The 72,089-nt window shown below is 35.8% G+C and overlaps 1 protein-coding gene across 1 annotated transcript; it reads right to left on the reverse strand.

Annotated features, from left to right (window-relative positions):
• Positions 1 to 5,873: 5,873 nt before the first annotated feature.
• Positions 5,874 to 27,767, reverse strand: DHRS7 (dehydrogenase/reductase 7). The gene is made up of 7 exons (XM_051977774.1): positions 27,451 to 27,767; positions 23,787 to 23,939; positions 21,389 to 21,495; positions 19,679 to 19,918; positions 12,696 to 12,818; positions 11,748 to 11,963; positions 5,874 to 6,055 (listed from the first exon to the last, which is right to left on the reverse strand). The coding sequence occupies exons 1-7, from the start codon at positions 27,581 to 27,583 to the stop codon at positions 6,008 to 6,010; spliced, it is 1,020 nt and encodes a 339-aa protein (XP_051833734.1). The 5' UTR covers positions 27,584 to 27,767; the 3' UTR covers positions 5,874 to 6,007.
• Positions 27,768 to 72,089: the final 44,322 nt, after the last annotated feature.

Genomic DNA, 72,089 nt, shown 5'->3' on the forward strand with positions numbered 1-72,089 from the left:
TGCTCTTGAAGTTCCTTGAAGAGCTAATATGTATTAGCTGATAAATTTTATTTGGGCTGTGGCAATTCTTTGTATCATAACTACTGAATAGGCTGACTCAGATATTATATTTACATCTCCTGGATAATTAAGAGGTAGCATGATTGCATACAATTCATTCTGCTAAGTGGACTGAAAAGTTCTGACTACTTTCTTTAGAGTTAAGTCATGAGAGTATATAGCACAAATGTTCTGTTTGGATGCATCTGTAAAAATAGTTGGTCCTTCAAGAGGAACTTTAGAAACCTTTTCTTCAAAAATCCATTGCCAATTATATAATAGCTAGGTTATCTTTAAAGAAGACCTGTGTATAAAATTTAGAACTGTGGTCAATAAGATTTGCCACTCTGGAATACAGCATACATTAATTTGTGCATTAGTATAAAAGGTGGATATCTTGTCAGGTCTTATCCCAGATAATTGTATTACTTGCTTAATGGTCTTTAATAAGATTCTAGCCATAAGCACTGGGTAAGGAGTAAGGCTTTAGTCTGGTTGCGTTCAGAGGGTCACCCACTCTATCACTGTGTCCTTTGATGAAGGACTGCTGTGGGTGCCTCTTTTGTAGCAAAAACTGATATTTCCAAGGTTTTTTGAGTGACTCTTTCAACCATCATCATTGGATAAAGCCAGTTCAACCTCTTAAAGCTTTTTGAGCTTTTTTTGTAAGCTGGCGTGGGAAGTCTAAAGCAGTGTCTCCCCTTAAAATGTCATATAATGGTTGCAATTGATAGGTAGTCAAGCCTAACACTGGACGCATCCATTGGATATTTCCTATCAATTTTTGAAAGTCAATTAAGATGTTTAGCTTCTCTGTTCTTAAAGAAAGTTTTTGTATTGTAAGCACCTTAGAATACACTTCATATCCTAAATATTGAAAAGGAGCATGTCTTTGAATTTTTTCTGGAGCTATATGCAATTTGTAGTTCCTTAGTGTTTCTATGGTCTTTTGTAGACATGCTTCTAACATTTGTTCCTCAGGTGCACATCCCAATATATCATCCATGTAATGTAATAACATTACTTTTGGAAATGCTTTTCTTACTGGAGTAGGAGCAGCAGCAACGTAAATTTGACATACAGTAGGGCTATTTTTCATTCCCTGTGGCAAAACTGTCCATTTATACCTTTTATAAGGCTCAGCTAAATTAATGCTGGGCACTGAAAAAGCAAATCTTTTCATATCTTCTATTTAGATGGATAGAATAGAAACAATCCTTAATGTCTCTAACCCAAAGAGGCCATTCCCTAGGCAACTGAGTAGAGATGGAAGTCCAGGCTGAAGAGTTCCCATAGTTTCCATCTGTTCATTTACTTTTCTCAAATCAGTCAACATCCTCCATTTTCCAGATTTTTTTTTTTTTTTTATAGCAAATATAGGGGAATTCCAAGGACTCAGAGAAGGTTGTAAATGTCCTTGGTCAAGTTGCTCCTGTACTATATTTAATAAGGCCTGAAATTTTTCATTTGTTAAGGGCCACTATTCCACCCACACTGGTGTATCAGTTTTCCATTGAATGGGAACAGGTGAGAGTGCTGGCAGGCTTTCAACAGTAGCCCTGCCTAAAAAGCCAAAGTACTCAATTGTAATCCTAACTGTTGTAAGATGTCTCTTCCCCATAGATTGATGGGGATTTTTTTTCTACTGCAAAAGGAGTTAAAAACTCCTGTTTCACCTTCAAAGATCCATCTCATAGGGGTAGCACTAAGTTCAGCTGCTATTGATCCTCCTGTACCAGACATATGGGTGTTTGCTGTATCTTTGGCCAATGATTGGGCCAACTGACACTCCTAATGATGTATGATTTGCACCTATGTCTACTAACCCTTTCAGTAGGATGCCATTTACATAGATAGTGAGCATAGGATGGTCAGCTGTAACTGCTGCAGTCTAGAATATTCCTGGATTCTGTTGCTTGGAGTCAGCAACTATCACCAGATTGCCTATCAGGAATGTGTATCAGTAAACCTGAGGTACTACTTCTCCTGGGTGTTAGCTCACATATTGCCTACATATATTACATTCTCCAGTTTCCCAAATCAGCGTATGGATAGACACTGTTTTGTGTCTCTCAAACTCTCAGGACACTCTCATGAGGTGAAATGATCAAACCTACTCTGTGTGGAGGCAAAGGATTTATAGGCTAGAAAGGGACAGATTTCACCTCTCCAGAGTATATCTCAGTAGTCCCAGCTGCATACAACTCTATTCTCCCTAATTGCAATCCCTTCCTCCATCAGGTTGCTTCTGGTCTGATTGATCATGTTGGAGTACTGAATTTTTAAAAACTTTCTGGTATAACAACAACTGCCATGATGCCCCAAGTGATTTTTGCCTGTGGCCCTGGAATTCAGCCCTGCCTTTTGTAATGAGGACATAGGGGTGGGCAAAACTGCCATAGGGGTGGGCAAAACTGCCGCATGGGTGGTGCTGATGATGTCATTGCCTCTCCCACTACTCCGCCTCCTCCTGTCCATGAAGGTGAAGTTGAGGGAGGATGATCAGGAGATGGGGAATACTCTCCACTGTAGGCAGAATTGAAATGGAGCTTTGAATGTGAAAAGCATCACACCCCTTCTCATCATCAAGGTATTTAACATACTTAATTCCTTTTCTGACCACCTCACCATGGTACTTAAGGTATGTAGCCTGGCCCAACTGACTATTCCCTCCAGCTGCATTGTCAGTACCATCGTCCTCCTGCTTTTTATCCTTACACTTCCTTGTCTGGCCATCCACATTAAAATCTTTCCTTGTTTTAAAGCTTGTGGGATACCTTAAAGCCAATTTTATTATATTGTTTATAAGGAATGTTTCCTCAGGAATTGAATCAGGACCCATAGCTTTGTACTTACTTCTTTTCCCATCCAAATGGCTATGCCCTGCAGATTTCCTAGAGCAGTAACAAGCAATCAGTAAAATACTAAAAAAGACTTCCTTAACTATGTTCCACATGCTATAACTCTGACACCACAGCCACCAACCCTTTGCTTGTTTCTCTCCTGATACTTCCTTATTTGGCGCTGAGTTAAAAGCTTTCTTAGTTTTCCATCTTGTGGGATTCCTTAAAACCAATTTTAACTCATTGTATTCAGTTAGTTTTCCTACTAACTTCCATCTCTCTGGCTCTAATCTTGCTCCCTTTAAGAGCCAAGGAAACTTGTCCTTCTGAGCACCTGAGAACTCATTGATCAGCTTCTGAGTCACTAACAAACTTTGCTTCTCTGTTAACTTAACTACACATGCTTCTTATTTCCCTGGGAAGGGAGGCTTATTTCTTACTATCCTCCTCATTTCAACTAAAAACAAAAGTGACTTGTTTAGCCCTTACCAATTCTTACTGCTTGCTTATTTTTATACTTATCCCTATTTTCAGGTCACAGGGACTTGTCTACTGAATTCTACTGTTCGCATCAGTCAAGCTGATTTGTGCCCTTCTTTGCAAGGCCCTGTGTTTCTAGAGCCACACATTGGGCGCCAAAATGTATTGTGCTTTAGAGCCCCTATGCGGGGGTGCCAAAATAGACCGTTCGAACTAGCTCTCTGGAGGACCTTAGGACCAGCCCTTGGTCTTAGTGGAGGAGTGAAGGAGGCAGAAGACTCACAAGGATAGTCAAAGATAGAGTCCATTTATTTCAAGTCCTCTCAGCCCTTAAATACTTTAGTAGGATTTCATCACTATAGCACACTGAGCATGTGCCAACAGTAGAACCACATATTACCACATTACCACAGTGAATAGGTTAGTGCAGAGAGTTGTGGAATGTCTTCTGGTCCACATAGGTCCAACATGAAAGAATTCACAAACCCGAAAAGTTAGACTGGCAAAAAGGAGTTTATTGGTACTGAGAATTCAGCTTTTGCTAGGATGCTGACTTCTTAATTTAAAATTCAATTTTAAAAATTGATCACTATGTTCTAATAAGATTTTTTCTGCACATTATTTGGTCACATCCAGTTATTTTTCCTAATTCCATCTTCTTTTCTTTTAGAATAACCACAAAATTGTAAATAAAATGATCTACTATTGGAGCAATCAATTCATCTGGTATTAATAATTTTACTGGGATAGCAGCACTATTTGATGCTCCTCATTTTATGCGCAAAATTGCTCTTATGTACATTTTTACATTTTCTGTTCACATAATATATAATTATAAACATTAAATAAAACACAGGATAGGTATGAGGATATATTGTTTCCTTGTTACTCTAACATTTTACAAACAAGTTTGTATTCTAAACTTGTTTTATTTTTCTTGGTGCTACCTCTCTTCTTGGCAATGATGTGGAATAAATATATTCAATAGAAAAACAAACATACAACCATCTTGGCATGTGTATATTTAAATTATTAATCCTCTAAAGCCAGTTATTTATTCAGTTGTGTCTAACGCTTTGTGACGCCATTTGGGGTTTTCTTGGTCAAGATACTGGAATAGATTGCTATTTTTTTTTTCTCCTGTTCATTTTGCAGATAAGGAAACTGAGAAAAACATGGTGAAATGATTTGTCCAGGTTGACAGCTAATAAGTATCTAAAGCCAGATTTGAATTTGGGAAGATGAATATTCCTGACTCCTGGCCTGGTCTTCTATCCATATCCCTAATTTGGTTTAATAGCATTTGCCATGCATGTTCTATTGAACTACTTGAGGTCCTGGAGCATATTTTAATAAATTTTTATATCTCCTATAACAGTGGAAAGAACCTTGGCCAGTCCATGTATATGCTGAATGAATCAATATAAGCAATCAGTTCACTTTCTTCCAACTTAAATTTTAAGCACATATATTAAAGTATTTGTAGCTGTTTTGAATATTAATTTTATTAATGTTTTTCTATTATTTCCTATCTTTTTGCCCCTATTCCTTCCCAGAAAACCATCTTTTCTAACAAGGAATTTCTTAAAAGACAAAGAGAAAATAAATTCAAAACTAATCAACACACCAACAAAATCTGACATTATATAAAATGTTATATACCCACTCTTCCCCCATCTCTGTAAAGGAACAGGGAGAGATAACATCTATCTTCTTTGGGGCTAAGTTATTTCTTCATACTTTTGCAGTAGTCTGATTTGACTTTCATTATTGCAATCATTTTTATCTTATTTCTTACCTCTTTTAATTCTTTACATTCATGATGGGATTCTGATAATTGTCTTCACCCCAAAACCCACAGAAATCCTCAATCACTTGCTGACAGGTACAGACCCAGGTTTATAAGATCTATAATTTAATGATCCATCAAGTCTAGAAATACCACAGAAATCAGCCAAAAAGAAAGAAACCTCATCAGGATGTATGTAGACCAGGACTTTAAACCACAAAATTTAATTAATCTTTCCCCTGACATGGCACTTATGCACTCTCCTTCTTTATTGTCCTTTTGGTGCACTTATGATGAAGTCAGGCTAATCATAATATCATTATCATAAATCAATATCCCGTCCAATTGGGTTTTTTGGTATGCATTCTAGGTAACCATATACACAGTTCCATCGAGGCTTTAGGACTTCCCCATGTTAGAAAATTCCTCCTGTAACCTCAAAAATCTATATATCTTGTGATGTAGATTCCACAAATAAATATCTTTGTCTTGCTTTGTTGCGCAGTGGACACCTGCTATCTCCTAAAAGGAGCACAGCCCAACCTGAGTGCATAATTTTCAATTAATAAATCCCTTTACTTGATCCATTATTTCTTGTAGCATAGTATATTCCATTATATCCAAGTACCATAATGTGTTTTTCTATTTCTCAACTGATGGGAATTCTCTTGGTTTCCAGGATAGAAGTGTTTGGGATTTCTTTAACTCAAGAATATGAAACATAATGTTTAAGATCTTTATTTTAGTATTTATGACAAAGATTTTATTTTACAAATCAAGTTAGAGAAATATAAACTAAATAATTTCATTTTCCCATCTCTTCAATTATACTGGGCAGAAAAATGCTGGTATTCTCTCAGTTAGATTTTTTCTTCAATGGTCTGAAATAAGAGGAATCAGCATCCTGTAACAAAGAGATAGTTATGTTAATTAAAAGTAATCATTCCATATTGTTCTTACTTCGGTCAATGATGGAGATTTTTTAGGATAATCTTATAATTTCTATATTGTGTTTAGGGTCAAATTCTGCTTTACTGCTATCACTGGAATGTTTGGAAGAGAAATATTAGTTGGATCTTACAAATAAAGCCTTGTAAATATTTCATTAAGTTAAAGTCTATCACCCTGCCAAAAAAAAAATAGAAAGGAGCTTTTTTATGAAATAAAACTTTTGGAGTATTGAAGTGATGTTTGTTTTGAACTGTGTGGTATGATAAGACCTTGAGGGGCAGCTAGCTGGCGCAGTGGATAGAGTACCAGCCCTGAGGTCAGGAGGACCTGAGTTCAAATCTGATATCAGATACTTAATACTCCTTGCTGTGTGACCCTGGGCAAGTCACTTGACTCCAATTGCCTGGGGGGGGGGGGGAAGAGGAGGAGGGAAGATAAGACCTTGAATTTTTCTTGTAACAGTAGTTACTTACCAAAAAAGAAATCTGCTCTGGGGCCCAAGACAAAGATAACAGGGGTCAGTATTATATTCATCCTTGCATGATGTCTATAAGCTGTTTCTCTAGGCTTTTCCTTCCTGTTCATGGGACAGGAACCTCAAAGAATTTTGCAACCTGACACAAAATATTTTTTTACTTTTATGAACTTCACTAAAAGATTATGCTCAGTTAAGATTCTTGGGGAAAATGAATAAAGACTCAAATTAGAATGATAAGCACACACTCAAAATCTCATTAAACAAAATATTAATCTCACTATGGTTTGTTGTAAAATTGTAATATAACGTCAGCTATGTTATTGTATTAAGAATAGCAAATTGGCACCAATTCATCCCCTTTTAAAAACTGTTTTTCTGCATTTCTGGATTAGGGTATTATCTTACCCTAGTAAATTATAAAGGTAATGTTTACTCATTCATTGGGTATATATATTTGACAAAAAATTATGTATAGATTAGTTTATAATTTGTTTCATTTCAAAATTAATTTTGATGATTGAAAAAAACCAGGAACAAATAAATTCCCAACAGAGAGAATTTATAGATTAGCAGAAACACTAAATTCACAATGTAGACTGTGTTTTTGCCTCTCCTCTCCCATCCAAGATAAATATTCATGAGAACACTATATATAGAAAGGATAGTCTCTTCCAATCTGAAGGGTTGGAACTCAAGGGACACAACATTTAAAGCAATACTTTTTTAGTCTTTACTTTGTTCTTGCTATAGGCTATGTTAACAGACTCTTGTCAATTCATTTATTAAGTACCTACTATGTGCTAGGAACACTGCTAAGTTCTGAGAATACAAAAAAAAAAAAAAAAGAGATAAAAAAATTCCTCTATCTCAAAGAGCTCACAATTTAGTATGTCCTTCACTATCATAGTCATCCTTCTTTAGAAGCCCTCTAACTTATTAATGTTATTCCTATAATGGAGTGCCCAGAAGTGAACACAATAAAGTTGTTTTATCTTTCAATCAAACTTTAAGACATTATTAAATCTCTTCTCTATAGATTTCACCCAGTGACTTGTCTTCTCCTCTTCCCCTTAAAATCCCTCTCTCTCCCTGCTATCCTCTAGTCTCTAACAATGAGATAACCCCCAAAGCTAATGCCTGTACATCTGATCCTCTCCCCTCCCCTTTTCTCCAATAAACTGAATTCTAAATCATCTCCTTTCCTCAATCTCTTACTTTCCTGATACACACACACACACACACACACACACACACACACACACACACACATATGGCTGAACCTCTTCTTTCACTAGAAAGTCTTTATTAGACTTCAATACTAGCACAAGCTTTTGTTTTTCTATCTCTTCTCCTCTGATTTAGCCAAAATCCTAGAAAAAGCTTAATATTGCTTCTACTTCCTCTCCTCTCTCTTAGCTCTATTTCCTCTCCTCTTACTAACTTCTTGACCTTTGATAATCTAGATTCTGACCACATCACTTAATTGAAACTACTTTCTCTACTTACCAATGATTTCTTTTTATCCTCTAAAACATTTTTAAATTCTGGACTTAAATACCTCATACAGCATAATATAAAAAGAGAATTCTATATGAGGTGATTAATCTTCATTTAAGATCACTTGCTTAAAAAAAAAAAAAAAAAAAAAGAATATAATAATAATTTCTAATGGCCAAACGTGACAACCTCCCACTGAAATGGGTTGTGGTCCCATTAAGAAATTGCATTTGTGATTCCTTTCAGATTGATCTGTGATTTCTTTCAAATTCCCTCCTGGCTGATGCATTATCAGTTCAGGAAGCCAGGACCTTTGATTCACAAATCCTGGTCAAAAGCAACCCTCTGGATTCCAATAGGAGATCCAGCCTTGTCCCAGCCCCCATCAGATCTGAGCCAACTTGGGACTCCATCCACGGGCCCCCTTTAGCTAAATCTCTCATTATAAAAAGAGCTAACTGAAATCCTCTCCTTGCAGAGGTTCCAAACATGCCAGCTATACCATGTGTGGCACACTAAGGAGCCTCTGTCCATTGGACTATTCTTTTCTAGTGCCATCTTATCTTTACCTTCACCTAGCTTTAACCTTACTTCCAATCCCCCTAATAAACCTCTTTTATCAATCTAGGTTTTTGGGTCTGTAAATTCCTTTATAGAGAACCTCTGCACCACCAGAAGGGAGTCCCCAAACTCCCAACCCTGTGCCGAATCCCAAGGGAGTGCAGGGGAACCAAACCTACCCTGAACCCCAAACCTGCCACTAGACCTCATTTAACTCTCTGACTACCAGAAACCCCAATTTCATTTGGGTTCCCCAAATCTAAACTTCATCACCACATGTCCTCATTCTTCTTGACCTCTGGAGTTTTTTATGTTGCTGAGGATGCTCTCCTCTGTGGGACTTCATGACCTTATTCTTTCCTGGATCTCCATCCATGTGAATGATCACTATTTCTCTGTCTCCTTTGTTGGCTTCACATGCCTATCACAGTCCGTCTCCATGAAAGTATCTGTCCCTGTTCTTCTATTCTTTCTTACCTAGTAACTTTACCAGTTCTCATGGGTTTTAATTATCATTTCTATGCATAGGACTCAGATTTTCATATCCAAACTTAATATCTCTCCTGATCTCCAGTCTTACATCACCTCTTGGACACTTCAAGCTGAACCATCTCAAATCTTCAAAAATTGTTTAAACTCAACACACTGAAAATAAACTCATTGTCTCTTCATTAAGAGCAGCTAGATGCTTTCCCACCATCTCCCAATTTCTCTTGGGTTTCATCTTCCTATGAGCATGTTTGTTCTCTTTTTTCAGTGCAAAGATCGCTGGCAGAACAAACAGAGACAAATGATAGAAGAAAAACAGTATTTTTTTTTCATTTGTTTTCATTTTCCCCATCCTTCAAGCAGTAATGTCATCTCTTCTTTGGTGGCTCTCTTTCCCCCAATGTAATTTTAAAAAACAATCTTTATTCCCACTCTCTTAGCTTCCCAAAACCCCACTTTTATTGTTCTCAGATTATTCTCGCCAGCATCAGCTCATTCAGGAAACTTTTCAATCCTAAGAATACTTTTAAAGGAAAAGTATCACATTTTTTATTCTTTACACCATCTGTCCTTTCTTTCTTTTTTGAATGTATCTTTTAAAAAATATCAATTGGTTGATATGTTTGTTTTCTGGACAACCACAATAGTTGCTTTAGACAACTTCCTAGTTTCCTCCTCCTTGGAATTGTTTCTCTTTATATCTTCAGAATAAAGGCTTCCCACTCCTCCTATCCTGACTTTATTTGGGACAATAAAAACTAATGTTGTTTTAGTTTAATTGTTTTAGCTAAGTCAAAATCTTTATGATCCTACATGTTTTTTGTGTGTGTTTTTTTTTTTGGGGGGGGGGGGACGGGTTTGCATGCATTTATAGGAAGAATTTGCTATTTCCTTCTCTAGCTCATTTTACAGATGAGGAATTGAGGGTTAAGTGACTTGCTTAGAGTCAGTGTCTGAGGACAGATTTGAATTCAGGAAGTTGAGTCTTCAAACTCAAGTTTTTCTCAATTCAGAGGCCAGTGCTCTTTAGACATTGCCCCTCAATCAGTTATTCTTATTTCCAGTACAATGCTCATAATTTCCTTAGGTATAGTTAGTAAACTCTCCCTTTATCTCCTATAAAACCAGGCTAAAGAATAGCTAGTTCCCAGTTGTAGAGGGCCAGGAAATAAGAGTCTATTTCAGATTTTGAAAATAACATACATTGCGTCACCAATTCCCTTTCCAATAAACATTGGCAGAAACATGCTTGTTTAAAACATTGGTAAAGATTCCTGAGACTGAAGCAAAATGAAAACGTGATCATGTAATAGATCAAAAACATATCTTTGAACTTAGAACTGGAAAAAGCAGTTCCCAGTGGAGCTGAAAGACATTTGGGAGAAATGTATTTCAGGACATTGGTATGATAATTTTGCTATGATGCTATCATAACTATTTACAATTATGTCCCAGTGGCCAAAATCCCAGCCTAATCATTTGCATTTCAGTGAGTATATATACACATATTTGATTCTTTGATCAATAAATTTGAAAACTGCATAAGCCAATCTTTCCCCTGGCCCTCTGTTCATTGCACACCCTTTATCACTACTGGAGCTGGAGTTCAACATCCAGTAATCTTTGTACAACTTGTTTGGCATCCCTGGCCTAACAGACCAGCTATAAGATGTTTTTGCTATTAAACATAGAATTAGCTTTCTTTAAGCATTTATGAATTATGATCCTATATTCTTTTATCATAATTCGTTCTTTAAACAATGATATGTAACCTTTTAAAAAGCAGCATAGGTAACAGCAATATTTTGTGATGATCAACTCTGATTGATAGAATTAGCTCTTTTCAGCAATACAATGATCCAAGACAATTCCAAAAGATTCATAATAGAAAATGCTATTCACATCCAGAGAAAAAACTATGGAGTCTACATATAGATTGAAGTATACAATTTTCACTTTTTTTTTCTTTCTTTCTTTTTTTTTCTGATTCTTCTTTCAAAACATGACTAATGTGGGAATATGTTTAATATGATTACACATGTTTAATCTATATCAGACTGATGACAATCAGACCTTTCTTGGGAAAGAAGGAGGAAGGAAAAATGGAAGTTAAAAATTAAAATAAAAGCAGCATAGGACTTTTTAATGTCAGATACAAAGCCCTTCCATATCAGTTCCTTTATGTCTGTGATCTCCCTGTTAGAATATCCCTAGCATTTAGCACAGTTAACAAATGTTTTTTCACTTGTTCATTAAAGGAACCAATTAATATTAGGCAGAAAATGACTATATAACCAATGTTGTATTAATTTAAATAAATATATGTGAATGCATATATATAAGTATATGGAGCACACACATACATATACATATGTATGCATTATGAGTATACACTATTTGATGGAAACCTATGATTTCACAACTGTTGGGAATTTCCAACAAAGAAATCTGTTTTACTAATGTAACTAGTCTTAGAGAATTGCCTGAAAGGTTAAATTAATGTTCAGATCACCAGGTTAATCTCAGGAGACAGACAGCTATGGGAATAATAAAACTTGTGAACCAACAAATTCTTTATGTTGTTCTGCAAAACTATAGGAAAAAATACACAAGACCATACCAGTCCACTCTTAAAATTGTCAATTCTTCTGCGTCCCAACTTGTCTATTAACAACAAGGCCCAGGTTGGGGCATATTGACCAATGTAGCAAAATGACAAATATGGCTGCTCAGCAATCCAGGCTTCTTTTAGATCATTGGCCATAGAAACCAGCATTAACCGAACACAGCGACTAGTTGCCATCTTATAGTCTTGTTTTCCTGGGTTCTCTATTTTCTGGAAAAATGAAAAAATTGCAGTGTTGTAAAAAGTCGTCCAAGATTGTTTATTTATTAGGTTCTATATATTGAACATAGGCTTATTTATTTTCTCAATCATATATAATCAATTATTTTTAAAATGTTTCTACAAGACAAACACATTTAAATATAGACTTTATGTGCTCATCTTCAACAGAACATTAAAAATAACTAATATTTGGGAATAATTAAGTTTCATTTTCTGAGGAAACACTAGCTTAACTTAAACAAGTCAAAGGAATTTCTTGTAACTTAACAGATGTCTACTTCTGATACTTTTTTTGATGTCCATAAGTTAAATTGCCATAAATTAAGAAACTTGGACTTCACCTCACCATAAATAGTACATTGGTATGAATATAGGCTGCCCTTAGATGAGGAGGGTTGAGAAAGCAAGAAAAAAGTTCATAGAAACAAGTTTTCTTTGATTTATTTTACAAATTGAGCTCAGGGCTAATTATTTGATTCATTTACATTAATGGATGAGGAGATTTCAGATTATACCTCCTGATTTCCTTAGAACTCAGGATGAGCTAAAGAGATGAATCAAAAACAGTTAAAGAAATGGCATCCTTAATTCAGGTTCCATTGACAATACTGGTTTGTGATACATCAAAAGTATATCTAATCTATTAGCACTTCTAATCTACATATCTTAATGATATATATTACTTATCATTCACATTTTTCCAAATGCAAAAATTTTTACCTTTGAGACTTCTTCAGTAAAGGCATTTTGTACAATGTTTGATTGGACAGGTCCAGGACAAATGATCATAACTGTTATCTCTGGATACGTAGTAAGTTCACTTCGGAGGCTATTAAAAAACCCCTAACAGACCACCCCCAAAAGAAATTTTTGTTATTATACACAGATAAAAGCTTTCTTTAATCATTTATGAATTATGATCTCATCATAGTTCTTTTACTATAATCTATTATTTAGACAATGATAGGTAATTAAGTTTCACCTTTAAAAAAAAGCATAGGAATTTTTTATGTTAGACCTTGGGGCATTTGGTTCTACTTGTGAACAAATGCAGGAATTCCTTCAAAAACATAAGCCTCAAAATGGACATTTTCAGGAACAAATAGCTCATGACTCTCATGAGATGGCCCATTCCATTTTCATTCAGCTCGTAACTTAAGAAAGAAATTTTACCCATTGATCCTAATACTTGTTTCTGGAAATTAGCAGAATAAGTCTAATTTCTTTTCATATAACAAATCTTATCAAAGTGCTTATCAAGCACTTGAAAATCATACATATTAATTAATTAATAGTACCTAATGTTAGGCATTGGGGATACAAACACAAAAATGAAACAGTGGCTCCCCTAAAAGCATATTCAATCAATAATAGTAGAGGGAAACAACACCTACATATACAAGTACATGCAAAATAGATGTAAGAAAAGGGAGTAGATAAAGAAGGCATTAATTCTGGGGGTGGGGGTTTTCATATAGAAATTAGTGCTTTAAATCTTCAACAGAAGCACTTATATTTGATTTAAGAGATAATAGGGAGCCACTATGGTTGTTAAGGAGAAGAATGGTCAGACCTGTGCTTTAGGAAAATTATTTTGATGGCTTTGTGGAGAATGGTTTGGATATGTTGGCTTAGTGACAATGAATAATAAAGGATAATGCCAAGTTTGTAAGCCAGGGAGAATGGAAGAATAGTGGTGCCCTCAAGAGAAATGGGGAATCCTGGAAGAGGGGTGGGTTTGAAAAGATCCAATATCCAATTTCTGTGCAAATTTTGATATGTTACAGTAGAAAATATCCAATATGTCATTTGTGGCACAGGACTAGAATTTAGGAGATTACATCAGATAGCTTGGAATCTGAGACTCTCCTTCATGGAAACAATCACTAAACCTGAAAGAATAAAAAAAAAAAAAAAAAAACTGATTGTATCCTTTTCTAGACTGTTTGTTCTCCAAGCTAAACATTTCTAGTTCCTTCAAATTATTCTCCTGTGACTTAGAGGTGATTCTCCCATACTTCCCTTCCTCATTTAACAAATGATACTTAGCTTCAGCAAATGTTTCATCCAATTAAAAAAAAAAAAAAGGAAAAGGAAAAATGGGGATGGGGGGAGGAGTGAAATATCTCACTGGAAAAAAAACTGACCTGGAAAATAGATCCAGGAGAGATTACTTTTAAATTACTGGTCTACCTGAAAGTCATGACAAAAAAAAAAAAAAAATTAAATTTAAAAAATCATCAAGGAAAACTGTCCTGACATTCTAGAACAAGAGGGTGAAATAGAAATTGCAAGAATCCACCTCTGAAAGAAATTATGTAACAATCTCCAGAATTGATGCTGTCACCTCAATTCTGATACTTTACCACCCTTCTGTATGAAGAAAATATCTAAAAGTAGTGAAATTACTCAAAAATATGAATAAAAACAACTGCTAAATGTATTCCGTATCATAACTAGCACACTGCAGAACACTTAGCTAGCTGAATATTCATCTCCTGTGCATAACTTTGCACATTCAAGTATCCCACGCCTGTAATGTCCTCACTACTTATTATTTACTTCAATTCATCTACTGCCTCCTAAATGAGGTCTTCCTTAATCCCTAAAGCTACTGGTATCTCCCTGCTCCTACTGAAAAGATCTTATGTTTATTTTGTATATTCTTATATGTGTGTGCACGTGAAAGACATGATATCTTCTACCTAGATTGTAAGCTGGTAGAGGGCAGGCACTATTTATTTTTTGTCTGTATACCCTCAGGGTCTAGTCTAGTTCCCAGCACATAACAGGCACTATGGGGTCCCGATTGGTGAAAGTCATGCCAGGGTGAAAGCTATTACAAGGACACAGTGTTCTGCAAATAATTTTGTGTGTGGAGTAACTTATTCAAACGGATAACTAAATGGCTTTCAGTGTTTGGACATCTAATCACCTGCACTGGCCTGGTGCCTGGGATCTGTTTTTAGGAATCAAGGCCTGTCTAGCAGTAAGTCAAAATAATTCAAAACATTAGCCAAAATGCATTAATGTATGCATAAGATTTATATAGTTCCTCTTCCCTTTGTTTGACTCTATAATTACCCTGGGGCTTTTTCCGGGTCTTAGTGACCACTTAATAGTCTGACTGCTGCCTCAGGTAGCAGGGCTGGGATATCATCATCTGGCAGCCCTTATGCAGGTAACTTAAATGATTATTAAACCTTTTATGCAATCATAGAAAAAAAGTCTTCTAGCCTCTTTCTTTAGTATCAATTTTGACCCTTGGTTGGAGGGAGGCTCAGAGTTCCTTTGGTTGGGGAACTCCAGACTCACAATTAGCTTTACCCTTTCGTTGGGGATGCCCTTTGTTGGGAGGGGTGGGTGGGAGTTCCCATGGGAGGGGATTCCTGACTACAGGCATTTAACAGAAGAAGCTTGTTATTGATGTTAAATATTAAATTGGCTTTCTACAGCATGATCATGGATGTCATGGACTAAATACTGTCTGGGAGGCAAAGTGTACTCTCTAAAAAGAATCCTGCCTGAAGAAGGGACCTAGAAACTCTTTAAAACTCCTTAAGGAGAAATTTTCCTTGAACCCTGTGTCTGTGGACCCTGCCCCACAGAGGAAACAAGATAAATAACTTCATTCTGTTCTCTAGGTGGGATTGGTTCAATCCTGAGCTAAAGAATTCACCCTATTGAATTAAAGAGACTCATTCAATTTTATTAAAATTCCAGCTATAGTTGAAACTCAGATTGTAGATAAAAAGAGCCAACTTGAAACAACTCCTGGCAGAAGAGCTAAAATGCCACAGAAACTCTCTTTCTTCCTAGCATAGCAAACCTCTGCCCATTGGGATGATATTCTCTTTCAGCGCTACCCTCTCTTTATCCTCACCTATTTCCCTAACGAGACTTTATGCCTCTCTGTCAGGATTTCTCTATTAGAAACTTTACTTAGACTGACTTCCCAATGCCTATTATAAACCTCTTTTATCAATCTAAGTTTTTGGATCTGTAAATTCCTTTACAGAGAATCTCTGTGCCACCATAAGGGGGTTCCCCAAAACTCCCTACCCTTTTGCCAAATCCCAAGGTGTGCAGGGGAGCCAAACCTCTCCATTTGGTTCCCTGAACCCGAACCTGCCACTAGACCTCATCATTTAACTTCCTGACCACCAGAAACCCTAATCTCATTTTGGTTCCCTAAATCTAGACCTCATCATCTAGTTCCCTGACAGAAGGGAACCCCAAAACCTAAACCTAATCATACCTTCTTGGTTAACTTTATATGAGCGTAATCATTATTAAGTGAACGAGTAATCCCTTTTAATTTAGCCAGCCTATGCCTTCACGAAGCTAGGTGGCATAGTGGATATATGGAAATGGAGTTAGGAAGACCCATTTTCCTAAATTCAAATCTGGTCTTAGATACTTGGATATTTAATCTTGAGTGAGTCACTTAATCCTATTTGCCTTGGTTTCCTCATCTACTAAATAATCTAAAGAAGGAAATGGCAAATCATCCAAGTATCTCTGCCAAGAGATACTCAAATGGAGTTATGAAGAGTCAAAAAGGACTGAAAAATGACTAAACAACAACCACCATGTAAGTCTTTACCAGTTAGGACCGGGACAGATCTGCATCCAGAAAAAGATCTAAGGAGACTGAATGTAAATCAACTCATCCTATGTTCACTCCTTTTTTCTGGGTTTTTTTTTTTTTTCCCTCTTTCCCATGGTTTTTCCCTTTTGCTCTGATTTTTCTCTTCCAACATGATTCATAAAGCAATGTGTATTAAAAATAAATAAACTTACTACAATAAAAAAATAACCAGGACAGAGCCCCTGGTTCCCAAGGCTTAGATTCAGAATGGTGACAAGATGGAATACACATTTAATATATTAATTCTGTACAAATGTAGATATGGGCTGAGACATATACTTTCTCTTTTCTGAATAGCTATGCCCCCACATCCCTCCCACAAGTTTAAGGTGCAATTACTCACGTGAGACTCTCTTGCCACACTCTTCTCTTTACAATGATACCTCAGTCCCAATCCCTATTTACTTTCACACTGTCTTCTGCCCCTGCAAGCTATCTGCTCCTGATGCCATTATAGTTAGCTAGTTACATCTCTTGATCTTTCCCAGCTACTCAAACCAAAGGTTCAAGTTTACAGATAAGTCATTAAAATGTGTTTTTGGTTGGCTAAAAGCATCATCTGTGCATGGGAGCACCCTCTCCTTCCTAAAAAGTCACTTTAAATTTCATATATAGATTTTGAGGACAAATAGGCAAAGATGACCATGCCAGATTGAGTAAATTGACAGTGATATCTACAGGAAGATTTACCACTATTTACAACTCTATAATTAGACCTTTCTTTACCTATTGCTCCATCAGGAACCTCTCTTATAGATGATGAATTACTCTGGTCATCTGAATTGCTAAAGTTGTCTAACTAAACACTGTGCTTTCACTTTATCATCATAATATTCACTCCTCAAGTCCCAGAAATGACTTTTAGTCCCAGCAATATAATGCAATTGTTCTCTTGAAGGTTACCAGTGACTGTTCACTTACTTTTCTGTCTCAATATTCCCGGATCACTGAGCAACCTCTCTTTAATTCTTCTTTCTTAGTTTTCATGACATTACTATCACCTGGTTCTTTCCCTATTTGTCTCACCTCTCTTTGTTCTTGTTCTCCTTCACTCTTGTTCTCCATCACTGTCCTTATCTAGCTCCAGTCCCTAAGTGCTCAGTCTTCATCTCATTTTTTTTTAGCATCCTCTCCATAGGTGACTGCATCTACTCCCATGGTTTCTTCACTCACCATCTTTATGGAAATGACTACCAAGTCTATATAATCATCTCTTCTTTTAGTTTCAGTGCTGTATCTCCTTGGTTACCTTTACTCAAACTCAATATGTCCAAAAATAAACTTGTCATTTCCTCTGACTCTTATCTCATTTTACCTATTTAATCTGTTAATTGCACCACCATCCTCCCAATCACAAAACTTCAGGGTCACCTTTGACTCTTCCCTCTGCCAAAATCAACAACCAGCTCACACATCACCTTCCCCAATGCTGAGACTTGTTGAAGACTTTAGCTTAAAAAGGTCAAGGTCTCCCATTGCATCCAGGGCCACTGGACCCAGATGGCTCTGGAGGGAAAACTGAGCTAGAAGGCCTTGCACAGTCTCCCTCCCTTAAATCCAACCAACTTGCATGTCCTGGCATCAGTTCCCTGATGACATGGTCCTCTTCAATAACTGAAAACAAACAACAACCTTTCCTCCAGCTAAAGAGATATACAACACTTCTTCTATCTCTAACTCATCTTTTATCTCCAAACTTTTGTATAGACAGTCTCTCATTCCTGGAATGCACTCACACCATATCTCTTCCTCTCAGAATTCCTTTACTCAAAGCCCAGCTCAATTATCATCTGCCACATGAAGAATTTCCCGATCCTTCCAATAACTAATGCTTCCTCACCACCCCAAAATTATCTTGTATTTATTTTGCACATCAACTCTTATCAGGGTGTGCTGCAGTAGCAGACTTAGATCTTGGAAGGCAGCAACCATTTGGTTTGACACACAGAAGATAATATATTCCTGATGGATTTATTTTTCTCATTCAATTGTATTGGAGAGTTCTATCTGGATCTTCTTAGGAAGGGATATTAGGAATCAGATTGATTGAATGACTAGAGATATAGCTAAGCAGAGCGGTATTTGAGTTTGGATCCAGCCTTAGACCCTTCCTAGCTGGGTGATCCTGGGCATTTATTTCACTTAACCACTCTCTGCTTCAGTTTTCTCATCTGTAATATGGGGATGTAATCTGTAATAACACCTATTTCCCAGAGTTGTGATGAGGATAATATGAGATAAATTTCCCTCTGTACCATATGTCCTATTTGTCCTGATAAAATGTAAGCTCTTTGAGGATAGAGATCATATTTTTTGTTAAGTGATGATAGCTCTTATTGATTAATTGATTGATTGACTGATTGATCTTCCTACTTCAATTTTGTAAGAGAATTTTTTCTGTATCTCTCCTTAGAATCAAAGCGTCCAGAGCTGGAAGAGGCAATGGAGATGATCTAATTGAATTCCTTCATTATCCAGATTTGAAATTCAGGCCCAGAGAAATGATATAATCTGTTCATAGATTTGTCCTCATTACCCACTTCCAGATCCAGAATCTATTTCATGGAAAGGGCTTGTTGCAACTTTCATTCTATCTTCCAGTATATTTATTTGTATATTTATTATATCTGTGATATTTTACTATAAACCCATTGAGGATAATAATCAGTGTTTTTTTTATTTTTATATCTTCAGTATCTAACCAAGACCATGCTCATTTTAAGTATCTAACGAACTGCTGTTGAATTCAATGGAAATGTCACTTATATCCACCTCAAAACTGCTTGCCTGTTCTTCAAAGCAGTGACACCTTGGGTTAATAACCTATTATTTTAAAATACACACACACACATACACACATACATACATACACACATATATAAATGTCACTCCTACAATTAGTCATTTTATAATAACACTACTTACAGTTAAGGAACTATCTTTTCCAAATCACCAATTTGGACATGTTTCACTGGCCAGCAGGGAGTGCACAGTATACTGGAGACAGTTCTAAATATGGAATATTACCTAAACTCAGTAAAATCCAACTTACGTGAAGTGCATGTTTGCTAGCAGAATATCCTGAAGCAAGAGGGGCTGCTGTAATGCCCATTACACTGGACACTGTAACAATCTTTCCTTGCTTTCTCTCAATCATGTGAGGCAAAACACATTTCGTTAAGGAGATTGTGCCCAGAAAGTTAATTTCCATTATCTCTTTATAAACATCCAGGTTTGTTTCCACAAACAAAGAACGCTGACTCCTTCCACCATTGTTTACCAGAATGTCAATCTTGGGTAAAAAAAAAAAAGAAAAAAAAAAGGTAAAAATTTAAGAAGACAAAGTGAATATATTATTAATTGGAATGATTTTTCACTGGAAGATTACTATACTGAAATAGTAAGTATTAAAGTTCTAGTCAAGACAACAATAACAACAACAACCAAAAAAAAAAAAAAAACAAAAAACAGTCAACAACTCAAACAGAAAGGCAAAATAATTATTCCAGACATAGTCTGGATAACGGGATGGCAAATTAGATAGAGTCCTGTATCTGAAAGGAGGGAAGACTTGAGTTCAAATCTGCAATCCTGGACACAGTGTCTCTCAGAATCATTTTCCTCATCTGTAAAATTGGAATTTTAACAGCAGCAGCAATTTTCAAGATGATTGTAAGGATAAAATGAGATTATATTTAGGGAAACATATAAATACTAGCTATTAACAGTATTTTGAAATCCTTCTGAATTAAAGATCCACTGTTCTAAAATGGACAAAGGGTAATGAATAAATGAACTAATTTTAATTTTTCATAGAAATCATTTAACTGTTCTGCATGTATTACAACTACCTTCTATAAAGAAAAAATACCATGGCAAGAATGAACCAACTCTTACCTTAGACGCAATTCTATTTACAATTAAAAATTTCTGCTAACATAAACCACTTCTAGGATAGTGCCCCATCTATCTCTTAATACCCCTTATCATGAATTTTTTGCCTGGGACTCTTAATCATTTTGATTTAAGTAAAAAAAAAAAAGTCCAACTATTTATTTTTCAATCAAACCACTAGAAAACACAATGTAATCTTGAAACACTGAACAGGAAGATTATGTTAACTGCATTTATTAAGAAGTTGGTATAAAGAGAACAAGATCTTTTCCAATACAATGCCTGGTTCTAACTTGTTGCTCAAAGTTGATAACTGAATAATTGGCACTATTTGTCTGTACTCTGGGGGAGAAGAAAGCTCTTCATTTTAACCTGCCTTTGTCCCTAGAGGTTTAAATTTGTCTCCCTATCTTTTCCTGTTGTAAGAGGATCCTCTCAACAGATTGTTTCTATTGAAGAGAACAAAGTCAACAAAACCAGGGTCAGGTATTATATCTTTTTTTGTTTTGGGGAAAACTAACTTTCTCCCATTCCCATTAAGCAAGAATCTTAGACTCGTAATCATTTTTAAACACATTTTTAAAATTTGAATTTCAAATTTTACCCACCCCTCCCCGAGATGATAAGCAATCCAATACAGGTTATACATGTGCACTCATGTAAAACATTTTCATATTAGTCATTTTATTCAAAAAGACTTGAATTTAAACAAAAGAATAAAAGAAAAAAAGAAAAAATAAATGAAAGTAAAAAACAGTATGCTTCCATCTGCATTCAGACAATATCCATTTTTTGTCTGGAGGCAGATAGCAGTTACAAATACTTTGTATTTTTTTTAAAGACAGTGCCAACTCAAAATACAACTTACTTGACCAAACTTTTGGAGAACTGTTTTTGTTGCTGCTTCATGAGAACTTCTGTCAGTTAAGTCAAGGGGTAAAACAAGTATGTCCTTTTCTTTCAAGTTGCTAATCTCTAAATGAAGAGGTTGAAACATGGACATGACTACCAGGTCGCTGCTCCATCACATTCCCATTATCATTAACAGCTCCCACCTAAGAAAGTGCACTATGGTAGAGTTCCATCAGTTTCTCAGATAGGTATCAAATATGTACAACTTGGTATACTAGAGCAATCACTTTCTTAGGAAGCATCTTGATTGTATTAGCCAAAAAAAACAAACAAACAAAAAAAAAAAAAAACAAAAAAAACAAGACTATTCCATTTCTATGGGCAGAAGTTCAGTAGCAGGAACAGAAAGGATCACATTGAAATCCAATGTCTTAAAGTCTGCAGACAGATGAAATCAGATTTAAGGCAAACCCTCAGGAAGTCCGAAAGGACCATATGTGTTTCCTATTGGCTCTAAAGTTTTGTGTTTAAAATTGGAAAGATGTTACAATCACTTGTTCAGGGAATGTACTTTGTAGAGGTGTTTGTTAAGAAATATGACCAAATAAAATGTAGCAATGTGCTTGTTTCAAATAGATATTGCTTAAGATCAGGATCTTTTTCTATAATCTGTTCTTAATCTACATTTCATCCAGAAGAAAACAATAGCACCTTGCCAGTGTAAATAAAAAATATAACTGGAGAGTTCTGAAAGAGCCTGACAGACTCAATAGGAATCTAAATATAAGGTTAAGTGCTAGGTGATCTTAACTTCTTATGGACTCATCATTTCTGATTTGGCTTCATTCACTGTTTAGACCTGAAAGAAGTACAAAAAAAGCTAGAAAAACATTGAAGTTTTCACAGTGGCCAGCAAGGGTGGTGAATTAAGCCAGATAAGAATCGGCAATAAAAGGGCCTTTTGACCTTCCTCAACAAGGATGAGCACATTAATCAAATGAGTTGAAGAAGGAATTTCAGGAGGACTGATTTAATAAAATAGGGTTCTTCTGTTCTATCACCAACACAAGACTATTTTAGTAGATGAAAAAAAACCTTTTCTAACAAAAAATAGAAAATGCTCAGTTTGGGGCTTGAATTTCTAATAATAAATATTAGCTTGAATACTTGAAACTGCTTCCAAATGACATAGCAAAAGCAAAAGAATTGAGCTGATTGCCATATTTATGACACCATCTTAAGTGTTATTAGCTTTATTTTTATTGTTGTTGTTACTATTATTATTACCTACCCCTCCGCTACCCCTTTATTTTGCAGGAGTTCTAGAAGGGGCTAGTGGCTAAGAAAGAACAAAGAGAATGGAATGAGAGTTCTAAAGAAAGAGGAATGAGTTATAACTGGGAATAGGGAAAGGGGAGGATTCATGAAAGACTTCATACTAAATATAACCCAGGCACGGCAAGCAAAACTAATTCAGCAGGAACACAGAACATTGATGCATTCTATAGTGTCGGATTTGTCACCAAATTATGGTAGACACCAAAAGTTGGGATCATCATGTGAATTCACAATGGCCATTCTTTTTGGCAAAAGATAGATTTATTTAGGGAAGAGGTTACAAACAACATGAAGGAATACAAGAGACATCAGGAATGGTAAATATGAAATAGAATTGGAAGAGCATATAAAGACAAGTTCCTCAGTGAACTCACAATTACCTGGTAGAAAAAGAGTACCCTATGAGGTTGGAGCATTTCCTTAGCTGGGAGACTAAATCCTGAAAGGGACTGAGCACCCTGAGAGAGTTAGTTAGCTGTAAGGAGGAAAAGTGGGGTTGGAAAGCATAGTGGAGTTAGGGGAGATATCATGTGGCATGGGAGAAAGGAAAAGACACCACAATTATAATACCAATTTAAGTGGGCTAAGTTCCAAAAAGATTTAGCAAAGAACCAAGGGCAAGAAGACAAATTTATAGGAAAAGTTAGAGAAACCAGAGCTTCATATTACTTGTTTTCTAATTTTATGATTTACTGGTAGGTTTGAGGGGTTGTTTATTCACTATTGCCTGAGGAACTTGGTTATCACTGACCAATAGATTGCAACTAAATTATTATATTCTTAAGGCCAAGAGACTTTAAAATCATTGACAGACAGTTAGAACAATAGTACTTTAAGGTCAAGGGACCTTGGGATATTTCCCACAGAAGTTGTACCCCATTAATACACCTATGTGGGTGAAGGCTGGGGATGGGATAGGGTAAAAAGGTAGACATTTAGGCCCAAGCATTCAAATCAGGGACAAGGAAACTCCCACCTTGAAAAAATTTTACTATATTCTCATAACTGTAAAGTTAAGACTTTACTAAAGAAGATTTTTTAAAATATAAATTAAGCATATTCACAATTTTACTTACCAAGACATTTGTTTTTTACCCTTTCTAGTTCATTTGCTTTTCTTGATGATAATACAAGGGATGCTCCCAATTTAGACAACTGGTAGACAAGCTCCTCACCAATTCCACTTGAGGCTCCTGTCACCCAAACCACCATATTAGACAACTCCCATTCTGTTCAAAAGAAAATGGGACGGGGGAAGGGGGAACATTTCAATTATTCTAACATGTAAATAAATAACAAAAATCTTATTCCTCCCCCCCCAAAAAATAACTTTAACATAAAACACAAGGATACTATCCACAAAAAAAAAAAAATGAAAATAAAGTCTTCAGAAAAATCTTAAGATTATTATTGATGATCTCTGAGAGAATAGTTTCAGTGGAGTGATGAGGTTGGAAGCCAGAATGAATACAAAAACTTGAGAAAGTAACTTAGAAGAGAGGAGAGAAGTGAAGACAATGATTATGGATAGCTTTTTCTAGTTTAGCTGTAGAAATAAGACAGCTATAGGATGATAACATAAAGGTATGGTAAAGTCAAATGAAGGTTTTGTCTAAAATGAGATCTAGGCATACTTATATGCAAAGGAAATAAGTCAATTGAAAGAGATTGAAGATACACAAAAGAGCCAAATAGTAAGATTTAGCTCCCAGAAGAGATGGATGGGGATGTGATTCATGGCACAAGTAGAGGGTCTGGCTTTAGCAAGAAGAAGGATCATATCTTTGTCAGTGACTAGAGCAAAAGAAGAGAAAATTGGAGGATGAAAGTAAGGGAATTTAAGGTGTAGGATGAGAATGGAAAGGATGACTTCTATTTTCCTGATAAGCTAGGAAACAGGATCCTTTGCTGAGAGGTGATGGGGGTGAATTCTGAAACTATCCCTCTTGACTTTGGGGAGGAAGCAATGAGGATGAAATCTGAAACTCTGTCCCCTTTGATCTGTAAAAGAAGGGAGGTAAGCAGAAAAGTCTGGGAAAGGATATGTTCCCAGACAAAGTTAAGTAGCTTCATTCATTTGGAGATCTTGGTCAAGTAACCCTCCATGGATCTTTTGGGGGTAGTCTGATCTTCTTCAGGAAATTCCAGGCTCTGGGAAAAATCCTTCAAAAGATCTGGGCCTGTTATTCCTATTGAGTGACTTGAAACTCCAAAATAAATATCTAGGCCTGAGGATATTGACTCTCTTTTCAGCTGGAACCAAGCCTCAGACTTCTTATAAAAAGACTATTTTGAACTCCAAATCTCTGCAGAAGTCCTATGCTTTACCAAGGGACCTCTCTTCTTGGCACAGCTGCCTGCCAGGACTCCTGCCTGCTATGAAGATATCCTCTTCTCAATGATAACCTTTTGTTATTTCTCTACTAGGTCCTCTTGCCACTGAGGAGTCTTGTCTTCCTAGCAAAGCCGACTTCTCAGTGCCAATAAACTTCTCTTTTGCCATTCAGACTTTTCAGGTTTGTAAATTCTTTCACGATGGACCTGCACACCAAGGGCATTCCCACCCCAATTCTTACCACTCTCTGCCCTGCCACTACCCACATCAGAGGGACTAGGGAAGAGGTATAAAAAGAAGCTTAAAAGAGAAATGGTTTTTTTTTTTAATTAAGTTTTTTGTTAAAGTTTAGAATAACTGATGTAGGGAGTATGGTAGTCCATTAAGGAAAATAAAAAGACTGCTATGTAGCAGTAATTAATTAAGATTAGAAAACAAACTTGTAGTCCAGTATGCATCATTGTGTAGCTCATTCCCATAGCATTCAGCAGCACAAATGTATATCAGTGGAGAAGGGGATGATGGAGCTAACAGAGTGTAGTTCTATTAAAGCATGAGCTGTACAGAACATGGAGGCAAGGAAAATAATGATGGACATCACATAGCTAAACTGGTTAACTACAGAATCATTGCCAGTAGTTTGCTCCAACTAAAGTAGTGGGGAATGATGATACACATTCTGAAGAGTTCCTGGAACAAATAATTAGTCTGGAGGAAATTTAAGTGGGAGCCAAGATCCTAACAGCAAGAAGTCAGGGGTGCTAAACTCTGGTCCTGGGCAGATTTCTGAAGGTGAAAGCTCTGGTATCAGTGGGGTAGGGACTCAAGAGAGGACATTACCCTTCATGGGAGCTCTGTGGTAATAAAGAAGTGAAGGGTTTGTGGCCATGAGTCAGAGCAGGGCAGCAACATATTTCAGGGCTTTGAAGGGGGAACTAGGCCTCTAAATCCATCATGCTAACTCTCCAGGGCAGCTGCTGCACTCCCATCCTAGTCCCTCCCAGGGGACTGTTCACTTAATTATTTCCCACCTCCTGATGCCAGGCAAGGACTTGCACCTGACACTTCAAAGAAAGCTAGAGATTTACCCTCAATACTCCATATTTAGTCTGAACAAGGCAAAATACCAGTGAGCCTTATCACTTGCCTCAATCTAAGGGCAATGTCTCTGTTGATATTTTTTCTGCCCTAAGGAGTTCAGAATGTTGCTATGAAAATCAAATGTAATACATGATGCAAAGTGCTAAATAAACACAAACTAGGAGAAGTGAACTGTTAGTTCAGTAAGACAAAAACAAGGATTTATTCTCTCCCAAGAGACCAACTCACTTACTCCTCTGACACCTAAGACAAAGTGCAGCACAGAACAAGTGAAAATCCTAATCATATTGATACATGACTACATCACAGGAAGAAGTTCATATTTTTATCTCTATTCTGTTTATCTAATGCTCCAAAACTTACACAAAACATAAGAAAGGTAAAGTTATAAGTGTAGTAACTTAAGGGGCTTAGAAAAGCTTTAAAAAATACTCAACTATACGAGGTCCCCAAAAATTCTGCCTTCACTATTAAAATTCAAAGACCTCTGGGAAAGATCCCCAGTTTTCTCCAACTTACTCGTGGGTATGGGGGGGGGGAGCAAGGATTTAGGGGTCAGAGATCCTTTGGTTCAAATCTCACATATTGTCTGTGGGATTTGGGGCAACTAAATCTATGATCCTCATCAGGTAAATAAGTAGTTTTTTACATAACTTTAATAAATGCTACAGAAACTGGCAAAAAAAAAATAGCCTTTGTGTGCACTTTGCAAAGAGCATTCTTGCATAACAACGTATGAAACAGCACCTTGCAAATTCTCTAGGGCTAGGGCAAGACTTACTAAGCATAAACAGCTAAAGCCTCATCTTTCTCAATTGCGGTGTGAAGTAAGTGGGTAATTCCTTGAATTTGCTGAAGCTTTCTGATGCCAGTTAGGCTAGTCCCTGAGGGAAACAAGAAGGGGATGGGGAGCAGGAAGAACTTGGGAAGGGGCCATCCTGGTTCGCAACGTCAAAGTAGAAACTCTCCCCGCCACCCAAAGCGTGGGGATTCTGGAGACGCCAGCCCTTCCGTTTTTGCAGTTGTGCACCAAGACGAGGCAGTCAGGCCTACCCACTAGCCCTGCCCGCGCGTCCCTGCCCAGCCTCTAACCCGAGCTCCCACAAAGTCCGATTTCTTGAGGGCGGGGCTTCGGGGAGCACGGCCGGCCCGGCTCCGGGCCCTCCTCCAGCTCCGAGGAGGCATGTTTTCAGCCAGCCCCAGAGGCGGAGGCGAGCTCGTCGCCCACCCCGTGGGGAAGCTAGCGGCCGCTAACGCCACCGAAGTCTCAGGCGGCAGTCCCCGGCCCCGGGCAAGGTCCTCACCTGGCCGACGCCCCTGCCACTCCGCCCACATCAGAGTCAGGTCGCCGTCTGCCCGCACGAAACGGACCAACTGCACCCCCAGGTAAACGAGCACACAGGCCAGCAGCAGGGACAAGAAGAGATCCCAGCTCATGCTCGCCGCGTCCTGCCCGGATCCCAAAGAAAACGCAATCGCAGGAAGCCCTCTTCTCCTGGGCAGCTGCCTTCCTCTTTCCGGAGTTCTTGCCTTACCAGCCCGGCTCGGCACAGGCGCTGCTGGCAGAGCGGAGCGGCCCTGCGACCATCCTCGCCGGGGCAGGACTCTGGCTATAAAGGTTTCTCACGCCCCGCCTCCTGGCCCTGCTGGGTCCGCCCTGAACGCCCTGCTGCCTGCAGAAGACAGAAAGGGCTTTCGGTGACTCTTTGAGTTTTATCCCGCCTCGTTTTGCAGACTAGGCCCCTGAAATCCTAGAAAGGGGAAGGGATCTTTTCAAAGTCAGACACAGGAAAAATATACATAGATAATCATTTGAAACTAGTTTCCCTGATTCTAAATGGTACTCCCTCCATTCCCCACGCGGTCTCTTTCTGCATTCCAAACTCCTGTGAGATGAAGTGAATGAATCTGGCTCTGTGTCCCAGGGCTTGAGCTCCCGCCTCCAGTCCCATTGTCTTCTTTGGCTCAATCTGGCTGAGGCTCCCAGTTTTTATGCTCTCTTATAATTACATTATCATAGGTGTGAATCTTGTAAAACTATATTAAGTACAAATACTGAACTAGAGAACTATCAATCGCCACGCTAAACTAGACTACCATTGTCTTCATCAATTCCACTGAGGTAACACCTTGTAAGAATCCTTGTTCTGGCCCATAACACATTTTGCCAAAAAACCCTCAAATAGAATCATGAAAAGTAGGATATAGAAGTAGCTAGATGGAACAGAGGACAGAACAAAAGTTTACACTACACTAAATGCCCCACGTTTAAATATTTTAAGTATTGGTCCTCCCTAAAAGTAGAGGAGAAATTATTGACAATGTTTCATGTTTTGTGTTTTTGTTCCTTTGTGCTGAAACTTTTGTAGGGGCAGCTAGTTGATGCAGTGAATAGACCCCCAGCCCTGAAATCAGGAGGACCTGAGTTCAAACAGGGCCTCAGACACTTAACACTTCCTAGCTGTGTGACCCTGGGCAAGTCACTTAACCCCAAATTACATCAGGGGAAAAAAAGAATCTTTTGTTGTTTAAAATTTTTCTTTTCTGTGAAGGAAGCAAATAGCTACCCCACACAATAATCCAAATGTACTTTGAGTCTATTTCAGATCTTTTCTAACTTTTGATTTTTATTGCTTTTGCCCAAGACTGGGGAAGAAAAACTGCATGCATAAAAAGTCAAGAGATGTGATCTAGTCTAGTGACTGCTTTTTGAAAAGTCTAGGACTAAGTTCCCTGTGGGAAGTGAAGCCTCCAGTTTCTATCCATATACTGGTCTGCTGTATTATGGTATGATAAATTATTTTGTCTTTCTTTGTCCCAGTTGTATATATTCTGGCTTTTAGATGAAGAAGAATGGATATGGTATGATCTTGTGAGCAGCTGGAGTCCATGCTGGAATTTTCCAGAAGCCAGAAAATGAAGAATAATAATGAAGCACAAGGTGGGGAAAGCAGTTTGGAATGTGAAAAACTCACAAAGGCAATCTTATGGCCAAAGTGAACTTTCAACTATGCTCTAGTGTGTCTGCTCAGGAGGAGGGAAAGTTCTTTAAAAAAAAAAAAAAAATAATACTTTAAATTCATTTATTTAAAATAATATTTAAAAACATGGAAATATATGAAGGGTTTTTACACAAAAAAATCATGAGAATGATGTCTGGAGCTGCATTATCTCCAAATTGAGATAAAAATACAAATTAAAAAATTTGTTGCCTGTTAATCTCTGTTCTCCTTTGTAAAACACTATCTATGGATTTTAGATGAATTTTATTCTTATTTTGAATAGTTGAGTATCTTTCATGGTTAAAATTATGTTAACATTTTTTTCTTAATGAGAAAATTAACTGTCTTTATTATCATCACAGGAATGTGAGATATTCTCAGCTCCTGGAAGTCACCAATGTCAAAGATGTTTCTAAAATCCTTGAAATTTGCACATAATTTAGTGCAAGAGAGCAGCCCAGACTTCTGTATGACAAACCAGACATTCTTGAAGGATAGCTTAGTAGAATAAAGATATTAGGCCCAATGTCCTTTCTTTCATACACAATCTCCAAGTTTATGCCATATCACTCCTAATAGGTACATTCCCAAGGTGATTGTATCCTTCCCAGGCAGGTGGCTTGGGGTTTCTTGAAAAGTATTAAGGTCTCTCTTGCTATTGGGGTTTCTACTATGTCATTCCTAATGACTGCACTATTATCAATAATATCCCCAAATGATGACTTAGTCTGGCTAAAGCAGAGATGCATATTTATCCACATATCTGTCATGCTGCATTTTGAGAGAACTTGGTAGAGTTAATACTACATAGAAAATGTGTAAGTTCCAGTCCAGTCTCCTCAAGGATCAAGATGTTAAGGAATGTATCCCCCCTCCCAAGGATTTGGGGGGAAAGGTTGGATGTCTGTTCTTGCTTTATCTATGCAATCCATATCCCTTTATAAAAGAGAAGTGTTTGTGTTTGTTTTGTTTTTAAACAGCCATTGTTAACAAGAAAGGGACTGACCCCTCTTGTTAGCAAGAAGGCTAAACCCAATCCAAGTGAATCAAAAACTGAGGGATTCCTCAGTGTGATAGAATGCCTTACCCCTGAAATGATCAGACCTTTAATTTGGGAAGTTCACTGAGAGAAGAATGGAGAATGGATTGGAGTGGAGAGAAAGACTTGAGGTAAAAAAAAAAAAAAAAAAATCCACCACAGAGTGTGTGTGTGTGTGTGTGTGTGTGTGTGTGTGTGTGTGTGTGTGTAATCAAAGAAGCCATTGAAGTTGCTTTGATACTTAACATAGTTTCATCAAATAATTCAAGTAGTAGATTAATAAATTATTTTGAGTAAAGATAAATCACAAATGCTTAACATTTAGTTCTGGGTTTCTCACTGAACATGAGGACTTGGACAGTCATTAAATTTTGATGAAAATTTCACACTTTGAAATAAAAAATTTCAAAGTTGAGAGGGGCCTTAGAAATCATCTAGTCCTACTTGTGCTTGAACAGGAGGAATCCACTCTGAAACATTTAGTTTCAGCCTCTTATTGAAAATCTTTAGAATTGTGATCCCTGACGTGCCTCTTTCATTCTAGGACATCTCTAATGCTTAGAAATTTTTTTCCTAAAGATTGAGATGAAATCTGTTTCTCTCAATCTTCCATACATTGTTTATAAGTCATGAAAGGAGTAGTTATTTCAGTGTTGATCTCCTCTAAAAGGAGTGAGTATAAAAAACAATTGGTTAATGGTAGAGACCTTCCTTGGTATCTGTTTCCCCAATGGCAATCTGGGCATTGAGGGAACTGCATAAAACAACTTCCAACTGCTTTTAGAAAATGCACTACATAGAAGCACTGGAAAATAATTTTTTTTTTTTGAGGAATAAAAGAATTAATTCATCTGAAGTTCCTGACAGTTCAAAATCTATGCTCTGATGGTCTAATGAGGACAGAGAATGGCAAAATTGTTCACCCCACATCAGAACATTTTTTTTACATAATCTGGTAGAAAGAATCTTGAATTTGATATCAGTTGATGTGAATTTGAATCTTGACTCAATCACTTACTATCCTCTCACCTTGGGCAATTTATTTAATCTTTATGTATCTGGATTTCCTAATATGTAATGTCAAGATTTTAAAAGAGACTGTTTTCCAGAGCTAAGATCTAGTAATCAAGCTCTGTCTGTCCTGGGTTTGGGTCAGCTCCTTTTCACTCATCTTCTGAATAATCTCGGCCACATAAAATTCCCAGAATTGCTTCATATAATTATTGCATTGCTTACGTCAGAACCTGGTGCTTTCTGAGCTGAAACATCTCCTGTATCCATGTCCTGGTCATGAAGTACTGCTGTAAATCAAACTAGTCACATTGTTGCTGTTACCCTTCATTGTCAGAGCTACAGCTCACTGTGTAGCCATTGATATAAATATTGAGAATTGGCCATACTAAAGTAGCCATGCATGTCCTTGCTTGCAAGCTCATTTTGAAATTAAACTTCTGTTTCATTCCTGATTCTCCTTTCTCTAGCCTGCTGTATTTGGCTCTGGCTACTTACAGGTTCTGTCTGATTGACAGTCAAATGAGAGCAGTTCTCATTTCTTATTTTGATTTTGATAGATTGTGTGTAGGCATAAGAAATTGAATGGCAATTTTGGGGAAACTTTGTGGAAGTTGTAGATGATACACAAAGACCCACAGAGAACATTGAAAAAGTTTAGAAACTCAGAAATGCATAAATATATACATAGTATTACATAATAGCAACATAATTTATTTTAATACCATAATAATTCATACCATACACCATATACCATAATAACCTCTTTGGTAGGAAGGAAAGGCCAGATTTTCTAGATCAGAGAGGCAGTGCCTCTTAACTCTTGTAAAGTGGAAGGAATAACTATTAATGTTTCTTTCTTTTGTTTTATATTACATATACGTTTCTTTTTTTAAATAGCTTTTTATTTTCAAAATATATGCAAAGATAGTTTTTAACATTCACCCTTACAAAACCATGTTCCAAATTTTTCTCCCTTTCCCCCACCCCTTCCCTAGACAGCAAGTAATCCAATATAGTCAACAAACATGTACAATTCTTTTCCACAGATTTCCATATTTATCATTCTGCACAAGAAAAAGCAGATCAAAAACTTCATTAAGCAACTACTTACCAGAGTGGGAGAAAAAAAAGACTGATTCAGTAGAAAGAATATTGCTTTTTACATCCGATGATCTGGATTTTTAATTTAACTTACTTTCCAAGGATACTGGGCAATTTACTCAACCTTTATGTTTTCTAATATGCCAAATTGTCAATTTCTTGATATGTCAACTGAATTAGACTGAATGAGCTTTTAGGTCTCATCTAATTCTAAATCTCCAATTCAATGCTTTTTGGGGGTTAGTGAGTTCAGGTGGGATTTCCACCTCATATGGCTTGTTCTTCCAATGTCAAATATATAATAATTAGTAGACTTAAACTCTATACAGCTTGGGAGGCCCTGCCAGAGGCTCTCATAGGGTTAGCCTTTGAAAACCCATGCTGAAATGCTCCATTTCAGAAGAAAGCATTAGAATGGGATATATATAGAGAGATCTGTGACATTAATGCTCCTGTGAATCTTTTACTCATTGACATGAGTACATTGTACCTGTCCATATTGCTTCCAGACTTTGCCTGGGAGCTTCTTCCAGTTCTTGCCACATTTCTTGGATGCTCATAAAGCACACTTCATTGCTCTTGCTATGTAACTGGCCCAGTTTCATGAACTGTGAACTACCTTCTGCACTGAGCTCACTTAGCTCACCCTATCCCATGTCCCATGCTACCAGCAGAGGGACTACACTGGTTAGACCCACACAACAAAAAGGTTTACAACAAAACCCAGTTTCCACATCCCGGTCTCCTCTTTCTCGTTTCAGGGTGATGGAGGTCTCAGCACTAGTCTGTAGAAATCTGTTCTGGCTGAAGTAGACAGCCAGACATATCTTTGCAGCACTTTAGATTTTGGAAGCTCACCATGGCTGGCATCCCAAACCCTCTCTTCCAAGAGACCAAAGTCTTAAACTGCAAAAATCAACCTGTGGCATAAGTCTGATAATTCTGAATTATTAGTGCTGAGCCAAAGAAGGAGGGATCAGAGAAAGTAGGTCAAAATATCAGGAAAGAACATAGTGTGGGGGGGGGACTAAGAAGGGGTTGTGCTATGTAGCACTCCATTAAACCTGAGGAAAAGTATTCAGAATACAGCTAGGGACACTTCTGTCCACCTAAAAAGTCACTTGGGGAAAGACCTTGGCTGGAGTTTTGAATTGCTGAGAGTGAGAGGAGGCTGAGATGCTTTAAGATTTGGCCCCCAAGGAAACCATTATCAGAAGAGAAGAAGCAATAAATAGAAAATGAGTGATAGGGGAAAGAAAATAAGAGGGAAAAGACTAAAACTACCAAAAATGTCAGAAAGAGAAAACTTGAAGACCCTGAACATAAACAAATAAATTAAAGGTTATTGTTATCAGCAGAAAAAAATATGATCTTCAGCTCTAGTAAATAAGTTCAAACATCTATTTAAAAATATTTCAAAACACAGGAAAACTTGAGACTAACCCTATAGAATCTGAGGATAACATTATAAAAGAACATGTTGTTTCTGAGTGATTTACAACAATGCTTCTCACTTTTGCTCTCAGCATCTTTGTGTATATTTAGAAATAAATCTTTCATTGGTTCTCTGATGTCACTATTGCAGTTGCTACCTTGGTCCTGCATTCATTCATACCTTTTGCATTCATGTTGTCTGGAGTATATAAGAAGCAAATAATCTCTGAACTTCTTTCTAAGAATGTTTTAAATGTTTCTTTATTATTAAATGTCTATCTTTTTTTTCATTTACTATTAAACTCAGATTTGTAGCATAAATTAATCCGGGCTGCATCCCAACTCTATTGCTTTTCAAAAGGTATTATTTCATTCTTTCAAGCAGTTTTGGTGGGTTCAGAATAGTCTTGCATTATTTGCATTTCTTTTCCTTTGTTTTTGAAGGTTTTTTTTTTTTTTTCCTGATCACTTGCAGAACTTGTTTCCGAAGTGGATCTACTAATTTAATCACTATGTTTTGGAGTTTTGTGGCCCTGGATTTTTTTCCCCAGAGTCTACATGTGAATTTCTATTGATATTTCATTTTCCTTGCTCAGAAGTTCTAGGTAGTTCTATTATTTCCTGAACTATAATGTTAAGGTATTTTTTTTAATCCTGTAATAGTCTTCTGGCAAAATTATCAGTTGCCTCTACATATCTTGAATACAATAGGTCCACAATATCTTCTCTGTCACCTACAGGAATTGAAGAAAGTGAGGAATAATGCAAAAACAAAATCTGTGAGGTGAGTTCTACAAAGCAATAGCAGACACTCCCCGAGAGAAAAAGAGCATCAAACTGATATCTTATAATTTCACAAGGAATATAGGGAATATAGACAGATAATTACAGGGGCCAGGAACCAGTGAATAGGGGTCTAGAGTTGACAGAAAAAGAACATAAATAATAAAGAGCATAAGAGAAATCCTTTCCAGAAAGGGGCATAAAAAATTAAATTTAAACAACTAATAAACAGGATTAGTTGAAGGGGAGAAGAAGAGGAAATCTATTTGATTGAAGGGGGGAAAGAAGGAATTAAATAACCAGGGGAAAAAAGCAGGAAAAAAAAAACCTAATAAGCAAAACCCCAAAGGGAAAAGGATAACTAATGGAAGAAAAAAGGTTGAGAATGAGAGAAGAGACATTGGAAATAAGACTACCTTAAAAAAAAAAAAAAAAAAGATAGACTGAAGTAACTGAAGGAATTTTGTAGGAATTTAGTTTACAGAAGAAAAGGGAAAATAATAATTAAAATAAAACAAGAGGCAAATGAGGGAAAATAAAAGCAAAATTCTCGTAACTTTAGACATGTATGTATTAAACAATCCAATAAAATGAAAAAAAAAATAATAGATAACAAAACTTTACAATTTGTTGCCCACAAGAAAGACATTTAAAAAATGTCATACAGAAAATAAAACTAAGGGGATGGGGAAAATTTTTATTATGCATTAAGTTGAATAGGACCAAATAAAGATTTCTCAAAAAGTCTATGAGATGGAGTGGGTCATACCCTAGGCCTATGTTTCAGGAAGTCATGTGATCCTTGTTCTCAGACAACATTGCTGGCCATTGGTCAATGGTTATTTCTTTTTCAGTCATCCAATGAACCCAAGTCTTTTTCTATTTAACCAATTCACTATGTCCAGCTCACCAGGCCAGGCACAATGTTGGGAGATGGGAGCTGAGAGGCTGTGGATCTGCTCAGGTATGAGAGAAGCCCAAGTCTCTGAAGAAGAAGAAGCCTGAGAGCAAGTGGCCAGGTAACCAGTAACTAGAAATACAGGTAACTTGTGTGTTCATAATCCAGAGATAAAGGGAAAGGAGCAGTCCAGAGACTGGAGCTGCTCTCTCCAGAGCACTGCTTGTATCCTTGGGTTGTTTTTAGGCTGAAGGAGACTCTGGGATCATCAAGGCTTGGTGATCCAAGGTTGGGGGGAGGGGGGCGCCTAGTAAGCCAGAAGGAAGTGCTGATAAACAGGGGGGCTCTGTTTGACTGCTGGATGGGGTCACCACTCTGGGCTTGGGAATTCCAGTTGAGAGGCTCAGTGCCACAGGATCTCAAGCCATGAGATTGGAGCTGTTCTCCCCAGAGGGAAAGGGGAAGGCACAGTCCAAACCAAATCTTTGAAGCAAACTAAAATGCCACCAGAGAGTGCACTTGATGAGATCTGGCTGTTTTGTGTGGAGAAGGTATAGTCCTTTTCCATGTCATTTTTGTCTATGTCTGTGTTTATGTTTTTGTGCAGAATGTCTGTGTCATGTCTGTTCTATGAGCTAGATTTTTGTATTAAAAAAAATAAAGCCTCACCTTTTTTTGTGGACTTCATCTCTGGCCAATCTGTAGGCAACAGAAAAAGTTAGCTAATTTTTGAGAGCAATGATTGGGAAGTTTGGCAATTGGTCATTTCAAGATTGTAAAGGTGTAAAGGTGTTAACTTCTTTATTGGATTTAATTGCTTCATTTTTGATAACTGTATATGAGTTTTTAGATGTGACCAACATACAATACCAGTGTTGAGATAAATGAATTGTGTGTGTGTGTAAAGTAATTTGGAAGCAAATTCAACTCAATTAAGGCTTCCACAAGGAAGATGGTGCATAAGATAAAGGGATAAAGGGACACATAGGAAGAGGAGTGAATGAGAGAGAAAATATGATCAGTGAAATTTGTTATTTGAAATATGAGAGTAAAAGCAGTTTTATATAAATTGTAAATTCTTTGCACAGTGTTCACAGAAGATTTAAGAGTTTGGGAACTTTGGGGAAAACAGAAAACAGGAAAACAGCTTGGCTGCTTTTAAAACATGATGGCAAACAGCCTAGTCCACAAGCTTTTTCTGATTCACTAAGGCAAAAGAGAGGGACAGGGACAGGGACAGAGAGAGAGAGAGAGAGAGAGAGAGAGAGAGAGAGAGAGAGAGAGAGAGAAACCTTATCTGGATCATATTTTCATTTTAAAAGCCTGGAGACCTGAAAGTATGCAGTCTGAATGGGGGCAGAGGTGGAGGGATTGGGGGGGGGGGAAGGGGAGAGGTAAAAGAGAACAAAGAAAGCTGATGTCAATCAAAGAAAGTAAACAGACAGGAAGTGAGGAAGAGTTGTTTTTGTTTTGTTTGTTTGTTTGTTTGTTTTTTCTGGAATTCCTCTTAAATTGTAAATTTGTTAACCCCCTTGAGGGTTTTGTAAGTAAGGTTATTATCCCTGAGGAATAATTATTTGAGTTACATAAATCCCAATTAAAGAATGAGTTTACTATTAATCTACAACTTTCTTAAGTAGGAACAACTTATAATGATTGGCTTTTACATCAGGAATATTGAGCTAACGACCACCTCAGATATCAAGATCAGTTGTAAATTTTATATGACAAATCTCTTACTGTTACAATTACATGAGACAATAGTTATTTAGTGGTATGTGCTAGAATTGTGAGTTTGTTTACTTTAAGCACAAGATCTTAGAAATTTGTGTGCAAATATTGAAACATTACTACTGGAAATTTAAGTCTGTATTTGATTTGATTTTAAGTTAAAAAATATACTTTATTAAAACAAAGTTTTGGTAGTTTACCTTAGGAGGTCACATAATGTACCCCTAATTAGATGAAGTATGTTGCTTTCTAAAATATATATTGGGAAATTTGTAAAAATTATGACCTATGCTTTAAAATTTTGTCATCTCTGCTGGACATATATGTAAATTTTATGAAATTTGGCTCAAAGTTAGTGTAGCTATTAGCTATATTGTGAATCTTAAAGTTAAAAAAAAGAGGTTATTTTAAAAACAAGAAACAAGAAAGATTGTTTTGCAAAAGCAATTGATAATTTGAATGGAACATCTAGTTAGAATATCATAAGGTAAAGTATTTATTCTTTTTAATTAGTGTATACATTAAAATTGGAAACAACTGTAAATTACATGAGATTCCTATCCATTTTTGTGATAGGCTGTGTTATGTTTAACTGTCTAACTCTTATGAAAATTGTGAAATTGCTAATTAAATTATTTGGGGTTATTGTTGTAATATTGAAACCTCAAATTGTTAGGTATTATGTGGGTTATGTAGACACTAGATAATGATAGGCTCCAAAGTTGAGGTTTGGTCATGTGGCAAATTTTCACTGGCCATTGTCTTTTGCAAAAGGTAGATTTATTATGGAAAGGAACAAGTTCCTAATGGAATTTGCCATTTTCCAGGGGAAAAGAAACACCTCATGAGATTGGGGTATGTCCTTGGCTGGCAGACTAGGCCCTGAGGGGGAATTGGTACTCTAAAAGAATTAGCTATAAGAAGAAGTGGAATTAAGAGAGGCACCACGTGGAGTGGGGGAGCATCAGCTTGGAAAGGTAAAGCTTTATCTCATTCTTCCCCCATTGAGTGTGGCTGCCTCTTAGAAGTGAGAGAACCCGCTCACTAGAGCTCCCCTCCCCTCCCCCAACTTCTGCAACCCTCCTCCCTTGCTGATTAAATAAAATTACTTTAACATTAATTGCTTTTATTGTTTAAAGGAATAGCTTACATTCACATGGTGTTAATAACTAAATGTTTGCTTTTATTTTTTAAGTCTGTGATTGTTTTAAGGCAAAGTCATTTGTGATGCAACGTCAAAGATTCTACCACTTAGCAATGCAAGGAACTTCTAAGAGAAATTTGTTAGATTTCTGATTAACTGCAAATTCTCTGAAAGTGGTTATTTCAAAACCCATTCATCAAATTATCTAGTATTTATTTAAATCCATAGTAGTCTCCTTGTTTAATAAATATGATAACAAATATGCTTGAAGTGCCCAGAGCAGAATTTTAACCTGGTATCTCTGCACTAGTTTTGATTGTCTTACAGGCACATTTAATAGGTTAGATACAATGATTTGTAAGATTTTGTTGTTTGTTTTTATACCCCTGATTAGTGAAACTTGCTATTAAGATGAAATTTTTTGGGACTGTAATATTATTTTGAATTTCAAATTTGGATATTACTGCCCAATGGATCATTAAACCCACCATTCCAGAGAAATGTCATAAGTTACTCAGAGGAATGCCTTCCTGAAGTATTACAGGTGGATGTCTTATCTGGGCAAGAGCTGGGAGGACAACCTTAGCCTCTGCTTAAGGTGGGATCTGTCTGATTCAGTTTCCCAGTTCTGTTGTTTTTCTTCCCTCCTGATTATTCCTGAATCTGGCTATGAAGTGGAATTGTTACATAATTGGTTTTCAGAGCTAAGGATGTTTTATCCTGTCATGTATGTGCTCTCATATTGAGGTGAAGAATCAGTTTTGACTGATTATATTATAATCATGTCCCTGCTTTTTCCTCTTATAGCAAATTTCTATTATCAGAGCCAGTGGTCAGTAGAAGACATGAGACACAATACAAGTATGTAGATGATATCTTGATCTGCAGTCCAGTCCTGGAGGCTTCTCTGGCTCCTGCCATAAAACCCTTAACTCTCTTTCTTCCTGGGGTGAGAGTTTCTTTGTCTGAAGGCCCACTTTGCCTAAGTATTTGGGGCACCTCCCACCTTCCTTTTGTTCACTGAAAGAAGAAGCAGACAACCTTATAATGTCCTGATCAGGCCAAGGTTTTTAAGACCCTGAAAGCTAAACTGACCTCTCCCCCACCTTAGCCCTACTGTTCATTGATGGAAGGTGGGGCTAGGTCCTAGATCCCAGACTTCTTGCTTCTCAAAGAAACTTGGTGTCTTTGGGGTGACCCTCCTGCCTTAGAGGTACCTGCCATAGTTCTTCTAACTGAGGAAGCTCCTAAGTTCATTCTGGATCAATTGTTGGAGATTCTGGCTCTCTTCCAGGTTCAGGGCATTTTTGCTTTAGAATCGAGGAAAGAAATGAGAATGAATATCTATATTGACTTCAAATACATTTTTCATATTTTACATGATCATGGGGGCTATATAAAAAGAAGGGGATTTTTGACAGCCAAACATTCCCCCATTAAGTTTGCAAGGGAACAATTACTGCAAGCTGTCCATGGACCTAGAGAGGTTTCTGTTATGTTTCATAAAGGAAGGGGGAATAACTTGAGGCCAAGGGAAGCAGGCTTGCAGCTTCATATGCCCTGCTGCTGCCTGTTTCCCCCTGACCATGGCTCCTTTAATTCCCCAACTCCTGACTCCTGTATTCCCTCATATAACTCCCAGGCAAATAAATTCTGAAAGGGCTGTTCAAAATGTCTACATTTTGTCAGAAGTTTAAAAGTGCTTTTTGTTTTGTTAACACCTATACTAACTGGGTAAAAACCTTCCCTTGTAATACTGAAAACGTCCTAGAGTTTTTGCTAAAGGAGATCATACTTACTTAGGGCCACATTATTCCACCATTTTCCCTACTCCTTTGAGGAAACAAAAGCAGGAATTTGGGGAAAATATTCTTTGGGATTTATTCTAGGAAAAGCTGTCTGGTTGAGAGACATGATAGCCTCATCTTCCCACCTCCCAGTCTTACTCTGAGTGGAATTCCTGGTGTCTGTCCTAGTAACCCCCATACTAACTCCACTTTTGTTCATTCTTCTTCTTTTGCTCATATTTAGTCCTTGCATTTTTAATCTACTTGTGAGAGTTGCTTCTTCCAGATTCCAAGTCATGAAATTCCAACAACTTGGTCAGCCTGAAATCACCTGAGACTTGATTCTGACAGTTCCAGATGCTGCCAACTCCACCTACAAGTCACTTGTCTCCCCTCCTCTGTTTAGACCGCACTGGGAGGTCCGTCCCTATACCCCTTATCAGCCTGAAGCAGTTCCAGAAGATGAGACCTTTGTCCCTTTGTCCCTTTCACTGAATGAATCTGGGTCTGGATTGCTTAAAGTGGGAAGGATGGGATAATAGCCTCGATACTGTTGTAGTTCTACAGATAACTGGCTGCCAGATGCTAGTTTATTGGTCTGTGATGACAGGGTTTCCAAGACAAATAATGAGAGCTGGTAGAAGCAGAATCTCTGGTAGGAACTCATTGCTTTAAACAGCAATATCCTGTCACCCATTTGCTTATGCCCTTAATCACCAGAGCAGTTCAAGATTTCTTAGCTAAAATGGTTCCTGAAAGCTTCCACTGATGGGTGGGTGTTGGTTCTAAATAGCAGAGAGTGGGTTACAGTTGATACAGAAGAGAGGGATGAATCTAAAGGCCTAGATAACAAGGATGTCCTAGTGGAAGATATATGTTAAGACTGATGTGAGAAATCTTCAAATATATGAAATAAAGAGGAAGGAGTGAATAGGACCAGGTGAAGATTTCTCAAAAAGTCTATGAGATGGAATGAGTCAGACCCTAGGCTTAAATTTTAGGCAGTAACGTCACGTAATGACCCAAAGGGAGTAGACAGCATTGCTGACCATTGGTCAATCGTTACTTCCTTTTCAGTACATCCAACGAACCTAAGTCTTTTTCTATTTAAGCAAATTCACTATTTCCAGTTCTCAAGGCCAGGTACTATGCTGGGAAATGGGAGCTGAAAGGCTCTGGGTCTGCTCAGGTATATTTGGACCCTCCTAGCAAGGTCCGAATAAATGCTTCCTGTTTATATCTGAAGACGTCTCTGAGTAATCAGTTTGGGTAAGAGAGTCTAGCACTGTCCCAACCAAAGTGAATTCAAGAAAGCAGTAATTGTAATAATCTATGTAACAAAGCAAAAACAAACTTCCAAAAAATAAAAAGGGATAAAGAAGGAGATCATTCCTTTCCTCCATTAGATCTTCTTGATTTATTATCTGTCAATCTGTTATAATGTAAGCTCCTTGAAGGCAGAGATTGTCTCACTCTTGTATCTGTATGTCTAAGGTAAGGCACGTAGTGAGTTCTGAATAAATGCTTGACTGATTGATTGTAGCTTTAGCATCTTCCCTGTAATCTTGCTGAGAATTTATTTAGCAAATTCTGTCTCTAAAATCCATCCCCATTCCAATTATTAAAAAATTTTAATATATTGAATGGATTTATTGAATTAGGCCTATTGTATCTTTTAAGTACTGCAATTCTAGTTCATGAGAATCCTTTATGTGTATAGTTGCTGTGTCTGCAAATGAATCTACACTGCCCTCTACTGGAAGGCTTGTATCCATTAATCAGTGGCTGCCTTACAGTTAATCAAATGAAAAATTAAATTGAATTTTAGTTTGTTTCATTAAGAAAGCCAGAATTAGGTCAGCAGTCAGTTAAAATGTACATTTCTACTAAGATATGGTTAGTTTACTGTTTTCAATCTTTTTTGGAATTGTTTTTGTCAAAAGAATTATTAATTCTCTAGAGAAATTCTCATCAGAGTAAGCAGTTAACTTCTCCCCACCACCTCCAACTTTGGGACTTTCCTAAAAATGTAAAGTAAATACTTTATTAATAACCTCATCAGCCATGGGCTACTTCCATCAAACTGAATGAGCTTTGTATCTTCTTGAGAAAGTACTTAATCAACCAATCAATAAATATTTTAAAGTATCTATTATGTGTTAGATACTGTGCTAAGCACTGGGCATACCAAAAGAATTAAAAGATAGCCCCTCCCCTCAAAGAGCTCACAATTTAATGGGAGAGACAACAAGCAAACAAATATGTGCAAACAAAGCTGTGACATTATTAGACCATATTAGACAAATAAAGTCTAATGTTTCTGTCCAAGCTGAAAGATTTCTATTTTGCTGGGAGTTATTCAGCACAGTAGTTTATACAAAATGATTACAGCTTCAAAATAAGCTGAAGTCTGCCTCAATTATTGACTCATAAATATAAGAAAGCATAATCTGTGTTTGAAAGACTCTTAATAAAGCTACATTTTAGGAGTACCTCCTAACTGGTAAAAATAGAAAAGCCAACATAAGTAGAAGCTGACTTAAACTACATGCCAAAGGTGAATTATATTATGAAATTTGTGGGAACTGATCTAGTTTAAGTAAGACTCAAAATAAGAATCTTGAAGTATACTAGGGGGTTTTGAAGATGTTCTAAGCTAAAAAAAAAAAAAAATTGAATTCCTTGGGATGCCCAGGTTCTGAAGGTTATGCATCCGAGCTTTAAAAAAAAAATGTTTATAAATAATATAAACTTGAATTAAGTTTAATAACCCATTTGTTTTTAGTAATAAACCAGAAGTAGGCAAGCCTTAATTTATCAATGGGCTATGTAATAATAAAAATAGTGATTTTGTGTAATGTGTTTATAGAGTATTTTACAGGTACAAAGCACTTTGGTCAGGAAATTGATGGCACAGTGGATAGAGTGCTAGGTCTAGAATTAGGAAGATCTGAATTAAAAACTGGCCTCAGGCATTTATTAAGTGTGTGACTCTGGGCAAGGCACTTAATATCTGTTTGCCTTTAATTATAAAATAGGGAAAATAACAGCATCTACTTCACAGGGGTTTTTGTGAGGATCAAATTAAGATGCTATCTGTAAAAACACACAGTACCTGGCAAACATTTGGCACTATATAAACATCTGTTCTTTTCTTCCTCTCAAGTCATTTTATAAGCAAAATAAGCTTACACATGTTCATGTAATTAGTAAGTGGTAGAGTCATCTGTGTCTTGAATATTCTGGAACTTAGAACATAACTTACTATGTCACAATATTATAAATCACGGTTTCTGGTCTAGCCTTCCAATCCCCATTTCTTATTCTTCAACTGATCAGCACTTCCATTTAGGACCTCTGATAGTTTGCCTCTTTCTGATCCTCTATGCATCCTTAAGATCAGCTATGAGAAAGGAAAAGCAGGGTTGAGATTACAGTAGCTGAGGAGCTCACAAAATAATGCTGGAGAAAATACATTGGTTGCAAAGGGGGCAAATTGGTTTCACAAAGGAAAACAAATGGGGCAGCCAGTTGGAGCAGTAGATACAGCATAAGACCTGAAGTCAGGAGGACCTGAATTCAAATCTAGCCTCAGACACTTAACACTTCCTAGCTGTGTAACCCTAGGCAAGTTACTTAACCCCAACTGCCTCAGAAAAAAACAAAACAAAGGAAAAACAAGATTTGAACTGGAAGGTAAGAGCTACTACAAGGATTCTTAACCTGCAATCCATGAACTTAAAACATGTATAACTGTATTTTACTATAGCTGGTTTCTTTTGTAATTCTATATATTTTGTGTTATTCACAATTCCACCAACTGGAAACATCAACCACTGATGATTCATCAGTGTCCCAGTTTTCCCACAACCCCTCCAACATTCAGCATTATCTTTTCCTGTCATCTTAGCCAATCTGACAGGTGTGTGGTGGTATCTCAAAATTCTGTAAATTTTCTGTTATTTTCCCTAGTTATAGGTAAAAAATACCTTTTTGTTATACATGTACACTAATTTTTTATATATTTCCATATGAATCATGTTGGGAGGGAAAAAATCAGAACAAAAGGGAAAAACCAAAAGGGAAAAAAAAAGTGAATGAAGTATGTATTGATTTATATTCAGTCTCCACAGCTTTGTACTTGGATGTTGAAGGCATTTTCCATCCAAGTTTTCTTGGAATTGTCTTAAATCATTGAACTTCTGAGAAGAACCAAGTCATAGCAGCTCATTGCATAATCTTGCTGTTGCTGTATATAGTATTTTCCTGGTTCTGCTTGTTTCATTTAGTACTAGTTCATGTAAATCTTTCCAGGCCTTTTTAAAATAAACCTTTTCATCATTTCTTATAGAATAATAATCCATTACTTTCAAACACTATAACTTATTCAGTCAATTGGGGAACACTACAAACACTTTTGTACATGTGGGTCCTTTTCCCTCTTTTATGATTTCTTTGGGATATAGACCCAGTATTGACAGTATTGAGTCAAAGGATGTGGACAGGTTGATAGCCATTTGAGCATAGTACCAAATTGCTCTCCAGAATGTTTGGATCATTTCACAACTCCACCAGCAATGTCCAAGTTTTCCCACATTCCCTCCAATACTTGTCATTTTAGCTAATCTTAGAGGTGTGAGTTAGTACTTCAGAGTTGTCTTAATCTGCACTTCTCAAATCAATAGTGATTTAAAGCCTTTTCTCATATAACTGTAGATGGTTTTAATTTCTTCATCTGAAAATTGCCTCTTCATATCCTTTGACCATTTATCAATTGGGAAATTTGCATTCTTATAAATGTAAGTCAATTCTCCATATAGAAATGAGGCCTATATCAGAAACATTGGCTATAAAATTTCCCCCCCAGCTTTCTGCTTTCCTTCTAATCTTGGCTGCATTGGTTTTGTTTGTGTGAAAACTTTTTAATTTAATGTTGTCCATTTGGCATTGAATAATGTTCTCTAGTTATTCTCTGGCCATAAATTTCTCCCTTCTCGAAAGATCTGAGAGGTAAATTTTTTCTTGCACTCCTAATTTGCTTAAAGTGTCCCTATTTACACCTAAATCATGTACCCATTTTGACCTTATTTTAGTATGGGACGTGAGATGTAGGTCTATGCTGAGTTCCTGCTATATTATTTTCCAGTGTTCCCAGAAATTTTTGTGAAATAATGATTTTTTATCCCAGAAGCTAGAGTCTTTGGGTTTATCAAACTGTAGATTACTATAGTCATTGATTATTGTGTCATGTACATCTAACCTATTTCATGATCTATTTCTTAGCCAATACCAGATGGTTTTTGATGACGGCTGCTTTATAATAGTTTTAGACCTGGTATTGCTAGGCCACTGTCCTTTCTGAGTTTTTTCCCAATTAATTCCCTTGATATTCTTGATCTTTTCTTTTTCCAGATGAATTTTGTTATTTTTTTTTTAGTTCTATAAAATAATTTTTGGCAGTTTGATTACACTGAATAATAAACTAATTTAGGTAGAATTGCTATTTTTATTAAATTAGCTTGGCCTACCCACAAGCAATCGATATTTTCCCATTGTTTTATATTCTGCAACTTTGCTAAAGTTTTTAATTGTTTTGAGTAGTTTTTTTGGTTGTTTTTCTATGATTCTCTAAGTAAGCCATCATATCATCTGCAAAGAATAATAGTCTTGTCTCCTCACTGCCTATTCCAATTCCTTCTATTTCTTTTTCTTTTCATATTGCTAGAACCAACATTTCTAGTATAATAGTGAGAAATAGTGGTGATAATGGGCATACTTATTTCACCCTGATCTTATTGGAATGCTTCTAGCATTACATTACAAATTAATTACAAATTATGCTTGCTGATGGTTTTAGATAGATGCTACTTATCATTTTAAGGAAAATTTCATTTGTTACTATGCTCTCTAGTGTTTCTTAATAGGAATGGTGTTGTTATCTTGTTGAAAACTTTTCCTATATCTATTGGGATTATCATATGATTTATGTTAATTTTGTTATTGACATGGTCAATTGTGCCAATAGTTTTCTTTATATTGAACCAGCCCTGCATTCCTGGTCCTGTATTATCCTGCTGATAAGTTGCAATCTTTTTGCTAACATTTTATTTAAATTTTTTCATCAATATTCATTAGGTATTGATCACAAAACAGAAAACTTTGATTATATCAAATTAAAAAGCTTTTGTACAAACAAAACTAATGCAGACGAGATTAGAAGGGAAGAAATAAACTGGGAAAACAGTTTTATCGTCAAAGGTTCTGATAAAGGCCTCATTTCCAAAATACATAGAGAATTGACTCTAATTTATAAGAAATCAAGCCATTCTCCAATTAATAAATGGTCAAAGGATATAAACAGACAATTTTCAGATGAAGAAATAGAAACTATTTCTAGCCATATGAAAAGATGCTCCAAATCATTATTAATCAGAGAAATGCAAATTAAAGCAACTCTGAGATACCACCACACACCTCTCAAATTGGCTAAGATGACAGGAAAAGATAATGCTGAATGTTGGAGGGAATGTGGGAAAACTGGGACACTGATGAATGCATCATCAGTAGTTGGTGTTTCCAGTTGGTGGAATTGTGAACGAATCCAACCATTCTGGAGAGCAATTTGGAACTATGCTCAAAAAGTTATCAGACTATACATACCCTTTGATCCTACAGTGTTACTACTTGGCTTATATCCCAAAGAGATCTTAAAGAAGGGAAAGGGACCTGTAGTGCAAAAATATTTGTGGCAGCCCTTTTGGTAGTGGCTAGAAACTGGTAATTAAATGGATGCCCATCAATTTGGAGAATGGCTGAATAAGTTGTGGTATATAAATGTTTTGGAATATTATTATTCTATAGGAAATGATCAGCAGGATGATTTCAGAAAGACTTGGAGAGACTTACTTGAACTAATGGTAACTGAAGTGTATAAAATCAAGAGAACATTGTATATAGCAACAACAAATTTATGTGATGATCAAGTGTGATGGACAATAATGAGGTAATTCAGGCTAATTCAATAGACTTATGATGGAGAGAGCCATCTGCATCCAGAAAGAGTACTATGGGGACTGAATGTGGACCATAACAGTATTTTCACCTTTTTTTGTTGTTTGCTTGCTTTATGTTTCTCATTTTTTCCTTTTTGATCTGATTTTTCTTATGCAGTATGATAAAAATGGAAATGTGTATAGGAGAATTGCACAAGTTTAACATATATTTGATTGCTTGCTGTCTAGGGGAGGGTATGGGGAGAAGGGAAGGAAAAATGTGGAGCACAAGGTTTTGTAAGGGCAAATGTTGAAAACTAGCTTTGCATGTATTTTGAAAATAAAAAGCTGTTATTAAAAAATAAAATGGGGTTAAGTATTTTATTTCCTCTTCTATTAATCTAGGCAATTTATATTTCTGCAAATATTCATCTATTTCAATTAGATTGTCAGATTTGTTAGCATACAATTGGAAAAAATAGTTCCTTATTATTGTTTTAATTTCTTCTTATTGATGATATATTGACCCTTTTCATTTTTGATGCTGGTAATTTGATTTCTTTCCTTTTTTTCTAATCAATTAAACAAAGATTTGTCTTTTTATTTTTTCATAAAACCAACTCTTAGTTTTATTAATTTGCTCAAAAGTTTTCTTACTTTCAATTTTATTAATCTCCCCTTTGATTTTCAGAATTTCTAATTTGGTTTTTATTTGTTCTTTTAAAATTTTAAACTAAGTTTCTCTGAAAAAGACTTCATCTATTACATTTTCCAATTGATAAATGATAAATGGATATGAGCAAGCAGTTTTCAAATCAAAGCTATCTGTACTCAAATGAAAGCTTTAAATTACAATAGTTAATGATTAGAGAATCAATTACGATTAGAGAAATGCTAACTAAAACAATTCCACATACCTTTCAGGAATGACAAATGCTGAAGGAAAGGAGAGAAAATAGGTATACTAATGAGGTGCTGGTGAAGTTTTGAGATGGACCAACCATTTTGGAACATGCCTAAAAGACTAAAAATCTATTCATATCCTTTGATCTGGCAATATCAGTACTAATTCTGTATTCCAGGGAGATAAAAGAGAAAGGAAAAAGATACATATGTACAGAAATATTTATAATAGCTCTTTTTGTGGTGGCAAAAAAAATTGGAAATCAAAGAGATGTTCATCAATTGGGGAGTGGCTGAAAAAGTTTTAGCATATGATTTTGATACAGTATAATTTTTCTATAAGAAATTGAGGTTTCAAAAAAATCTGCCTAGCCTTATATGAATTAATGTAAAATGAAATGAACAGACACAGTAACAACAATATTGTAAAGATAATTTACTATGAAAGACTTATCTAGTCTAATCAACATAATGATATAATGATATATATAATCAATATAATTCCAAAGGCTTCATGATGAAAAAATGCTATTCAAGTCCAGAGTGAGAACTAATGAATTCAGAGCACAAATCAAAGTATGACTTTCTCACTTTCTTTTTCTTTTTTCTTTTTTTTTGTAATATGGTTAATATAGAAATGTTTTACATGATTTCACATGTCTAATTGACATACTGCTTACTTCTCACTGAGAGGGGCAGGCAGGAGAAAATTTGGAACTCAAAATTAAAGAATGTTACAAAATAAAGTTTATTAAGAAAAAAATATTGTAGTGATTATATAAATCATCCTTCTGGTTTTGTTCCCTTCACTCTGAACAGGTTCATACAAGTTTCTCTGAATTTATCTCGTTTATCACTTCTTCCAATGTAGTAATGTTCCACTATATTAATATTCTGTCCCTTATTCATCCATTTCTCCAATTGATGACACCCACTTTGTTTACAATTCTTAGTCATAAACAAAAAGGGTAGTTATAAATAAATAAATACTTTCTTGGGGATGAGTACATTTGCTATTTCTTTTGAATATATAGATAATGCAGGTAATCACAGAGTTTATACTTATTTTAATGACTTTTGGGGATATAGTTTCAAATTGCTTTAAACAATTACTTCATTAATTCATAATTCTAATAGCACACAACTAGTGTGCCTGGATTCTCAAGACTCTTTTGTTTCTCCAGATAAAATTTTATTATTATTATTATTTAGTTCTATAAAGTCATATTTTGAAAGTTTGAATGGTATAGCACTGAATTTGTAATTGATTTAGATAATACTGTATTATCATTTTTATTATATTGTTACAACCCAAACATTAAGAATGAATATTCCTGTATACCTGTTTGGCTGGATCATGGAGTACAGAAGGCAAAATATCATAGAAACATATGTTATATTTTATCAAAAGCTTTTATGTATGTATTTATATGATCATGTAGATATTATTTTTGCTATAGTTTTCCTAATATTGAATTAATCCTGCTTTCCTTGCATAAATCCAATGTGAATGTAATATATAAACTTTTTGATGTGTAACTATAACCTTTTAACATTTTCAATATTTTTGCATTGATATTCATTAGAAGTATTGTGCATAGTTCTATTTTCTCTTTCTTTCTTTGGCTTAGGTGTCATGACATGATTTACTTCATTAAACATATGGTAAAATCCACACTTTCTCAATTTTTCAAGCAATTTATGTCATATCAGAATTAATTTGGCTTGCTTTAAATTTTTTTTTTATTTCTTGTTCCCATAATCTGAACATTTTACATTTCTGTAAGTATATTCATTTTATTTGTTACTAGTTTTCTTGGCATATAATTGGGACAGATAGTTTCTTTCCCTTTAAAAAACAAAAGAAAAGGAATACAAAAGTATTTTCCTTGACTTCAAGGAAATAACATTCTTTTCATTTTTTTTTATTCTGAATTTAAGGAATGCTAAAAAAAAAAAAAGCGATTTCCAAAATAAAGCAAAAAGATTATATGTGAAATTGTGAATTTCTATTATATCTAGCTTTTAAAATATATGTGTGTACATATAAATAATAAATTCCACATGACATTTTCAAAGATTTGCTAATTATTTGTATTTTCTCTTGAACTTCCTTCTATTCATTTTCTCTTGAACTTCCTTCTATTCATTTTTATGCATTTAAAAACATACTTCAATGGCCTTCTTCTTTCCCCTTTCCCTTCTTTTTCTTCTTTCTTTCTCATCTTTCCACCTTTTTTCTCCTCTCTTCCTTCTTTTCTTAAGTCAAGATTCAAAAAAAAATACACTATAGGGGGAGAGGAAGTTGACAATAATGTTGTCGTTCATAAAGGAGAATGTATCCTTAATTGTCAATCCTTATATAATTTCTATTAATGTCCTATGAATTGTTGTAAATTCTCTTTTTGAAAAATTTTTGGTTTTGATTTTATTTCTCTCTTGTTTTTATTTAATCAGCTAAAATTTTTCTATTTTATCAGCTTGTTTAAAAATGCTCCTAATTTTGTCGTTTCAATGCATCATTATTTTCAAAATTATTTATCTCTTCTTTGATATTCAGAATTTCTATTTTTTGTTTGAATTTCTACCCTAAATTTTGCTGGATAGCTAAACTTTTTGAGAAAACTATCTACAATCAGTGCTTCTATTTCCTTGTTTCCTCATTTTCTTCTTAACTTTCTACTCTCTTCCCACTCCATCATCAAGCCAAAGTGGTCTCTCCAAAATTAGTAATGAGATCTAAATTATCAACTAAAATAGCCTTATTTTCCAATCCTAAACCTTCTTGAACTTTCTTCAATTTGTGACTCTGTTGAGCATCTTGACATGTTCTTGATACCCTCTTCAATCTAAATTTTTTATGATATTCCTCTAGTCTGGTCCTTCTCCTACCTTGCGGGTTACTCCTTCTTAATCTCCTTTACTGGATCTTCACCCAGATTTTAAATAACCATTCTCCCAAAGCTCTGACCCAGGCCTTCTTTTATTCTTCTGCTGTGTTCTTTTACTTGGCTATTTCATGGGTTGAATTAGTATCTATGATTCTCATATTTCTTTATCTTGTCCTAACTTCTCTTCAGTTTCTTATTAACAACTGTCTATTAAACATCATCAAACTAGATGTCTCATAGACATCTTAAACTCAACATATACAAAATTGAACTCAATACCTTTCTCCCTAAACCTCTGTTTATAATTTCACTATTATTGTCAAAAGCAACATCACCTCCATTCCTGACTCTCCCTCTCATTCCCCACATTTAGTAACATCTGTTACTAAATTCTATTGATTCTACCTTCTTACCATCTCTTATATATGCCCATTTGTCAATTTTTAACATAGTGCAGGTCCTCATTATCTCACACTTGGATTATTAAAATAGCCAACTACTTGTTTCCCCTATTTTGAGTTTTTTCATACTTTAATTTACTTCCATTTAGCTATCAAAATGATCTTCCTAAATTGCAGATTGGGTCAGGTCAACCTCTTATTGGAGGAACAACAGTGGCTCACTATTACCTCCAATATCAAATATCATTTTTGACTTTCAAAGTCCTTCACAAATTTGTCCCTTTTTTATCTTGTTAGTCTTAACACTTTGCTCTCCACTTTTAATATGTTCTGTGATCCAGAGATACCTGCCTCCTTATTGTTCCTCACTTTCTATCTCCTGATTGTGCATTTTCACTGGCTGTTTCTCTGGTTTTTCATCACTACTTCTGGCTTCCCAAGCTTCCTTCAAGTCTCAGTTAAAAGAAGTCTTATCTGATCCCACTTAATGCTAGGGCTGTCCTGAGATTATCTCCAGTCTCTCTTGTACATATCTTGTTTGTGTGAAACTGTTTATACACATTGTCATATACATTATCAAACTCCTTGAGAGAGAGCAAGAACTGTTTGCTTTTCTTTGTTTTCCCGTTGCTTAGCACAGTTCCTGACACATAGTAAGTCCTTAATACATGTTTATTGACTTGACTTATTGACACCTGTTAGCAACATAAGTATCTAGCAAATTGGGATTTTTGGATGTTTGATCAAAATTTTCAGTTTTCATTGGAATATTGGTGTTTTGTAAATGTAACCTCTAGATACCATTATGTAGCACTCTATTATAGGAAGGCTTAATGCAGATTCTAGTACAAATAGAGCTTATCAACCTGCAAAGTGGTAGGCATAATTCTGTTCTCATGTTCCATTGTTTCTAAGCCGATCATCTAATATTTAGAAATTTACACTTTCTGGCTTCCAAATCAGGCTATTCTTATATGTATTTTTATTTTCTTCCCCAATTGAAAAACTTATATTATAAATCACTTCATATAACCAGAATCTATGTTTGGGCATGGCTTTTGAAAATGCTTTGAAGATGGAAACATGATATTTGACTTGAATTCTGCTTGATTACAATTTTAAATATACATATGGACACTAACAATGATGTTGTTTAATTTTGTACTTTGTTCTTCTTGATACTGGAGTTATTTGCCCAAATGTTCATTCCTCTTAATGAAATCCTTTTAAAAGCCTGAGAAAAATTCAGACATCTTCTAAGAGACAGATTATTTTTGGAGACATCAGTTTAGTTCAGCATATACAACAGTGACAGAAACCAGGAGATCTAAGTTATACACTGTGTCCTCTTTCCATAACTTTCCATTCTCTAATTTATATTATGACTAGAAATAAGTCATCCTTATTTATTTAAATCCTAAAAGTCCAGAATACATTCATTTGAGTGAATAAAACTCTACTTTAAAAAGTTGCTGAAAAAAAGGGAAAATTTTATGTGAAATGCTTTCACTTCTAATCCCTAATCCATAGGTAAAATATTTCCTTTCGATAAAGAGAGCCTTAATTGATCAAAGATGGACAGAAGCAGCTACACCCAGAGAAAGAACACTGGAAATGAATATAAACTGCTTGCACTTATGTTTTTCCTCCCGGGTTATTTATACCTTCTGAATTCAATTCTCCCTGTGCAACAAGAAAACTGTTTGGTTCTGCACACATATATTGTATCTAGGATATACTGCAACCCATTCAACATGTAAAGGACTCTTGCCATCTGAGGGAAGGGGTGGAGGGAGGGAGGGGAAAAATCGGAACAGAAATGAATGCAAGGGATAATGCTGTAAAAAATTACCCTGGCATGCGTTCTATCAATAAAAAATTATTTTAAAAAAAATTTCCTTTCGTCTTCTACTAAGGGATCATCTAATTCATTCCTTCTTTTAAAAAAATTATCTATATAAGTTTATGTATGCATATATGTATACATATATACATACATACATATATATATATATATAAACACAAATCTAAAATAAGAGTTAGGCTTGACCATAGATAGACACAAGTAGGTAGTTGAAATCATGTGTGATTTAAAAACAATAGCAGCATACTAAAAGATTCACCTTCTCAATAATCTTCCATGGAGTTTGAAATTCCCAGTAAAGGAATGACTCCTCTGCATTATGGCATTGTTGTCTCCAGAATCCCTTCTTAAATTTGTTCTCTTGGACCTCTTTACTGGGTAGGAGGTGGTAACTACTACCACTCATGAAGGCATTAGCATGTATTCATGTATTAGATTATTCTGGAAAACAGAGAATAAGACCAATAAAATACAAATTATATTAAATGGACTATTAGGACTGCTTATATAAGATCTTTGATCTTGACCTCATATTTCTCAAATTTAAATTTGAGGGTTAAGGCTCAATGACCTCTAAGGTCCTATAAATTCCAAATCTATGATTCTATTATAAGGGACTAGCAAAAGGACTCTATACTCCAAGGAGAAACTTCTTGCTTGTATTATTGCAATAGCTTTCTAATTAGTTAATAGAGTTAAAGTAAGAATGAGCAAATAAGCTAAGGACAAAAAGGGGGATTGAGGTTTTGGTTGTTTTTTTAAGGCTATAGTGATGGTGGATGAAGAAAGGAATCAATAAAAAATAGGAGTATTGCTTAGGGTGAAATAGGATGATTATGTAGAATGCAGAACTTCTCAATTCTTTGTTTTTTCTTTCAAGGAAAATGGCCTTTGCACTAAAGATGGAGTAGTGGCCATAAGAACATGCTCTGTGTCTCATATAGGGTCCAGGACAGTCAGTTCCTCATACCATCCACACAAATCTTTGGAAGATTTAGTGATTCTTACCTTTAAGCAGATGACTACAAATTATATTTTCAGCCCTAATCTCTCAATTGATCTCATGTTTGGGTTAAAAATTAGCTTCCTAAGTATAGGCATGGTTAAATAGCCATCTGCTTTAAAATATATGATAAAGTCATTTGTGATCTAACCTTTTCCTCTTCCTACCTTTCTAGGCTACTAGACTCTGCTCCTTTCTTCATATTCTATGATATACTGAAACTAGCTTCCTTGCTAGTGAAGGACATTTCATCTCCCAACTCTTATCTTTTGATTAGATTTCTCTCATACCTAAAATGTTCTCTTTCTGTTTCTGTCTCTGCCTCCTGGTTTTCCTGGCTTTTCTGAAGTCTCAGTTAAAATCCCATCTTCTGCTAAAAGCCTTTCCAAGTCCTTAATCCTAATTAGAGTTCTTCCCTTTGAGATTAACTCCATTTTTTTTCCTTTTGCATGGTTATTTACAATGGTCTCTCCCAATAGAAGTTGAGTTCCTTGAACTCACTTCACTTGTTCTTGCTTTTCTTTGTATCCCTAATTCCTGGAGTATGGTGTTCAACTCTGGGTGCCACAATTTTAAAAAGGCTTTGATGATCTAGAGAAGATCCAGAGGACAATAATCAGGATGGTTAAAAAGTCTGGAGTCTATGACATATGAAGATGAGTTGAAGGAAGAAGACCTGTTTAGCTGAAAAAAAAAAGAATCAGGGAGAAAATGCTAGCTATCTTCACATATTTGAAAAGTGGTCATGTGTAGGAAGGATTATATTTGTTTTCTTTGGTCCCAGAGAGTACAACCAAAAGCAAAGGTTGAAAGGTAAAATAAGTTGAATTTAGGTTTTTATATCAGAAAAAAATTTAATAACTATAGTTAACTATATTTGTGTAACTAATAGCTACCTGTCTAAAAGTGGAGTAGGCTGCCTCCAAATGGGGTAGCCTCCTTGGAGGTTTTAGGTAAGAGGTTAAACAACCATCATAGTGGGAAGTGAGCTGAATTAGAAAGCTGCCAAAAATCCCTTTGAACTTTAAAATTCTGTAACTACATGATTCTTTGACTCTGGTGTACCAAGAGTTTAGTTAAAATTATCATGGGGGACAGTTAGGTGGTACAGTGGACAGAGCACCAACCCTGAAGTCAGGAAGACTTGAGTTCAAATAAGGCTTCAGACACTTAACACTTCCTGGCTGTGTGAGCCTGGGTAAATCACTTAATCCCAGTTGCCCCAGCAAAAAAGAAATACATTAATTAAAATAAAATAAAATAATCATGGAATTGAAAACATAAAGAATTATGGCTATCTAGTTCTGTGTTGTACAAGTTAGGGAAATAAGGAAATGGGGAGAATCATTTTCATTAAATGGTTCCCTGTACTTTAGATGACTGATTGGTTGCATTTTGTCCTATACCACAAATGACAAACTTTGTCTTTGATTTTCAGGCAGCACAATTTTTGGGTTTTGTATGTTTTTTTAAGTCCAGGAGAATAACTGAAAGCAGCCTTTAGCAGATCAGTCAGCTTCAGGTTGCTGCCAAAGTTACAGATTGTGCATTAAGTAGGAATTTGCTGCCAAAGTTACAGACTGTGCATTAAGTAGGAATTTCTCTATAGAAATAACTCTAACTGATCTAAATGAAATGTAAACATTCTGAGATTTTTCTTTTTCTTTTTTTCTTTCTTTTAAAAAAACTGTTGAGTTTTAGGCCCTTCAAAGATTTACTTTATATGGCAAATTTGATCATAAAAGAGGACAAACTTAAAAATTAATGATTCTCCCCCATCTCCAGAGTTCTTTCTATTCTTGGAGCCTTTGATTATTTGATATAATATCATGAAAGATTCACAACTCTAAGAGATTTTTTTGTATTTAGAAGATGACAGTATGATATAATACAAAGAGAAAATAATAAATTGAGAATAAGGGTTCCATTTTCCTCCTCTCTAGAGTGAATTAGATTGGGTACTCTCTACCAATCTGTCCATTCTTCAAAGGAAAGGATGAAATTATGAAAAGTTATGAACCCATAAGGTTTACTCCTATGTCAGGTTAACTTCTGTGGTGCCTAAAAGTCAATCAGTTAAATGCTTTTAATGCTTTAAGCAATTAAATGCTATTAAAAGTTTACTACATGCTAAACACTGTGCTAAGCTCTCATGTTACAAAGAAAGGCAAAAAACATTGCCTTCAAAGAACTCACCTTCTAATGAGGGAGACATTGTATAAGCAACAATTTAAATACAACATATATACAGTATAAATGGAAGGCAATCTTAAATGAGAAGGCATTAGCAATAGGATATAAAAGGCTTTTTGTAGAAGTAGTATTTGAACTGTGTCTTGGGAAAAAAGCCAACAACAAAGCACAAAGGAGATATCAAGAATGATACTGAGGTAACAAAAACCTGACTAACTGGATGGTGGTACTCCCAACAGTAATAGGAAAAAGGAAGAGAAGAGGGTTTGGGGAGAATGATGAGTTCTGTTTTGGATATATTGAATTTGAGATGCTTATGAAATATGTGATTGATGTAGGATTAGGACAATTTGAGAAAGACTAGAATTGAATATCTAGGTCTGGGAATCAACAGCATCAAGGTTATAATTGAATTCATGGATCATTCAGCAAGATAGCATAGAAGGAAAAGAGAAGAGGGCCCAGAGAGTCTTGGGGACACCTATAATTAGCAAACATAACCTGGATAGAGATCAAATAAAGGATATGGAGACATGATTCAACAGGTAGGATGAAAGCCAGAAAACCAGAGGAGGGTGCGGTCTACAGTGCTAAATTGCAGAGAGATCAAGAATAAGGACTGAGAAAATAATGTTAGATTTGGTAGTGAATATGATTGGTAATTTTGAAGCAAGTAATTTTGATTAAATGATGAAGTTGGAAGCCAGATGCCATAAGGTTTAGAGGTGAGTATGAAAAGAAAAAATGGAGACACCAATAATAGATGATTTTCTAATGGAGATTAGCCCCAAAAGGGGAGGAGAGATAGAGGATAATAGCTAATGGGCATAGTTGGATCAAATGAAATTGTAAAAAAAGAGATGGAGGAGACATGGGCATGTTTGTAGGCAGTAAGGAAAGAGCCAGTACATAGGGAGGCATAAAGATTAGAAAAGAAATAGGTTAATCTGCCAGAGAAAAAATGTTTTGCATGGTTACAAGGATTTTCCTTGTCATGGGATAAAGGTTGCTTTTTCGTGTGAGATGAGGTGAAGGAGGAAATAATGAGGAAAGATATCTGAGTGAGGTGAGAAAATCCTTAATGGAATACCTGATGAATTATTTCAATTTTTTTTTTTTTGGTGAATTATAAAGGGATGAGTGAGAGAGGGAAAGATGGTGTCACAGGAGTATTGAACAGAGAAGAAAAAAATTTTAAACACTACCGTGTTTCCTCGATAATAAGACCTATCCTGAAAATAAGCCCTCCTCCGAAAATAAGCCCTATTAAGATTGCTACTGTAGTGAAGGTGATCTCCTGTGCTACACGCTACATTACGGTACCCTCTGTATGCACTGTCCTCCCCCCACCCCCCAGGTGAAACGCATGCCGCGCTCCAAGCTGCATCCAATCAGAGCTGCGGCAGTGAGCGCGTCATCCTGTTCTTCCCCAGTGATTTGCTTGCTGGCGCCATTGAGAGCAGTGCTGGGGAGGAGAGCTGAGGCAGGACAACATAAAAACCCAGTATGTAAGTGGGAGTGAGAGGGCATGATGGAGGATAAAAGAAGAACTCAGGGGGCATCATGGAGGATAGAAGGAGCATTCAGGAAGCATGATGGGGTTAAAACATTATTGAGGGGCATGATGGAGTGAAAAGAAAAACTGATGGTCATAATTTTATTTTTTCTATCTGCATGGGTCACCTGTGTTTTGGCAATTCGTTTGGATGGAAAGAAAGCCACACCTCTAATCATCAGCAAGAGTAAGAAAGATAAGATTGAACGTGTATCAGGCATTTACGTTCTTGAAACCATACACAAGCTGTTATAAGAAAGTGGGTTGATTTAATGCTGCCACTTGTTATGTGAGGTAACCAAAGAGGTCTGATAATCTGGGATTCAGCCAGCACTCACCGCGCTAAAGAAATGAAGAACTTCCTTGCAGAGAGAAGAATAGATCAAGTAATGATTCCTGCAGGAATCACTGTCTATCTCCACACCCTTGATATTGTAATAAACAAGCCATTCAAGGACCATTTGCGCATGGAAGTCAATGACTACATTGAAAATAGAAGGAAAGAAATCAGCGTGGAAACTTTATGAAGCCCTGTCTGCAAGAAGTCGTGACTTGGGTGAAGAAGTCATGGGATAAAATTACTGACAGCTGTGTCGCCAAGGCACTACGAGCAGGTTCCCTGGACAAGACATGTTCATTTAAAGAGAGCTATATTGCTGGACATGACAGATTGGGTCCACTTCTTTTGAAGGAAATAGAGGCACAAGACATCTAGGACGGAATTCAGGGTATGGATACTTATGACGATGTTGTTGAAGAAGATGACATGATCATTATTGAATAAAGGTACTTTTTTTGGTTCACATTTACCTGTTTATTAAAATTGCTGTCAATGTTCATTAAAATAAGCCCTCCCCTGAAAATAAGCCCTCTGGCGTTTTTCTGTCCAAAAAAATAATAAGACAGTGTCTTATTATCAGGGAAACACGGTATTATCCATAGGAAAGTGAATTGATTAGGAAGTCCTGAAAGGCCTTACTGTAATAGGGGTTAGATTGAGATTTGTTATTGATTCAGTCATTGTGGTTTTATGACTTTCCTCAGCTTCATTTATTAGCATGTAACTAGTAACAAAGGAAACAGTGGGAATAATCTAATACTGGTGTTTGGCAAGGCATAGTCAGCCAAAAAACCCCAAAGGTACAAGTATTTGAAGTGTAAAGGATAGTTTGGGGTTGAATTAATTCACCAAGGAATCAAGATAGGAAAGGAAAAAAATTGTATATCTAGTGCAGAAAGAATGAAAATAAAGAAATGAGAGAAGAGTCAGTGAAGGCAAAGAACTGTTTTAGAATTTATGAGGCATAAAAAAGATGGGGGGATAAAATATAATGATCAGATAAAATAAAATATAAAACCAGAAAAAAATCAGATTTTATAGGAGAACTGTTGATGATGGCAAGATCAAAACTCTGATTATCTCTGTGGGTAGCTTAGATGGTATGGAGAATAGATTGAGAGCTGAATAGATTGACGAATTGGAGGGAGCACTAATGAGAAGGGCATTAGGAAAAAATGAAACGGGGATTTAAAATAGAAGGTAGAGGATAATTCTGTATCATATGAACAAAAGATGGTGAACTCGACATTTTCTGTAACCCTACAATCTCTCAAATCTATTTAAAACAAAAAGTATGCTCCAAAGATAAAGCTCAGATGGGTTAAAAAAAAAAAGGAGGGGGGCAATAATGTCTACTTAGTTTGAGGTCACTCAGCAACTCAACACATCTCTCACTCTACTGGTAGTAAGGTTACATTGGCAGACCTGAGGACAGAACATTAGACTTAACATCAAATATACCCCTACACACACTCTAGTCCCCAATCCCTCCTTCCAGAGAAAGGATGTACAAAATCAATCTAAGGATCATAGGTCACCCAGAGGAATGGGACAGGACAAAAAAAAAAGCTTAATACCATAATAAAGAAGAGAATAATAAAGAGAACTGCCCAGAAATCAAGTTACAACTGAAAAAATTCACAGACTGACTCCAGAAAACAACCCAAGGCCACAAACTTCAAGACATATAATAATTAAATTTACCAAACCAATTCAGAAACAACAAGATGGCTCTATAAACCATCTGGAGAAAGACTTTTAAATACAAAAAAAAAAGATATTTGATTAATGCAAGATGATTCTATACCCACTAGAAAAAAAGAGGAGGGATTAGAATATGTTCCAAAGAGCAATGGAGCTCAGAATACATCCCCAAGTGACCTACTCTGAAAATGTTAACCATACAGAACAAACAATGAATGTTCAATAAAAAAAAAGAGTTTGAAATATTTTAATAAGAAAACCAGAACTGAAGATACTAATCTGTCTTTTGAACATCCCAAATAACAGAAATGAATAATGTGGATATCAACAGGAAGAGTGACAAAAGAAGTACAAGTAAGAGATGCCCTTCTAAATATACACGAAGAAATAGAGGTAAAAGTGGAAATCTGATAGAGGTAACAGTAAAGAGGCAGAGAGAGGGGGTATTGTGGGAAGAACCTGATGATATCCTTCCTTCTATGCTTTTATTTGGTATTACTACATCATGGAAGGGTTTTTAAGGAAGAAGAGGGAAGTAAGGTGAGTTGTATATATTGGGGGGGAGGAGAGATTGTCTAATCAAGGGCTAGATATTTATGTTCAGAAAAAGAAAAAGAAAAGTCTATAGATGAATGGATAAAGAAAATTTTAAGACAATGAGAGGAAGGAACCTTGCTTTGGAGGTAAAGGGGGTTCTATTGATGAATATTCCTGTGGATAAAGAAAGACAATCAATGAAAGAAAAAGGGGATCTTAAAATTGGACGAAGCCTGAGGGATTTAGTGCTTGAAAAATCTCCTTGTCCTGGGAGAGGAGAAGGTAGAATTCCTGGGGACAACTGGCACCTGGAATAATGGGATAGAATGGATACAGGGAGATTTCTAGGCAAATATAAAGTTAAAAAAAAAAGAAAACAAAAACACAGTTCCATAGAGGAGAGTATAAATCAGTGGTGGGTACGTAATCATGCATGTAAGCCTTATCATGGAGCAGTATCCTCTCTGAAACCTGAAATAATTAGCATTGTTCTGGGAGTAAGACCTAATGGAAAAGAGGAATCTACTTAGCTAAGAGAAAAAAAGAGGGGGAAAGAACTATATAATTAGATAAAAGCAGAATTTAAAAAGGAAGGCACTAATAAACAGAATCCTAAAGGGAAAGAGGTATTAAACAAGAAAAAGGAATTAAGGGTAGGGGAAGAGATGAAATAGGAATCTTTAAAAAAAAGATTAAAGTAACTGAAGTAAATTTATAGCAGAAGAAGGAACTTGAAATTTAAAAGATTTTGTATAGACAATATTAACACATATAGGATAAGAAGAGAAGTGATCCAATGGGGGGGGGAATCTGTATATCAAATTTTTTTTTAAAAATGGTTTGGTATCCAAGATTTTAAAAATAAAGTTATATATAAGATTAGTAGCCATTCCCTAATAAATAAGTGATCAAAGGATGCAAACAGTTCTCAAAAGAAGAATTTCAATGTATTTACAACCATATGAAAAAATGTTTCAAATCACTAATAAGATAAATGCAAATCAAAACAATCCTGATTTCACCTCACACACTAAAGATTAGCAAACATTATTATTATTATTTTGCTGAGGCAATTGGGGTTGAGTGACTTGCCCAGGGGTCACACAGCTAGAAAATGTTAAGTGTCTGAAGCCAAATTTGAACTCAGGTCCTCCTGACTTCAGGGCTGGTGCTCTATCCGCTGCACCACATAGCTGCCCCCAAAATTATTTTTTTTAATGGCAACATTTGATGTTGGAGGGATTGTAAGAAGACAGGCACACTAATAAACCATTGGGTGAGACTGTGAAATGTACAACCATTTTGGAAAGCAATTTGGAATTATGCAAATAAAGTGATTAAAATGTACATATCCTTTGAAGCAGAAGCTCCATTACTGGCTTTTTATCCCAAGGAAGTCATAAATAAGAAAAAAGTCCTCAGATATTCGAAAACATTTATAGAATGTTGCTGGCAACAATTGGAAACAAAAAGCATTCCCCATCAGCTGAGGAATGGTTTAAGCAAATTTTGATACAAAAATGTAATGGAATATTATTATGCTATAAGAAATGACAGGTGTTTCTGAAGAGCAATCTGGAACTATGCTCAAAAAGTTATCAAACTGTACATACTCTTTGAGCCAGCAATGTTTCTACTGGGCTTATATCAAAGAAATCTTAAAAGAAGGGAAAGGGACCTCTATGTGCAGGTTTGTGCCAAGTCTCTTTGTAGTGGCCAGAAACTGGAAAATGAATGGATGCCCATCAATTGGAGAACGGTTGGGTAAATTGTGGTATATGAATGTTATGGAATATTATTGTTCTGTAAGAAATGACCAGCAGGATGAATACAGAGAGGCTTGGAGAGACTTACATGAACTGATGTTAAATGAAATGAGCAGAACCAGGAGCTCATTATATACTTTAACAACAATACTATATGATAATCAATTCTGATGGATGTGGCCATCTTCAACAATGAGATAAACCAAATCAGTTCCAATAGAGCAGTAATGAATTGAACCAGTTACACCCAGCGAAAGGACTCTGGGAGATGACTATGAACCACTTCATAGAATTCCCAATCCCTCTATTTTTGTCTGCCTGCATTTTTGATTTCCTTCACAGGCTAATTGTACACTATTTCAAAGTCCAATTCTTCTTATGCAGCAAAAAAAAAAAAAATGTATGGACATGTATACATATATTGTATTTAACATATACTTTAACATATTTAACATGTATTGTTAAATCTGCTATCTGGGGGAGGGAATGGGGGAAGGAAGAAAAAAATTGGAAGAAAAGGTTTTGCAATTATCTATGCTGAAAAATTACCCATGCATATATCTTGTAAATAAAAAGCTATAACAAAAGTTTAGAAAAAGAAATGACTTGTGTAACGAATATGTAGACACATGAAAAGATTTCTATTACCCGATGTAGAGTGAAATAAGCAGAGATAAGAAAACAATATCTGAAGTAACTACAACACACAAAAAATCAGAAGTATAACAAGATTATAAAGTTCCAGTAATATTGCAATGAAGAGTTATTAGAAGACATCCTAATTTGCTCTTTTATGGAGGTAGGAGAACTACAGGTATTATATATTGTACATGTTTTTGGATTTTAAAAAATGTATTGATTAGTTGAACTGATTCCCCCAATCCTTCACACCGTTTGTATATGGGATGGTTCTCTGGGAGGGAACCGTAAGATACTATTGTGAGATAGGAAATAGAAAATATCAATAAAAGCATTTTTTAAAAAGGAGGTAGAAAAATCAAACATGGCATATGTAACCAGGACAATTGTAAACAAACAAACAAAAATATATTCTAATTTGTTATAGCTCTTACATCTATACTACTTATTTGGGTACTTAACCATATATTACTTTACATTGAAATTTAACTATTGAATGTACGCATGTCCTGTCTTCCCAAACATATTGTAAATAAAGAGACAGGCAATCAGAGAGAGTATTTATTAAGTGTTACTATATGCCAGGCACTGGAGATACAAAAACAAGCAAGCAAACTAATCCCTGCATTTTAAAATTTTACATTCTAATATAAAGGGGATCAGGAAAGCAAGGGGCAAAGGAGAAAGAGGACCGGCATTTGCATGAGAGCAAGGCAGTAAATTAATCTGGAGAGAGTTCAAGATAAATGAAGTAAACCGTGGCTATTATTTTTCTTAAAATGGTGGTCCTGGGAAGAGACTCACCAATCAAAGCAGGAAATCATTGATTTTGTCCTTTTTGAGGTCAAGGATTATGTGTTTTTATCTATCTAACCATTTATCTATCTATCTACTTACCAAAAAGCATCTAAAGCAGAGCTGGGTATAGAGCTGACTCAGTAGCTACTTGTTGAATAAATAATGCATGACAGCTTTTTCTTCCTAAGCCCCAGCTCAAAATCTCAGATATACAGCACTAATAAATTTTTTTATTCAGTATTCTGACTCGGAGTGTGACAACGCAGGAATTATAGGGCATCCTTATACAGAAAGTCCTTCACTGTGATTTCCTTAGGTAACTTAAGTGAAAATTTAGTTTAACTAAATTGTTAGCTCAATGATTCAACTACAGCAGCCCCCCCCCCCCCAAAAAAAGTTAGTCATTGTAGGTTGTATTGATATGTCTTACCACGAGATGTCACTGTTTTACAAAATATGTGTTAAATGTGACTGTCTTGCCAGTATAGATAGAAAGGTTAGAATTAGGTTTAGGAGTATTGGTGATTAGGAAGTTTACTAAAAAGGAAATAAAAGATGACCTATTTTTACTCCTTCTTCCCAACAGATACATGGAAGGATCTATTCTTCTGAGCCCTTCGTAATTTCTTCCCAAGCCCACCCTGTCAGAAAGCCAGATACTAGTCATAAGAACAATCAAAAAGAAATTTTTTTTCAGAGACACTGGATGATGTGTGGTCTGGAATTCCTTTTTAAAAACTCTTTTTTTTTTTTTGAGGGAACTTATGTTAAAAGGAAATAGAGACTAGATGACTACATATTGTTCCCTCCCCGCCCCCCCCCCCCTTTTTTTTTTTTGGTTATGGTTGTTGTTGTTGAGTTATTTCACTCATGCCCAACTCTCCATGATTCCTTTTGGGATGCTCTTGGCAAATTTACTGAAGTGGTTTGCCATTTCCTTTTGCAGATCATTTCACAGATGAGGAAAGCGAAGCAAAAGGCTTAATTAAGTGTTTTACCCAGGCTTACCCTAGTATTTGAGCAAAAAAAGTTTCCTAATCAGTTTCTTAAACTGCCAGAACTATCCCAACACACAATCATCCCTTGAAACAACGGACAGAAGGAAATGCAAATGCAAATTGACCATATTATTCTTGAGGGAAAAAATAAAATTTAATATAAAGGAAATAGTTTAGTTTATAACCCCAAAACCAACAGTAAGTGGATGAGAAAAGGGAGTTAAAGTTGGTTCAATTCCTTCACCTTTCCTGCAGTTCTGTGAGTCTGACTGCAACTTGAACCACACAAGTGAGCTTCCACAAATGCTGTATACAGCAGCCTACCTCTGCAGTAGTTCTATTGTTTTTTTCCCCCTTCTCTCTTAAGACTTGGGAAGGGGAACTGTATTATCATTCTATTTTTCCTCAGCTAGCTTAATTATTCCTCTTTGTCTTTCTATTCATGTCACTTTGCATGACCAACCTGTCAAGATCTGAAATGACTTTTCTCAGGAGACATGCATTTACTTCCTGGTGATGGATTCCTGACTATGAATGAGAGGAATCCTGATGCTCTCTGCCCTAGACTTCATCTATAGGTTCATACCTCTCAAGCTCGAAAAGACCTCAGAGGCCATCTGGTCTAATCTATTAATTTTTGCAAGTGAGGAAGCTGAGGTCCAAAGAGATTAGATAATCCCAAGGTCACATAGGTAACATCAGAAATGAGATTTGAACCTAGATCCTCTAAATCAAGACTGTGCTTTTTTTCCCATTGTGCCAGTTAGAGTATTGTATTCAGTTCTGAGTGCCACATTTTAGGGAGATCACTGACAAGCTGGAGAATGTCCAGAATAATGACTAGGATTGGGGAAGACTTTTAGACCTTTCCATTAAGGACTGATTGAAGGAAATGGGGATGTTTTTAGCCAAGAAAAGAGAAGACTTGTGAGAAGGAGGAATGTGGATGAGGAGTGGCAAGACCATTCATGTATTTGAAAGACTTTATTGGAAGAAGGCAAAACCAGAAGTAATAGATAGAAGTTGATCTCTTAGATACTTTCTAAATAGGAGATTCTGTTATTCTTTGACAAAAAGTCCCTATTATTATAAGTGCAATTTTGGTTATTTATTTTGAACAGTATTTTTCTTTATAATTATATCCTTCTCTATATTTCTTCCTTCCTTCCTTCCTTTCCTTTTTGTTCAAATTTTCTTTCTTTTTTTTGTATTAGAAATCTTAGCTTTGGAAATGTTCAAATTTTCTTGTATAAAATGACTAATATGGAAATGTTCTACATGATTGCACATGTATAATCTATATCAGATTGCTTACTGTTTCAGGGAAAAGGGAGGAAGGAAGGGTTAGAATTTGGAATTTAAAACGTATTTTTAAAAAACCCAAATGTTAAAAAAAAGTTTTAATATCTAATTGGGGAAAAGTAACATATTTTTCAAAACTCTCAAAATGGATTGGCCAATATAGATAGTTCAGCTATCATTTTAACTATTTTTCCTACTGCATGGAGGTAGCACAATAAAATGAACAGAATATTGAGCTTGAAGTCAGGAAGAACAGACTCCTAAAACACTTAATTTTAGCTTTGCAACTCTGGGTAAGTCATTTAGACTCTGCCAGCTTCTCTTTCTTTGTCTATAAAATGGAAATAATAATAGCACCTACTTCACAATATTGTTGATAGGTTGAAATGCAAGAATATATATAAAGTATTCTGTAAACATTAAAGGACTACATACATGTTAGCTATGATTATTAGAAAGTAAAATGATTCTTAGGCTTCAAATTACATACAGATTAAGTAATTATAAGTATACAGTCTCATATTAATCAACCAGCTTGGCAACAGTTTAAAACATATATTTCAGGCTTTCCTAGTTTTATTCCTCATCAATATTTGGGAGAAGAGTAATTCTAGAAATATAAAATTGGGTCAGAACAAAAGTCACTTCTCTGATTGCTAGTTTTTAGTTTATTCTGGTCAGATTAACTCCTCACTAAACATTAGTTACACAAATTTGGTTACACAAAATAGCAAATAGAGTACAAAATTATTTATCTAAGCAAATAGTAAATAGAAATTGATGAGATTATACAAATTAGAACATATCAGAAAATATGCAAGAATAAATCAATTCCTTATATTGGACTGAGTTAAGACCTCAGTTCAACAAAGAGAGAGGCCCCATTCTCACTGAAAAGAAACTTCTCTCTCTGAAGTCCCTAAGGAGGGAAGTCAGAAATCAAGGACATGTTGAGGAACTAGTTCTGCCTATATATGTAGCAACTTTCAATCTTTTTTTCCCCTCTCTAAGGAATGTATTGAACCATGGACATATCTCCCTGAAGAAGCTCTAGTACCAACTTTGCACCTCTTATAGATCTGCAGCATCATATCAGCATTCTAACAATCCAAAGTCACATCTTCTGCATATGTAGCAACATGCAAAACACCCCAGACTTAAGTTTGAGTATCCCAGCTACATCAAGAGAAATGTAAGCTGTTTTAATAAGCAAAATAAAATTTCTTTGAAAGCCATGTCTATGACATAAAAGGTATTTCTTGTATCATATAAATGGAGTGCTCCTCTGGACTCCTATTTTAGATTCTCCAGAGGATGTATACTCCAGAAGATCTATCTAATAAGTCTATATTTTTCAAACTATATGTAAAGTACATTTCCTCTTAAACAAAATCAAACTTTAGATCCTTTTTCTATAAATCCATTAGTGCTGAAAAAAAATAGAAAAAAGTGGTTTTTGTGCAAAGGAAAAGCCATAGGTAGTTTTTCTCCAAAGGGGGTAAAATATTGCTATTGTTATAAGCATTTTGATGATAATAAAAGTGAGAAATACTTTTGTTTACTGCTAAAAACATGTATGAAGAAATTATTTTCAGACAGGATTTCGGACATTTTAAGAAAGAAGATGATTGAAAATATATGTAGATTTTAGGATTTGCTCATGACTAAAAGAGAAAAATTGAGAAAATGAAAAATCACATAAAGATTTGGAGACTGAGATGATTTTTTAAAGTATCAATTTGAAAGGGGGAAATGGAAAAGGGAGGGAAACAACTAAGTGAGAAGTGTGAGGCTTTGAATCCTATACTGGGTTGAGAGTATCTCATTAGTGTTATATATAATTCTCTCCTTTTCCATCCTCACCATGAATGTATCTTTCTTTAGTAATCTAGAGGACCAGGGCATAACCCAGAAATTTCTAAATAGAGGTCAGATTACTAGATTTAACCACTTTGACCAAGCACTTCCAGTGTACTTAATGTTGAACTTAGTATTTAGGCCCTATGATTTCCCCCTCAAAGACAAGTATCTATGATCTTAGCAAAGTTCTAAGGCTCCTTCTACCCTTACCCCTCCCTGTGTAAGTGTGTGAGGACAATTGAGTGCATTGATCGATTATCCCATTCCACTTAAAATAAATGATAAGAATTTGGTGGGTCTGATGAACTATAGCATTAGGAAATCATGTTCAGTCCCTCCGGATTAATCTTTAGATCTTGAAGGGAGACATAATAGTTGTGTTCTAGAGATATGACTTGCCAATGCAAGTTGGTGGGGCTTAAGGGAAGGCAGTGAGAGAATAGCTTGAGAGCCTTGGTATATGAGTTAGGATAGTTTTTCCTTGAAAGGTATTGAAGCTGTCTGAGATTTAATAAGCTCAGAAGCTTAAGACTCCCACCATTGGCATAACTTGGTCTTTTGGATACAAAATAGTTAGGATAAGAGAGGCTAGAGCTCTTCCCTTATACCTTTGACTGAAGCCCAGTTGGATGACTAACTATAGAAGAGTTGAATCACATCCTGGATGAACATCTTATCCCTATTTTGAAAGTCCTTCAGACTTTATGTTATGGCTAAATAAATATTCTTTTAACTGTAAGATGGACCAAGAATATCCCAATTCATTTTAATTCTGGACCTAAATTATCAGAAAGTTGTCTGCCTTAGGCATAGCTTATAATATTTGGTGAGGGTTGTGCAAGAATAGAGACAAGATAGCCCCAGGATAATACACTATGATCAAGTAGGATTTATACAGGAATGCAGGGCTGGTCCAATATTAGGAAAATTATTAGCATAATCAACTATATCAATAATCAAACTAACAAAAATCATATGATTATCTCAATAGATGCACAAAAAGCATTTGATAAAATGCTTTCACTTCTATTAAAAAAGCATTCACTTCTATTAAAAACACTAAAGTATCGGAATAAATGGACTTTTCCTTAAAATGATCAATAGCATCTATTTAAAACCATCAGCAAGCATCATATGTAATGGGGACTGACCTAAAACTATATTAATAAAGCAGTGGTCATCAAAACCATTTGGTACTGGATAAGAAATAGAGTAGTCGATCAGTGGAATAGGTTAGGATCGCAGGACAAAATAATCAATAATTATAGCAATCTAGTATTTGACAAAACCAAAGACCCCAGATTTTGGGATAAGAACTCACTATTTGACAAAAACTGCTGGGAAAATTGGAAACTAGTATGGAAGAAATTAGGGCTTGACCCATACCTAACACTACATACCAAGACAAGATCTAAATGGGTTCATGATTTATACATAAAAAGTGATATTTTAAGCAAATTAGAAGAACATAAGATAGTTTGCCTCTCAGATCTGTGGTGAAGGAAGGAATTTGTGTCCAAAGAAGAATTGGAATTCATAATTGAACACCAAATAGATAATTTTGATTATATTAAATTAAAAGTTTTTGTACAAACAAAACTAATGCAGACAAGATCAGAAGGGAAACAATAAGTTGGGAAAACATTTTTACATTTAAAGGTTCTGATAAAGGCCTCATTTCTAAAATATATAGAGAAATGACTCAAATTTATAAGAATTCAAGCCATTCTCCAATTGATAAATCGTCAAAGGATATAAACAGACAATTTTCAGATGAAGAAATTAAAACTATTTCTAGTGATATGAAAAAGTGTTCCAAAATCACTTTTGAGTAGAGAAATGCCAATTAAGACTAACCCTGAGTTACCACTGCACACCTCTCAGATTGGCTAAGATAACAGGAAAAGACAAGGACAAATGATGGAAGGAATGTGAAAAAATTGGGACACTAATACATTGTTGGTGGAACTGTGAACAGATCCAGCCATTCTGGAGAGCAGTTTGAAACTATGTTCAAAAAGTTAACAAATTATGTATACCCTTTAACCCAGCAGGGTTTCTATTAGGCTTATATCCCAAAGAGATCTTAAAGGAAAATGACCTACATGTGCAAAAATGTTTGTGGCAGCCTTTTTTGCAGTGGCTAGAAACTGGAAACAGAGTGAATGTGTTGGGGAATGGCTGAAAAAGTGTAAGAAATGACCAGCAGGATGATTTCAGAGAGGCTTGGAGAGACTTACATGAACTAATGCTAAGTGAAATGAGCAGAACCAGGAGACCACTATACACGGCAACAAGAAGACTATATGATGATCAGTTCTGATGGGCATAGCTCTCTTCAACAATGAGATGATTGAGGCCAATTCTAATGATCTTGTGATGAAGAGACCATCTACACCTAGAGAAAAGACTATGGGAAATCAATGTGGATCACAACAAAATATTCTCTCTTTTTATTGTTGTTTGCTTGCATTTTGTTTTCTTACTCATTTACTTTCTTTTTTTGATCTGATTTTTCTTGTGCAGCAAGAGAATTGTATAAATATGTTTATGCATATTTTTTTAAAAAGAAAAGAGACAAGAAGAAGAGATAGAGACAATGTGAGGAAGGTGAACCTTGGATTGCCTCTTTTGCTTCTGATACTGCTTTATGTAATGGTGTCAGTTTATCATGAGGATTCTTTTATCACTTGGAAGGAGTAGGGATTAGTAAGCAAAATGTGCGTGGTCATTCAGCAGTGTCTGTTTTATTAATAATTGTATCTTAAAGATAACTACAATCAATTATTATTAATTGAATAATTTCTAGTACTTGGGAATAATAGCAATCTTCATACTTACTAATTATTTTGGGTTTGGGCATTCTAGTCTAATAATTTAAGCCTTCTATTAAGGGATTTTTAAAACAAAGTCCATTTACCTTCAAAACAAAAGGGAAGGAATTGAATTTGGAGGATAACAAATATCCGCCAGCAAAAAAGACAAAGAGTGAAGAATGAGACCTTTCCCTAACCTTATTAGAATCATTAGCAGCTATTTCTTGACCCTCCTCAAAAGTCCTGAGACCTTTCCTGATCTAATGATAGTGGACAGGAGGGTAGGCTACATCAATTTCAAAAATTTTAAATGATTTTTATAATACTCAATTGTAAATTATTATCTCTCTTTCACATACACACTCACACACATTCTCTTTTTCTCTCATTTTCTCTCTCTCCCTCTCTTTTTTCTTTCTCTCTCAAAATTCCTGTGAAGCTCAGACTTCAGACATCCTCTTCATGCCTCACAGAAATGGCTCCTCCTTGCCCATGGCAGATGAACCACATGAAATGAACTAGAGGAGCTTCTATGTATTTTTTTTTTTTGAGAGAAAGAGAGAGACACAAAGAAATAGAAACAGGGAGAGACAAAGAGAGATGGTGGGTATTACTCCTCCTGGACATAAGTTGGTGATCCTGAGCTAAACATTTCTAGCCTTAATGACAACAATGTAAGTTTTCTCAAGCCTTGGCACTTTGGGACAATAGTAGTCCCTAGAAGATCAGGACCCAGCTGGAGTGACAATGGACATTGTCCAGGGCCCTGGTAAGGTGGGCAAATGTGGAGGCCCCAGGAGCAGAGGAGTGGACAGAGATTCTTTGTCCAGTATAGTTGGGACTGGCATGGGATAAATAAAGCTAGATCAAGCTTGTAGCCCTTTGTTTATAGTAAAATGGAACTTATTGGCCCCTCCACAGTGTTCATAGTACTTAGAATTAAATGATCATTTCCTCCCCAGAGAAATCTTGGAGGATCGATTGGTGGCATTGTTGGGAGATAAAATGCTTTTTAGAGATAAGAATGATGTGCATGTGTTTACCCAGCCATTGAGGAAGAAGGGTCCAAATTCTCAGAAGGTTCAAGGAGGTAAAAACTTTATATCTTACCTCTTCCATCTCAGGGGGCTCCCAGGAAAGGGAAAATCCTGGATTGTGGCCAAGAAAATGTAAGTTGTTGGTGGTATAGAGCAGTTCTTGGCATTGACCCTGGATATTCCATGGACTTCTCAAACACAACATATTAAAAACAAAATGAATTATTTTACTTTTCAAATCCTCTCCTCTTCTGAACTTCATGTTATGGTGCAAGACACTATCATCCTTTCAAGTATCTAGTCCCACAAACTCAGTGTCATCATTAATATAATTAATCTGTTGCCAAATCTTGTTTCTACCTTCTCAGTATCTCTTGTGTATGTTCCCTCCCTTAAGTCATAAAGCCATAA

Source organism: Antechinus flavipes, chromosome 2, assembly GCF_016432865.1.
Source record: "Antechinus flavipes isolate AdamAnt ecotype Samford, QLD, Australia chromosome 2, AdamAnt_v2, whole genome shotgun sequence".
In the NCBI taxonomy this organism is placed as follows: domain Eukaryota; kingdom Metazoa; phylum Chordata; class Mammalia; order Dasyuromorphia; family Dasyuridae; genus Antechinus; species Antechinus flavipes.

What these genes read in the sequence shown, in the direction of transcription:
- DHRS7 (XM_051977774.1), bottom strand. Translation starts at nt 27,583, where the DNA reads ATGAGCTGGGATCTCTTCTTGTCCCTGCTGCTGGCCTGTGTGCTCGTT. An exon ending in GGTAAAAAACAAATGTCTTG is followed by an intron (nt 21,496 to 23,786) that starts GTAAGTAAAATT and finishes CTCTTCATTTAG; the next exon opens with AGATTAGCAACTTGAAAGAA. An exon ending in CTAGCAAACATGCACTTCAC is followed by an intron (nt 12,819 to 19,678) that starts GTAAGTTGGATT and finishes GTGGTCTGTTAG; the next exon opens with GGGTTTTTTAATAGCCTCCG.